This window comes from Schistosoma haematobium, chromosome 4, assembly GCF_000699445.3.
Source record: "Schistosoma haematobium chromosome 4, whole genome shotgun sequence".
Classification (NCBI taxonomy): domain Eukaryota; kingdom Metazoa; phylum Platyhelminthes; class Trematoda; order Strigeidida; family Schistosomatidae; genus Schistosoma; species Schistosoma haematobium.
In genome coordinates this window covers 15,459,826-15,516,098 of record NC_067199.1, presented here as the reverse complement: position 1 = coordinate 15,516,098, position 56,273 = coordinate 15,459,826, and the positions used below count along the sequence as shown (strand labels likewise).

Genomic DNA, 56,273 nt, shown 5'->3' with positions numbered 1-56,273 from the left:
GTAAACGTTCGAAGCGAAATAATCCCTAAACCAATCTGGTTGAAAATAAAAAGGTCTTCACAGAATTAAAGAGATCCTATTACTTACTTACACCTGTTACCCCTCGTGAAGGAACATGGGCCACACACCAGAACTCGTCATCCAACTCTTTCCTAACCACACCATTCCAGCACTTTTCAGTTGTGATTCATCCTTTTCATATCTGCTTCTATTTCCCGACGCAATGTGTTCTCTGGCCTTCCTCTTTTCCGCTCCGCTTCAGGATTCCAAGTTACAGCATGCCTCGTGATGCAGTTTGATTATTTACGTAATGTATGTCCTATCCATCTCCATCGTCTTTTCCTAATTTCCCCTTCAGCTGAAAACTGGTTTGTTCTCTTCCACAAAAGGCTGTTGCTGATGGTATCCGGCCAATAGATGTTGAGTAACTTGCGTAGACAGCTATTTTTAAATACTTGCACCTTCTTGATGATGGTTGTTGTAGTTCTCCAAGTTTCAGCTCCGTACAGTGGAACTGACTGCCTTGAGATTCGTATTGAAAGTTGTTTTGAGTTCCATATGTTCTTCAACTGTAGGAATGCGGCCCTTGCTTTACCAATCCTTGCCTTTACGTCTGCATCTGAACCTCGTTGTTCATCGATGATGCTTCCCAGGTATGTGAAGGATTCTATAACTTCCAGAGATTCGCCATCAAGAGTGACTGGTGTAGCGGTAAATAAGTCCCCAAAATAAATAGCTCTGTAAGTTTTCGACATTGGATGCTCACCAGATTAGTTTTAATGGACTCACCCAGCTGAAGGCGCTCGATCGTGCATCCGCGCTAGATCACGTGTGGGAACGCTGTGCTCAACACCTACCGCAATCGCTAGCCAGACTAGATCAGACAATTCCGACATGTTGGCAATCGTCAAATACAACTTCTGATCTCCTCGAATCTGTCTTTTGATTTCTCTTGCTGGGTACGAGTTATATTAGGTGTTACTGGTAAAAGCGTTGTCAAACACTGAATATCTGTGCCGTCTTCATTGGATTGCTGTTTTCCGCGTTGTATTTGAGGACCTTGGTTTTCCCCTTGTGTATGCTGAGGCCTACTGATGCAGAGACTGCTGCTACACTGGCTGTCTTCATCTGCATCTGTTCGTGTGTACGTGATAGGAGGGCTAGGTCATCTGCGAAGTCCAAATCGTCTAATTGATTCTGAGCTGTCCATTGTATTCCGTGTTTTCCTTCAGATGTTGAGGTCTTCATAATCCAGTCGACCACCAGAGGAAAGAGGAAGGGAGAGAGTAGACAGCCTTGTCTGACTCCGGTCCTTACTTGGAATGCATCTGTCAGCTGTCCTCCATGCACTACTTTGCACTGTAGTCCGTCGTATGAGTTCCGGATAATATTGACAATCTTCTCAGGAACTCCGTAGTGTCGAAGAAGTTTCCGTAATGTCCTCCTATCTACACTGTCGAATGCGTTTTCATAATCAATGAAGTTGATGTATAGTGATGAGTTCCACTCAACTGATTGTTCGACGATGATCCGTAGTGTTGCAATTTGGTCTGCGCACGACCGATCCTTACGGAATCCAGCTTGTTGATCTCAAAGTTGGGCGCCTACTGAGTCATTCATACAGTTCCGAAGCACTCTGATAAAGACTTTCCCTGGTACTGACAGTAGTGTAACGCCTCTGTAGTTTTCACATTTGCTCAGATCTCCTTTCTTTGGAATCTTGATGAGGTGTCCTTCTTTCCAGTCCATCGGCACTTGTTCCTCCTCCCAAGTCTTTTTGAATAGAAGGTGAAACATATTTGTAGTTACTTGGATGTCTGACCTCAGTGCTCCAGCTAGTATATTGTTAGGTCCTGCCGTTCTCTCACTCTTGATATGTCTGATGGCCATTTTAATTTCCTCCGCCATTGGTGCAGTGACATTTATAGGAAGTTCTGTGTGTGCTGCTTCGATGTTCGGTGAATTCAATGGAGCTGGTTTATTCAAAAGTTCCCCAGAATACTCTACCCATCTGTTCCGCTGTTCTTGAATTTCAGTGATTGGCCTGCCTTCTCTATCCTTGACCAGTTTCTTCAGTTTACTATATCTCCCTGCTAGTTTCTTCGTTGTATCGTAAAGCTGTTTCATATTTCCTTCTCTTGCAGCTGCTGGTTTCGCTTTCTGAATGTCGGAAATCGTATAATTCTTTGACAAACCATGGAAATGTTGGTGGACCATAAAAAAATAAGTGTTTGAGAGCTACGAATTTTTCGCTTTCGAAAGAAGTAATAACGCTCAATTATTAACAAACTACGAATACGGGCATCACCAAACAAGGTACGAAATTTTTCAGCTTCTGAGTCTTCTGTATATTTAATAATACAACAAAAATCCAAAGATTCGGCAAGTAAAATTTGGCGCAATTCTTCAAGACCGTAGAAATCTGACACATACATAAGAACACGAGGATCTGAACCTCGACGTAGCCCAGGTAATATTCGTTGTTTAAAAACATTTAATCGGGCTATAGAAACATTACGTCCTGATAAATATGCGTAATCAGTAAATCCAAGTGTTTTAGTAGATAATAACAGTGAACTTGTTGACGAATCTATTTTTCAGGAATTAGAAAGGCAATGAAGAGAATTATCAGTTGTCGTCTTAGGTGACATTTCTATCTCATCGTCTGAATCTGATTGATTATTTTTACTGACCAATTTTGTACAAGATGATTTAACAGAAATTTGTCCAGGAACTACAAATGAAATTGAATGTAACTTGAAGTTATAATTTGTTAACGATTTGTCTCCTTGCTTTATAGCATTCATATCTGAATGTTGACGTTTCTATCCAGTTCGAATAGATGCTGTCAGTTCAGGAATACGTACCCAATCGGGTAAAAATGTTGGATATAAATCAGGGTAATGTGATAATGGCGGTATATAACTCAGGCCTTGAAAATTTTCACATTCACCTGATAATGATGTGATCAAAAAATATGATACGGCAGAGAATAGTAGAGTTTGACGATAACGTCTACCATAACCAGCTAAGTAACATAATCGAATACGTGCAGCTGATGCTAACACAAGAACAGTTGGACGTTGATTGAGTGAAGAGACAATCTTTTGTACAGTAGCCCGATTTTGCATTAATAACATTTCAGCTTGATCGATAATCAACAATTTGATAGATGCTATGACATACTGAACATCAGCTTCTTTCTCTACTTCATCATCGATAACAGTTTTAATTCTCAAAGAAGCTAGAATTATATAGGAATCACGGAATGCGAATAGAATTTTACAGACTTAGAAAATGCCATACCAATGCAAAAATTGTCACTTGAATTACCACTAAACCATTCTTGATAATCTCTAGGTTTTCTTCCCTTTTTCTTCTCTTTGCCAGCATCTCCAGGTTGTGGACCAAAATATCGTTCTTCCACGCATTTCTGCTTGTCGGTTCTAATGCTCTTCTCCACATGCTTGTTTGTTTCTGTTTATTCGGCTTGTACTCCTCCACTGGTTCTCACACCTTCCATTGCCCTTCGGAATCTTTTACTAATGCAAATATGATCTGTCTGGTTCTCTGTAGTGTGGTCCCGTGAGATCCATGTAGATTTGTGTATACGTTTGTGTGGAAGTATTGTGCCGCCTGTGGCCAATTCGCTGAATTCACATAGATTTGCAAATCTTTCTCCATTTTTTCTCTCTCCCAGTCAGTCCATGTCGTCCCATGATATCTTCATATTCGGTGTTGTCTATTCCGACTTTGGCGTCTAGATCTCCCATTAGAAGGTGAGGTCCTTTCTTGGACACTTCATCTTGATTGATTGCAACCTCTCACATAATTGGTCTTCAATATCGTCTTTGCTATCATTGGTGGGTGCATAACATTGGATGATATTCCTTATGATCCCCTCCTTCTTTGTCTTGAATGATGCTTTGATGATTCTGGATCCGTGAGATTCCCATCCTACAAGTGCATTTCGTGCTACTTTGGACAGCATAAGAGCAACTCTCTGAGTGTGTGGAGCATTTTCCTCTTCATGACCGGAGTATATTAGCATTTCTTCCGTATTTAGCCTTTGTTGTCCAGCTTGGGTCCAGTGGGTTTCGCTGATTCCCAGTACTGCCAATTTGTATCTCCTCATTTCCGTTGCTGTTTGACTGGTCTTGCCGGTCTCCCACACTGTCCGGACGTTTCATGTACCTATAAAAATTGTTGTTCTGGTTGTTAGAAGTGGGATCGGCCTCGTGACTTCCGAAGGAATTCGGCTTTCACCATGAGGCGTCATATTTCATCTAAATGAAGACCTTCTAACTCCCAGGGCAGAGTTTAAATGGTTTGAATTATTTTTTCTGGTAAACGTTTTCTAGCGAGTTAGTTTTCTACGAGATGGGGTCGCTTACCACATGCCCAACCCTCCTCCTTTATTTGGGCTTGGGACCGGCAGTAACTCTGGAAGAGCTACGGATGGAGTTAAACAGATTCTGTGCAAAGTTTATAATGACATCAGTCGTAAACAACAACATTTTAAACCGGAAAAAGCTGGCTGTTGGATAACAGAAACAGCATTTCATAAAACAAAGAACGACGTCGAAGTTGCATACGTACAATGGTTCGGATGTGTTATAACGTCACATCGAAGTAACATCATTCTTACATACACTGACAGTTACACTGAACGTTCGTTTAGGTATTAATAATGTAACAATTGAATGTATGAATAAAAATATACGAAGACTATTTTGGTTTTCGTTTGGGATTCCAGAGGTCGTCCAAATATTTTCCGAACTCGTATTGAGTGTAAATAAAACGAAAACGGAATTAATATTACTGAAGTGTAATAAGGAAGTCGAGCCATGGTTTGCCGTATGAGACAGCAACAGATACAAAGAGTATAGTAGACATTAGTTAAAATGATAACATCATTGTAATGCAATTATGCAACTCGCCTGTATTACCCTCACTTCCAAATAGTGGAAATTTGAAGTAGATAGTAGTTGGATTCGAACTATATATGAGGCATTATTGGTTTAATTTATGTCATATCACTAGGTTGTAGACAATCAAAACATAATCTGAGATTGCTGGAGATTTGTAACTCGGATTTTCCATAAATTTCTGGCATTCGCATCCTTTGTTTGACGATGGAATTCAGCAGTAGGACATTAGGCAGGTAGTGGTCAAGTAAGTGAAATATTTCCGTGGATAATTTCTGACAGAAAGTAGTTCATAGTGGACAAGCAGGTAGATGGGTTTATAATCAATAGCTGATCGTGTCTTGTTTACGCAAGCTATAGACATACTTGTGTTTGCGCTACGTTCTGGCTATACTTACGAGTGGTTGATATTTAAATTCATACTACACAGGAGCAGTTACATGCTTCTAATGCTTGTTGGAGAACCATAATAGCCTATTATAATAGCAGTTGATTGGTTAGTTCTACTGGTTGAACTAGTTAGTTAAGTTTAAATACTAATACAAAGAAGCGAATATTCACAGTAATTGACGATCTAAAGCGACGGTAAAAATGAAAAAGAATAAATATAGAGTACAGTTAAATATATTATAGTAATCGTTGGGGTTGCTGGAAGTTCTGCTCACATCTGAATTCTGCCCTGGCTAGTTTTGCAAAATTCGATTATAAAGGTGTTACTGGTAAATATGTCATCAAACTCAGAATACCTGTGGTATATATAGCCTTACACTAACAGGTATCAGCCTCACCAGGAGAAGCTGGACCTTCTTCGAAAAACAACTCGCAAGGATTATCTTGGATCTATTGACCGAATATCCTTACTACTGAAGACTGGTTGGCTACTGTGACGACAGAATTTTCGGATGTTTGTTGAACAGTATATAGACCATGGGAACTGTGTTTCTCCCTTCAATTCAGGAACATATAGGTACGTCGAAGAGTATCAAAATGCGACCAAAATATCCCTTTCTTATTGTCAAATTCAAATTCATCACTGAATCTCAACTCTTTAGAATATAAGTAGCTCAGAGGTGACTTTGATGACCTACAAAATACTAAACCCCTCTCATCACCTTCCAGCTTATCTTCTTAAGTTCAGAACGGACTCAAGGTAGGTTAGATTACTCTAAATTTAGAGGTACAATCTAATAAACGTGACTGGAGACATACATCCTACTCTTTGCGAGTAGTGAAGATCAGGAGGCTGAGGTGACAAAATCGATTTCGCAAGGAGTATTTCAAGAGCGAATTCTGGGCTAAAATTACTGTTTAATGCTAATTCATTACTTTTAGGAGCGCTACTGAATTGAACGAAAAAATGTTCTATTTCTTTCAGAATCATTTGAGCAATCTGAATCATCTAGAGGAGATTTGAAAATAATATCATTTCAAGGTCACAGGCGGGCAATTGCGAACTGTGTTATGATCGACCTAAATACTAATGGACAGGCTCTTCTTTCAGCAGTTAATTGTGTTTTGGATGGGAAATGGTCTTGGTAAAAATGACACATTATGTTGATTTCTTTAGGGTAATCTTTGGATATATGGGACTAACTCATACGTTAGACGTAAAAGATCAAGGTTACCGTTTTCGTTCTATTTTATGGTATGTCTTGTGTTTATCAGGTCACGATTTGGATCAATTTCTGAATAATTTTTCTTCTGGGAAAGTCCTTTATGGTTTTGTTCGTGTTGACGTTGTCACTCCTGCGAAATTTGTTTTAATTGTGTGGGTAAGCGTTTCTGTCCTGTTGATTTATATATTTTGGCTGGGTTGTTGTTGCTTAGTGCTTTACTCTGAAATGTATGTGTTCGCATTTCAACTATCCGGGGGCTAATACACCAAATTAGATGTCCTACATCGATATATTAGTACGATATCTGGTCCTTACAACGTAATTGGAGTTGAAGAACGAATTCTAGGTGTAAATTAGCACTTGGGATCAGACATTTAACCATCATAACGTTGATGACCCGGCCTGTTTGGTCATCCCTCTTATTCAGATACTTGATCTTAACAATTCGGCTTAATTTATTAATGTTCTGGTGGAGTATTCCAGTATTTCACTACTCGACTTGAGAGGCGATACCCCAAACCTAGACAATTTGATCTCGTTTTTTTAACCTTATTAAAGTGTCCTTTCAAATTATCAGTCTTCTCCTTCCGTCTAGGACTGGTACACTTGCCTCACAACAATTTTAAATTTCACACAATGTAAATGAGTAATTAGAATGAGCGGAATCTGGTGAAAGAACAATAGACCATTGCCCAGAGTCTGCCTTATTAAAGAATTTCTTGGCCTCAACTATAATGGAAGTGTTGTTTTCGCAGAAAATATATCAGTCATCTCGTTAATTTATCCATAATTTTTGAGTGAAATTCCGGGTCTGATTGTTTGAGCACGTGTTCCTCCAATGAATTGGTGGGCACTAGACGAGATTTAACAAACACGTCTTTATTAAACTAAAGCATTGATTTTACTTCTGTGACCTAAACCGACATGTTACTTTTGCAACTGCGTCGTTTATTGTGAAAGTGACTTAGACAATGCAGTTTATTTATAATAGGCAGTTTGAATTTGGGTTTAGTTGAGCTGAAAATGGAGTTATAACAGTAACCAGAGTTTTATTAAAAATTGAAACTTGTAAATTTTCTCCGTCGCCAGTTGCTATTACCTACGTCGCTTATTACTTATACTTGAAAAACAAGGAATCACTGCGAAATAAAAATACAAGACTAGTACAAGTGAATATTTATTACCTCAATGACACAGTGACCACAATAGTCGAAAATACTTTCATTTATATATGGACATGTTCACACATTTGATTATTAATTAATGAAAAGCCACGCATATGAAATCGAAGCACAATCGTACGCTGCGTGTCATAATGAACTTAGCTAACCATAATTTTATCCAAGAATGTCATATATTGAATGAACACCATGTGGCGCAGACGGAATATCCGCCTTCCAACCGAAGGACGAGTTTACTGTTCAGTAGTCCACTCTATCCAACTCGATGGGTGTAAAGCATTGCTATTAAGATTAGAGGACATTTGTAGGTTACTGGCATTCGATCGTAGGTGTTCCCGAAGCATCGCTCTTGTATTTTGGGACCACCGAATGAGGAATGTCATGGCCAGGAATAGAAAACTAGGTAAATATGACAAATCGGTCGGTGAAGTAGTAAGTGTTGATCAATTGAGTTGATTGGCATATGTGTTACGTATGCCCAACAACCGCCTACCTCTACGGTTGATGTCCTGTGGTGTAAGAGTAGATCAGAAGGATTGTAGGGGTGGCCAAACCGAAACATGGCATCAGTCCATGAAGTTATTAACAATCATACTGAACCACGTTATCAGGTGTAGACTATCTGGTTGGGATCTGTGCGACTATCGTAATCAATGGTTAGAAACTTTGAATTACATGGCTGAAAATCGTTTTCACTAGTGCAGATGCATCCATCATTAATGTTCCCCCAAATGCTGGGGTTGTTGGTTCCTCACAACTTTCTTTGTTTTTATTGCGCAAATTTATATTTTCTTTTCGAGTTGTGCCTTCAATTCTCAATCTTTTCTATTACTGTCGATATCTTTACTACCTGTACTATTCTTGGATTTGGTCTGAGAATATAATTTCTCTATGTTAATGGGGTATGGAATTTAAACCGATGCAGATACACATCAGGTTTGATATTGACGCATGTTGGCATTAGACGATCAAGCCTGTTGAATCGGTTTTGCGATTTCGTCATACACCAGGCCATCACGACTGATACGACTCTCTAGATAGGTGGGTTGGGCGAGGCATTCAACTACTCCTTTGCCAATCAATAATTCAGTGATTGACACGAACCAATCCCGAATTAACATCTTGGATTTGAAGGGAGAGAATCGCAAACATACTTGCATTGTTACTTCACGTGGTCAGAAGACTCGGCACTTCGTCAGCATCTTCATCAAACAAAACTAGATCATCTAGGTATTCTAAGTCAACAAGCGTATCTCCTGGTAGAATATCAACCCCTGAAAAGTCAGGTGATGAAAGCGTCATCTCTAAACGCATGTGTATGACAAGGTTAAATAAAAAAATGGGATCAGTGATTATTGTGTTACTTGGACGGAGTGTATCAAGTGAGGGAAAATAAATAACCTGGTGAGTTTTTTTCCTAGCTAGTATTGACTTTGACGGCTGTTGTGTTCGAATTTGATCTGCTTTGACGAGTCAAGTATATCGAAACCGTTCATTTGTCAGGTAGAAATTACTCGTAACTTAGCCACAGTAGGACATCTTTGGGAGTGTTTCTTTTACTATATATAGCTTGTAATCAGAATTAAACTTCTACATTATTTTTGTCATCAGTGTTTCCCGATTGATTCAGCACTCTGGAATACTGATGTATGTATGATGTATGTATCTTCACTAAAAATTTCCATTAACTATAGAAATATAGAATTTCGAATCAGAATTTCATGGCAGATATGCTGCCTGATACTTTATTTACGATTGACCATATTCGCTCCAAATTTGTTTTTACGAACTGTTCTTGATTTTAACACCGATTTTTATAATTCTTAATTTTATGTTAATTAGCAAGGGGAGGCGTCGTCTGAAAGCTTTAAATTAGCTTGTCCAAGACATATCGACTGTGTGAAACGGCTATGCCGAGTGAGTTTATGATATTTTGATTTTAATTTACTCCTGATTGGTAACTAAAAGAATGTTTTTTTCAAGTTTGAGGATTGTTAATATGTCGCTTTCATTTATTTTCTTGGGGTAATTATCCCCACACGTTTTTAAGGCTATGTAGTTTGTGAGTGCTGTTGTTAATTGAAAACTATGGTTTTTTTATGTCTAAATCTCCATCTCGATTTCTTATCAATGTTTAGCTTCTATAATACTGTAATATATGTTTCGGAATAACCATTACTACTATTTATTAATGTTTATACATGTCCCTTGATTGTTGATTGACATGAATACTAGACCTGTAGATGTTTTCAAAATAGCTTAGCATTTCTCTGTCCTTCAAATAAGTTATACAACTGCTCATAATGTTAAGCATCAATTTAAGCGACAATGCTTCACCTGTGTTAATAGTTTGGTGCTTTTGTAAACAATGACGGAATAGCTTACCGTTTTTTCAGACTTAGTTGTAATAATTTTTCAAGCAGATAATTTTATACGTGATAATTAGTTTACTGCTTTACACAGTATATTTATGATGTGTGAAAACGTGTTTAACTCTTAAGATACTAGTTTCAAGATTCTGGTTCTAAATCACTAGAGGTTAGAGTTTTCTGCTTTTTTGTTAATGTATATTTTCTCATTTGGTGACAGGCTTCTTGCAAATATATTTGGGAAGTCGTTTTTTCAATGACATGCCAAACGATTACCCTTGCTTGTGAGAAAGACATACTACATTATCGATGTATTAACTCAGGATAACAAAGAGCTCGTTTTTATATAATGTTTGGTAGTTACTCTTACCATGGAGATGTAACCTTCAATTACTTGAAATTAGTAATGAATATCATGAAATGGTATCTGAAAGAATAGAAAAGTCAATTAAATTGCAGGGCAACTCAGTTTGCGTAGTTTACATATCATGTTCTATTTAACTGTCTTTTTATCGAAAAAAAGTGAGCACACATCAATATAAATTAGTATGAGGTGCTTAAACAAGCAGTAAACTGCTGAAACTTCCTATAATATTAAAAGTCATTTTATGTGGAACGTTATGATCTTTTTAGACTCCGGTTTATTCAATAAACCACATGTCAACGCACCAAACACTATATCTAAAATATGGTTTAATTGAGCTGAAGAAATACGAACTCGGTACTTTGACAAATCCTTTCTTATTTTGCAAAAGTCAGCGCTTCAAATCAAGAAAGGAGTGTTAATCATTACCTTTTTTGGGGACCAGAATTGTAAATAAAAGCCCTTAAAACGGTAAAATTATAGGATATTCTTGACTTTAAATTTCTTTACCTATGATTGCCTTGTGCTTACTAGAAATTCATTATGAAGCAGATGTGAATAACGCATCACCTCAAGTGGTGTATGTTAGGTTAATCTAGATGACTACAATTGCAGATGTTTCCCGCGAACACTAATTTCAGTTTTAATCCCATTTGTTAAGCAGATGGTTGTGGATTCTTTCTCTTCTTCATGCTCTCAGTTCTATCTTAAGTAATTAACAAACCTGAAACCGCAAAAAGTCCAAATTCATTGTTTAATTTACTGGTCAGTATCAATACGTTAATATAATAATGGTGATAATAATAACGTTAGTAAGAATTCTAATACACGTAGGAAGTTATCCAAATGTTTATATTTTATTTTCCAAACTTTTATCACTTCAACACGGTAGTAAATGTGACAAGGTTGAAACCCCATTGTCTTACGGCTGTTTGTAAAATGTCTAGACTAATAAGCTAAGACAAAATGTCACTTTATATTTCACACTTGATGAATTAATTCTTAATCCCTGCACTAGAAAACAAATATTTTCGCTTCCTAAAGTTACAAAACTGTTTAGTTTATTTTTGAAATTTTTATGATGGCGAAATTTTTTTTGGTATACAACGGAGTTTCCTAACACTATGTTGTATAATTTCTCTTTAAACATTGTCATCAAGCTATTAGATCATATGAAATGTTTACTACTTCATAAGGTCTCTTTTTAAAATTATTTTCGTAATAGACAGTTCATGTTACGATCAACGCAAGAAGTGAAGCAAATTTGGATTGGAACGAAATAGTTACTAAAGTTCAAAATTTAACAGGAAATGTTTCTCATACTCAACCGACCAATTCTAATAATACAGATGATGAGTTTGTACCTACAGTTAGTTTTATACTACTATTTAATGTTTTGATGTAAATTGATTTTAAAATTAGGGCTTTCACGTGTTTTTTTCAATACAAGTTCACTGCCATAAACTTCATATGATTTTCAATTGTGTCAGACTTAATGATAAACTGAACTTTTTTTGTTTTTATGTTTTGCATTATGGTGCATACAAAAACAGTTCCATTTATTCTAGCTGATATTTCTTATCTGAACTTATTTTCTTTATGTGTGTGATCTATTACTGATAGCACAGAAAGAATTACCACTTAAAGACATCTCATAATATCGTATCAATTAAATTTTAAAGAATATTTTCACTATAACTAGGAGCGTCTTTTCCATTTAGCTGATATGTTTTTACAAGTTTGTTGTATGTCTTCTAAATTCTAGTTTAAAAATCTCAATAACTTCCCTAGTACTGTTAGAAAAGTTTTCATGGTATTTAGCAAACCACTATAATATATAAACATTTCAATACAGAATATTTTCCTAAATTCTCTGTAAGAATATATTGCATTTTGGATTCTGTGAATTACCAAAAGAGACAGTGAAAATCTCATCAGTCAGTCAGTCAGTAACAACGTAGAACTTCTTACGTACGTACATCAATTCGAGTTGCCACACCACATTAGCACAGAGATGCAGTGGTCTATTCAAATCCCGTAGTGCTAGATGTAGTAAAATTATAAGCTGTAATCAGAAAAATTAAGGTTTGGAGATGTTATTCAAGGAGTATAATCCAGTGAAATAAATCTGGAAAGAGAAAAAGAAAGGGATATGAAGAATTCAGAAGAATAGAATTTGGGAGAACACAGAGAGTGGATGCATCTGCGCCATTGCAAACGATTTTGAGCCATGTCATTCAGGGTCTCTAACCATCGGTTGCTATCATCTCGCGGTCCCCAACCAGGTAGTCTACACCTACCAATATGACTCAGTCTACTTGTCAGTGACTTCATGGACTTGTGCCATGTTTTGGTCTGGCCGCCTCTAGCTTTCTTCCAATCTACTCCTATACAACAAAACATCGCACATCGAGGCAGTCGGTGGTTGGGCATACGTAACACGTGTCCCAGCCATCTCAACTGATCAAGTTTCACCACGTCATCAATCGATTTGCCATCCTTACCTAGTACCCGTTTCCTAACAATTGCATTACTTACTCGATGGTCCCAGGATATACGAGCAATATTTCGAAGACACCTATGATCAAATACTAGTAACCTACGAATATCCTCTACTCTTACCGGCCACGTTTCACTGCCATAAAGTAGGACGGAACAAACTGCTGCGCAGTAAACACATCCTTTGGTTGATAGACGGATATCTCGCCTACGCCATAAATGACGCAAGTTGGTAAAAGCTAGTCGAGCCTTCTGTATCCGTGCTGAGATTTCGTCACACACCAGACCACTAGGGCTGATGAGACTTCCAAGATAAGTGAAGCGATCGACACGCTCAATTACTTCACTCCCTATCATTAGTTCGGGTGTCGATGCAACCCAATCCTAAAGCAACATTTTGTATTTCGAGGGGGAGAATCGCATGCCGAACATGCTTGCATTGTTGCTTAGAGTGGTCAGAAAACTCTGCATTTTGTCAGTATCTTCGTCAAGTAAAAGTATGTCATCGGCATATTCCAAGTCAACAAGTGAACCTCCCGGTAGAACTTCAACTCCTGGAAATCTAGACGAGGAAAGTGTTATCTCTAAAAGTACGTCGACGACAAAGTTGAACAACAATGGAGAGAGTGGGCAGCCCTGACGAACACCACTCGAGGAAATCAATTCTGATGACAGTTCGCCATAAGCTCTTATTCGACCAGTTGTGTTCGAGTAGAGAGCCTTTATAAGGTTAATGTACTTCTTTGGTACTCCTTTCAGTGACAAACACTGCCACAGAACCTTACGATCAACAGAGTCGAATGCCGCCTTAAGGTCGAGAAATACTACGATTGTGGGGCGTCTGAATGTGTGTTTGTGTTCTAGAACCTGACGTAGTGTGAATATCTGATCTATACAACCACGTCCAGGTCGAAAACCAGCCTAATTTTCTCTAGTCTGCTCTTCACGAGCTTTGGTTAGGCGTCAAAGTATTATTGAAGCTAATATTTTAGACACTATATTAGTCAAACTGATTCATCTGTGATTGTCACAAGAGGACTTTTGTCCTTTTTTATAGATTGGCACAATCAGTGATTGAGACCAGTCAGATGGGATTACGTCCAGTTCCCAAATTCTACCTAAGACCTCAGTTAATCTCACTGCTAATACTGAACCACCGTCCTTAAAAATCTCAGGAGCAAACGAAAATCTCATCAGATGTTAGTTAGAGAATAACTATTGGTTTTTAGACGAAATTCTTCTTTCTTCTTTCTTTCTTTTACTAAACAGCTAAGGTCAAACTGTCAAATATTTCCTAGTCATTTACGGTCTACAACTTGATTTTCTCATCTTGTTTAAATATTCTTGTAGGACTAATAAAAGCTGGATTTTTTCACTATCTTTATTATAACTATTGTTATTATTATTAGTATTATTATTATTATTCAGTAAAGATTTGTCCTAATTAAGCCTTATATCCTAATTGATTTAGTTTTCTACTTTTGACTTCATTCCAACACATTCATCTATGTTCACTTATAAAAGGTACAGATATACAAATAGAAATAGACAGATATCAGACATTCATACAGATATGGATGTTTGCGTATTTGTTTGTATTCTATTCGTTTTTGTTGTCAATCCTCTGATAATATTTTCATCTTAAGAAAAGTACATGCTAACAAAATCTCAGTTCTTTTATATTTCCTTTTAGCGTGAAAGTAATACGTATTATTTCTTTTCAATTATTACTGATAATGTTAACATAATCTGTATTAGAAAAGAAAAATATACTTCTGGTATTATTGTAATATTAAACATTTTATTAATTAATTATTTACAGGGCTCTGTCTATGTACGTGCAAATCCAAATAAAGATATTCCAAAAGGTTGTGTGTCACGAAGTATTTGGCAATCACAACAGGAAAAGCAACAAGATTCATCAAAATTAAGATCTCCTATCAAGGTACCAGTAGGTTTAAGTTTATTATTATTGTAAATATTCACTTTTTATATTGTTGACTTATTCTACTTGTCCATAACAGTATGTTTATGTTTACCAATCAATTCCGCGTTATTTTTTAGCTTTGAAAATGTAGAAGATTATTTTGGTATGTTGAATCAAGGGATAATTCAGAATCATAGACCTGACTGATTGACTGTGTTACGTAGTTGATAATCTAAACTATTAAACCATTTCTCTACTTGTATCGGAATTACGTCCAGAATTATGTGTAGTGATTATATATTTACGAAATGATATCTATTAGGTCATATCATCTCAGACTTTGAAAGTATTATGTGTTCCATATTCACAATTAGAAGTATTTTATTTACGCAATTAAGTGAAATCTTCAGTACCGCGTATAAGTCAGTAGATGCTTGTAAACGGTGCTTTTCATTAAGTCAAATGCACTGGATTCTGGATTGCTGGACTTAGTATCCTCTGTTGTGTTCATGAAATGTTTGCGGAAGCAATCTCATCGATTTCAAGGCGCCAAATTGGAACATAACTTGATAACTATGTATAAGATTTTATAATAAAGACTAAGATACGCTACTTATATAGGGGTTAATTTATTTCAGAGAGTTCGTTAGGTGGTGTGGAGTTGAAAGACGTTATCTTCTGGCTGTGTTGATTATCAAAAACAACAAGTATAACTTCAAACTAGGGTCAAAGATTTGTCAGGCAATCGTCTTTTTAGTATTAAAATTGCATTACACACTGACTTTCAGTTTTTCAACTGAGTCCGGATTTTTGTGTTACTAAATATCCAGCTTTTTAGCAATTAGGTTATCAACTTATTAAAAGTGAAGAGTAATGTAGTGAGGGAATGTGTATTGAATCAGATTGAACTCCAAAAGAAGAACCCAAAATACCTTCAGGAGATACATGTGTTGAACTCATAAAATTATGATTATTAGAAATTAGAGTATGATTCTTGAAAATAAGTAAAGGTTATTCATTAAGTTTTTTGATATGTCGTAAGCTATTCATTTTGTCATGGAACAATTACAACCATGTCTACACGAGTGTTATCTTGAGTTGATCTCTTAAAATTTTAAAACTACTGTTCAACAGACGTTGTTTTCTTCATATTCAGACGAGTGATTCCGACCTTCTCTTGTATATTTGAAGGTATTTTATTGGCATTCATATTTACTAAAGACTAGTCATATGTATGAAACATTAACAATTATCCTACTTGACTTATAGCGGTTTCCCTTTTTAAATGTTCTCATACGACCATGCGCCCACAGCCTCTTCTGGGAAAACCCTATTCACTATTTTCACTCGTCGGAGTTGTTGTTCTACGAAAATAAGAAATTAAAAAGCGAATGACCGGCGTTTAAACCGGTTTAAAAAAACTGAGCCAGTGGTGGATATTTGATCTAACACCTTGAAGGGATGTATGACGTATGAACCTACTTTCGGCCATCTGTTATCATAGGACGGCTGCTCTGTTGCTTCGTGGGTTAGATTTTTAAGTCAAAGGGACCAGCTCACTAGGAAAACCACATGCTTCGATTTGAATGCTTTGCAGTATTCCAGTTCAAACACAAATTTTAATTTTTGTAGCACATTCTATTTTTTTCGCTTGGTTGTATCAGATTTTAAGTAAATTAACTAATTAAATAACCTCAAGAAAGGAATGTTTCAGTTTGTATTACTCAACTGAGCTATCATAATAAATCATTACGTTAAATTATTAACTGCTGTTGAATTTATGATATTTCTTATTTTGTGTCAAATATTTTTATTCAATTCCTGTTTAGTTTTATGGGGAAAAAAGGAAACTATCTCCTGATTTTATGATAACCAGATAAATATAAAATTTCTCTTAGTGATCTCGTTTTCAGCAATATGATATTATAAACAAATAATTTTACTAATATCGACTATATCATATCAGTCTTTACAATGTATTTATATAATTGTCTTATTATGTAATACAATGAAATTGATGTGCAAATGAGATAAAATGACTTATTGAATCTTTGAATGAATTCATCAACGTGATCTATAGATCACCTTTCTTATATAATGACTTTCTTCATTTAGTAGTCAAATCTTTATATTCGTGTTGAGATCTATCTATCAGTGTACGTATATGTGTGTGTGTGTGCCAATATACTTCCACTAATATGCTGATATTGTATTCACAGATATAATATATTAATTTAGTATTAATCTCTGTTTTAATCACATTTCTTATTGTTGAAATGACGTTTTAACTAATTATTTGTCTATAACAGAATTATTATTATTATTATTATACGAATCATAATACCATAATATTAACTACCAATCTATCTTTATTTTATTATTATTAATTTAATACAAATTAGTTACATATGTTTAGTTCGTGTTATATTTTTTTATTAAAGCTTAATTGAATATGAAAGGTGGTTGTGTTATATCAAAATGATTTGAGTACATTCAATTATTTATAGAATAAACCAGTGATGAGAATAGACGATTGTCAATTCTTTCTTTTTTCTAAGTTGTTTTTTTTTCTTTTTTTTGGTTTCTACGTGAAGGTTTTAATGTTAATGCATAATAAATTCAGTAAAAATTATGATGTTTTTTATTAAATGAATTATTGAACTTATCCGAAAATCTGTTACAATAACCCAAGGATATCATTTGTTTATCCAGTTTTTGAAATGTCAATGTGCAAGACTTAAATTTGAATGTATGTTTACCTTTTGGAAGAAAGTCATTTGATGTAGTTGAACTTGAAAGATTGTGTACTGTTATCAATCATAGACTAAAATTTTTTTGTCTGTTCAACTGATAGTACACAATTATTTAATAATTCTAGCAGTTTCTGTAAGATATGTCCTGTAAAGACTTATTACTTATTGTATATCAGTTGTTTTGCTGATATCCCTGACTTTATTTGTAAAAACAGAAGATTTTCATTCTTAATTTGATACGAGGCTATCGGCAAATTCGCTTGCATTTTTTTATTTGAAAATACCATATTCTGAAAAAAATATGGTTCATCGTTTGTGAATAAGTGTTTTGATGAATCTCCTATTTCTAGACCATATTTATACAATAACAAGCTATCAATGTTTTAAATGATATTAGTATTACCGAATTAATCATTTTTATTCACGAATTCTTAATTGACTAGTATTCATAGAAGTACAATTCGTCTGGTTACTTTCTGTCAGTTAGTGTTGTGACTTTTCACTTAAGTTTAAGCTGGTTCATAATGTTGATCATCTTGTAGACATACACATTTTCCCCATTTGTTGTTATTCATTATTCTGAAATTTTTGTTTTGATAAATTACATCAATGTTACAATAGACTATTCGTCATCACTTTTTATGCACATTTCTGTTATGTTAGTTTCCTCTCCAAAAAAATACATTTCTTTTTTTTGTTTACTGAAAATTATAGAAACCCGTTGGTTTTGTTCGACCTATTTGTGAACCAGAGATAAATAACAATAATGTACAGTCTGAAAATCAATCACAGAATATCGTGAAGCAAGTAGCACAAAACGAGGTGACTAATACTATTAAAAATCGTATAAAAGCTTTAGAATCCAAGCTACCGTCAAATGAAACGGTTAGTGTTGTTTAAATATTCCGCATGTGTGTGTAGTAGTTGCTGTTGTTGTAATTCATAATTTGCTGTAATTTCCGTATATTTTAGTGAATCGGATGTAGCACAATTATATATATATATATATATATATATATATATATATATATATATATATATATGATTTGATGTTATTTAATAGAATATTTATGTAGGCGGCTTAAAGATAACTACGTATTTGTATTCTATTAAAAAGGCTTTCTTTCAACTAATCTATCTTAAGCCTTAATACTCATCACACTTAGTAATAATATACTAATTAGTTGTATAAAATGTTGTGCTGCAATTGAAGCACTTAGTGGAAATTTTTCTAGAATAGTGAACTGATCATTTTCCTTTTGATACTTAAAAGAAAGAAGAACGGATTGAGCGAAGAGATTTACCATTTAGTTTTTTGTCATGGCTCTACACTAATCAATAAACGTATGGTTTACAATAATGAAATAATACTTATCGAGTAGTTACGTTACGTATTAATTATATAATAACACATTGATTATAAAATAATATTGAGTAATTAGAGGAGAGAGGATTATAATAATCAAAGTAATTATTCGAAAAATCAAACAGTTGCTACGTTGCATAACATATAAAAAGAAAGAACTAACTAAATATTTTAACGAAAGGTCAAAATTATAGTTGTTATGTAGGAATCAAGGGACCAATGATGAGAATATGTAAAATACAAGTGATAGAAATGAAAAAAATAGTTTCAAATATTTTTGAAGGAAAGGGTCTCATCAAAGTACAGTTACAAACTCATTCTTATACCGATAACCAGGATGACGAGAGAGAGAGAGGAGAAGAACATATCTATTTACCGTCCACAAGAAAGTACTGTCCTTAAAATTACGGTTTTTAAAAGATGCTACTGAGAAAATGTTGACTCAAAGCTTAATCAAGGCACTACAGAAAACATTTACTACAGCCTCACTGAATGCCGTTTTCTACAACCACCCCATAATAAGAACCGTTAATAAAGACAGACTACCTGAATTCGCCATATCCATTCGTATTCACCAATTCCACTGTTTCTGTGGAGTCAGTTATATGAGATGTACAGTTCGGCTAGTCCGTCATCGCATATCAGAACACCATCCGTCTTGGTTGAGCAAAAGGATAGGTAAGAGTAATTAACAGTTCTATTCTCGTGCACTTGGTGGACACAAGTCATCAAGTTGACTTGAATGAAGCATTTAAGATTGTCCACTATATTCCATCAAGCTTAGATCATGGTTTACGGGTTCGTCTTTTGCATATTACTGAAGCCATCGGTATCCATGTTCATAAACCAAACTTTTACATCCAAAAGAAGTTTGTACAACAACGTTCACCACCTTGGTCATCGATATAAGAGCGAGTTTGTAACTGTACTTTGATGAGACCCTTTCCTTCAAAAATATTTGAAACTATTTTTTTCATTTCTATCACTTGTATTTTACATATTCTCATCATTGGTCCCTTGATTCCTACATAACAACTATAATTTTGACCTTTCGTTAAAATATTTAGTTAGTTCTTTCTTTTTATATGTTATGCAACGTAGCAACTGTTTGATTTTTCGAATAATTACTTTGATTATTATAATCCTCTCTCCTCTAATTACTCAATATTATTTTATAATCAATGTGTTATTATATAATTAATACGTAACGTAACTACTCGATAAGTATTATTTCATTATTGTAAACCATACATTTATTGATTATCTTATTCCGCTTCTCTATATTCCATTGTTTAAAGTTTTTTGTGTGGTGTAATCGACTGATACCAATCATAGTTGCCTTTTTATGAACTATGCTGGGATTATCGTTTATAAGTTGGTCGACCGTGTTTCCTGATTTGTAGTTGCAGTGTTGTTATCTAGGTATAAATGCATGACTAAATAATTTTAAGTTGTCGTCAGTTATTTTTTCTAATTGACTGGTACACAATCGTAACTGTTAATTTCAAACCTAGACATCGCATCATTTTTGCATACATGTGATATGGTACTACTGGTTCTATACTTGGGACATCGATTACCTCAGACAACAAAAATTAATATCACTTCTCCACTCAGAAAAAAAGTAAAATTCCGACTAAAAATGTACTTGCATCATTCGAAAAAAAAATTCAATCAGATATTTATTAACCTCAAATAGTTTTTGGAATGTCTTCAAAGTTAAGGGAAAAATCGGTATAATAAAACATCAATCAACCAATTACAGAAAAACTTCTTTAACCTTGTTAAGAATAAAGGACACATAATATTAGTAATTATGTCGTAAAAATGCTCAACTCGAAATTGTACAAAAATAGGTAACTAAACTTTAGGTGTCACAAATAGTTTTTCAAAAATTCATTTTCAGTTCTATGTATAACAACAACCGATTCATGAAACTGAGTGATATGAGATCGAATGTTCCAGGGAGCATAATTTCCCTCAATGTTACAAGTACACCTTGCTTACTAGTGCCAAGTAGCATGAAACATATATCCAGGGTTTCAATATCGACTACCTTAAACCACCATCTTATATCCCAACGTAGTGTACGTGATGTCAAATCACCTAGGCTAGTGGCCATGTCGCAAATTGATCGATATAATTTGATCTGCACTAAAAATGAACTGATACATATAGCATCGAGAGTGGGGAGAGTCCGCTCTCCCTCTCGAAATGCTCTCACATGGTCACACGTATATACCCTCTGACAGGGAAGTCCTACTCACTGCCTTCTCGTGGCGGAGGTGTTGTTTACAAAAATGAGGGGACGAAAAGCGAATGTCCGGCGCTTTAACCGGATTCCAAACCAATGGTGCACATGGGCTCCAGTATCCTGTGGGAACAAACGGCGTATGAACCAATTGTTGGTCACCGGCTTCCATGGGACTGCATCTCCTCACGATGCTCTACTGCCTTGTGGATCAGACCTTCAGGCCGAAGGCTCGGGGTGTGGCCCCCTAAGAAAACCATCTGCTTCGGTCTGGGCACTCGGGCAGTATCACAGCCCTCACACATATCGAATGAGATTTGTGTGGCGCATATGTATTTGGTGTCTCCTTTTACCAATATCTATGTGTTAAAATAAATAAAAATAATTTTCCGTCACTGAATAATTATTGGAATTGAATTAATCTCCACAAATCAATCGCCTGACCAAACAACAACCATTTGATCATCATTGTCTCATTTCAAGATGTTTTCACGAATTGTATAATTGGCTTTATAATCTGGAAAAAAATATATCATGTTTTTTCAGATATACCAAAAAACTAGGCGTAACGCAATTTATGTAGTTGTAAAAATATCAGATTACTCAGCAAATCGATAACAATTTTTTTTAGCAACAAAATTTATTTATTGTATTTCAACTACAGGTTTTTTCTTTCTTCTTGACTATGATGATTATAGACGCGATGTAGTTTGTAAATATCTATCTATTATTAAATGTTTGTTTCATAAAATATTCATCATAGTTGTGTCTGTGTTTACGTGTATGATTCATTGTATGTTACATTTCTTCCGTTACTAATTATAATCCACTCCTGAAAATTATGCACATAATGAATGTTTGATCAATAGGTTATTTTTTGAAGTTTTTCGTTTATTTATATGATAATTAAATTTGATAATTTTATGGAATTTGGTAGTTAGGAATGTATGCTGTAGAGTGATTCGCATTTAGCTTGAATGTGCTGTGTGTATTAGGACAAGATACAGAGTAGGAGTGAGATTGAGGAAAACTGGAAAAAAGTATTCAGACAATCTAGGAAGCGTACACAATGCTTTTACATTTATTAAGGAAAATAATAGATTTCACAAGTCTCCGATTATGGTAGTTTGGAAATCGAACCTAGAAGCAGATGGTTCAACCCGCTACCATCTTATTCTTACTTATTAATTATAGAGCTCTCAATGTAGATGGGATTTACGGTATTCCTTGCGCCGTATAAAGACCAACATTGTCTAAAAAGGTTAGCTAATGAGACATCATGTCGATTAATGATGTGTCGATATGCTACTGGAATTACTGAACAGATCATAGAACACATTTTAAAATGTTAACTGAATAGATATTTAGTAGTAAGTTTTTTTTTATTAACTGACAACTGAAAAGTCATAAAAATATTGTGGATAGTTATTACGTACACAGTCAACTTATTTGCGTTCAAGACAGAGACTCGTCGATAGCAATGTATATAGGTCGCAAATTTATCTTAGTTAAACATTAAGATCGTTAAATTCCGACTCATTATTGTTATGACCTTGATGTCTGGCTTTCTACCACGCGACTTATCGACCAGCCAGAATACGACTTATACAATTTCGCACTATGCCAAACCAATGACGTTCAACCGGTATGAGCAGTTTAGCGTCCTGATTGGTCCTATGTCCTCTTAGCCCTACCACTTGAGTCCAGAACACAATACCAGCTTCTGTAATATGAATCGAATAAAATAGAATCGAATCGAATCAGACCGAATCGTTTATTTCAGACATACTCGGTTTATATATCAATCAGACAGACCACAACGTACCATAAAATAGAAAATAACATGTGTACACAAATAACCCAAAAAGTGGCTGTGAACGAGGGGGACAGTAATTAATAGACTGAGCATAGCTTAAGAATCGTAAATCGTACCATAGTAAAATATAGGTCAAATTAAAGCTTATAATAAGAGGAATATAAATATACATAATCTAATTATTCAATAGTTTTACAATAAGAATATTTATAGAATATTAGTCCATTAATAGGCCTCGGGAGTTACCTGTAATTTAATCTTCGCTGGGTTATAACAATTATCTTAAAAGACCTATAGTTGGCAGAAAACTTGAAGATTCTGAGTTCTATTTGATCTTGGTCTGTAAGTTATGATCGGCGTAAAGTCTTAAGCGATAATAAAATAGTTTAGTAGATCATGGTTTATAATTGCTCTGTTACTGCTGTCACAATCTCCAATAAACCTCCTCTATTTTTAATAGATATTATTGAGCAGAACAGAAATTAGTCTGTCAATTCACATACTAATATTTTTACTAAGGTAGCTGCTCTATTGGTTTTGATCTGATAATCGACCTAAAACTTTCACCATTGTATCTTATATTTTATACTGCTTATTCGGAATTCATCACTGTCAGTGATATACTTTGTTTTATATGATTCGTCTAAAAAATGATCGACGTGTTTATAATTAGTAATGCTTAGCAAATCAAAATAATAAAATAAAATAATACGATATAGAATGAATGATCCAAAAATTTGTGGTCGCTAGCTATCTGAGCATACTGTCTCATGTTAGCAATATTTTCCATGAACGTTAAATATATATATGAACAAGTATGACTGTTCGCTGACCCTCACCGTAATATAGTTTTGTATTCTTTCATTTCGGTTAAAATTGTATGCAGAATACGTATTTTATATTTTAAGGTTTCAGTGGTTACATATTTATTTCCTGAATGGCAAATGTTGTGATGAGGCTGATGAAGTTTGTTAGTTTATCCTGTCAAACTAGTTTGGAATGCCGATTGGCTCTTCAGGAAATGGAAAATCCACAGTAATGATTCGCTGGATCACAGCACTTGAGGAAGCGAAACAAACGAATATTTTGACAGTTTTCTTAGGTATAATGCCTGTTACCGTTAAGGACTTCTAGGCAGCTATACTTTATAAAGGAAATGGACATGTTAAAAGTCCACTTCTGTACAACTTCATTAAGGACCTTAGATATAATTTGTGTGTAATAAATTTCAGTCAGCTAATTCCTGTATGGCCTTTATGCATTTGACAGTGCTGAGTAGGGATCTACTGTATATATTGTGATCTAGAGTTTCCTCATTTCATGACCATATATCTGATTGCCTCTTATAAGAGCATATACTTATTCGGTGTTGTAAAATTCTGATAATATTTTGAGTGTAACTCAACTGATCTTAGATCATTTGTAGCTTGTTTACGAATAAGATGGATTGATAAGGGATAATGTATGCTTCTGCTTATGTCTGCTTAATTTCAACTTGTTTTTCATTGCCCGCATGGTGCTGAACTGCTTCCTATCTCTGGATAATTTCTGCCATAAAGTTAGGCTACTCAATCAATCAATAAGTAGTATGAAAGCTTGCTACGCAAAACATGACGAAAGTGATAAGTCCGTAGTTCCAAGTAAGGTTGAATTATCGATGTTATTTCACCAAATGGATAACAACCTAAACACAACTAAGAAATCTGTATGCAAAGCCAAATATTAGGGGGATGTAAAATGAACGAAAATTCTTTCCTTTACAGGGAAAAAAGTAAAAAAGGCAATTAAGTGAATCGAATTTGTTGTACGGTATAATATTGTACATAGTTTCGTAGTGAAATTAGTCTAGTTTAAAGTGTTTTTTTTTTATAAAGAAGTGGTCGGCTACTTTTAGTATATTTTCAACATACTTAATTTTCGAGTAGTTCGGGAAACTGACTGTAGGTATATAATGTGAGGTTAAGCTTAGTAAAATAGTATGTTGAAAAAGATACACATTAAATTCTCTCTCGTTTTTTATAGTTACAGCCTTTATTTTTTTTAAGTAAGAATTTCCACCATGTTTTAAAATGAATATTTCAAGAAAGGCTGTTCCATATATTTGACTTTGCTTGGTCTACAGAGTTACTGCGAAAGGTTGACCAACTTTACTAGACAGATAGTATGAAGGTTTCTGAGTACTGTTATGAGTTAGCCTTTGATGTTTTATGATGAAAAAAACGTTTGAGGATTATTATTGTTATGCTAATAGATGGAATATGTCAACCGGTTAGTAAGATTTAATGTGACCGGGTAGTAACTGTTCACGAGATCAAAATATTGAAGTTAACCTTCAATCGAACTCATGTCAAAAGACAAATCAGCCATTTAGAAAGATGGTATTTTTCCATAACAAAATAATACTTTATGTAAAAAATACTAAACACTAAAGTAAGCATGTTTAGATTTATTTCAGAAACAATCGCATATACAATGTGGGAACTATTGATCATTCATACTTCACTAGAATTACTTTTTACATGTCAGGTTTAATTCTTGCTCTGTTATTATATCCATTCTAGTTACTGAAGTAACCAAAAAAAAACTATCCATTTAAAAAAGAAGTATCAATCTAACAATTCAGTGAATAAAAGATTCAGTTGTATTCAGGAAAAAAATCTTATAAAATTTTTCAAACATGATTAAACCATTTATATATTTTACAACATATGACTTTAATTAAATTTTATTATTATTATTATACTTTAGACTTCGAATTATCGAAAAGTTGATCCACGTGCAGAAATTATGCTTGCAAGACAGTTGTCACCATCTGTAAATAATGATGAAGATGAGAATGAGGATGATACAAATCATGTGGTAATAAAAGTCTTGGTTTTTATTTATTTATTTTTTTTGTTATTCCATAGTTTTATCATTTACTTTTTGTGTTTTGTTTTCTTTTTTGGTCTGTTTTTCTGTTCAATTATGTCTTATCAAATATTTTGAGATTGTTGGTTCTATTTGTTTTGTAACAAGTTGATTTAGTTATTATAAATATTATTTTTCCAATTGAAAATATCGAAAGATATTTGATATGACAATCAATAAATTAGTATATTTTGTTGTTGGGCAATTCATAAATATGTATACATATTCATATGATCTTTGAAAATGGACGACATTCATCGACTGCAGGTTTTTGATCATTTTTCGTAAAATGAACAAGTGAGGGATGTTGAGGTTAAGCACAAAGTCCTAAGCAAATATGATCAATCAGTTGAGAGGATTGTAAAATATAAATCGATTAAAGTAATTGAGACATGTATCACGTATGTTCAACCACTGTCTGCCTCGATGTATGGTGTTGGTTATTGTATTAGGAGCAGATGGAAAGAAATATAAAGTCAGCCAGACCAAAAACGTTCATTAACCAATGAAGTCATTGACGGTTGGTTCGAGCCATCTTGGTAGATTCAGATTACTTGATCTCAATTCACTAGATAACTACGACCAGTGATTGGAGACTTCAGATAACAGAGAATATAATCGTTCTTAGTGATGCTGATGCATTCACGCCGTAGCTTTCCCCCGGTTTCGGATTCCAGTATTCTTTCATACATACCTTTCCACTTTTTCTTTTCGAACTATATTCTAAGCATTCAGTTTTTTTCATTGTCGCTGCCATTGAATTATCCCATTTTTTTATACTCATCTTCTTTTGTGCTAATATAGTATGACAACTAGGGCCAATCTACGTCTACATGAGGTTTAACATTGACGATAACTGACTAATGTGTGAAAATTATATTGTTTCGGTCGATCTATATTTGAAGAATCATGTATACGTTATTGTGCATGAGATGTATTCGTCTCTTAGTTTAATGTATTTAATAGAATATCTATTTATTAATTCAACACGGTGGAGAGATGGCCTAATATTTAATGCACTTGACTTTCTCTTAATCGACCAGAGATTCGAACTCCGTTTTATCCACTTTAGTTTTGACAATACGGGTTTTAACATAAACTTTCACAAAAATATGTACAAAACAGTGTAGTTGATAAATGAGTTAATAAATATTACCTATACTTACTTATTGCTCGTCTCAATGTCTTTTACATTTACATTTCAATTGTACACTAGTATTGATGTGATTTTCTGATTGCTCTTAGTTAATTGTTCTGATTTGTTATTATGAATTCTGATAACTTTGCTCCCTGCCGTAATCAGTGTTTTTTTTACTACGATAACATTATATGGTAAAGTGAATTGTGTTTTGCTTGCCTACTTTATTAAGATTAAAATGTTCCTATATCAATATGGTTCATTCCTTTCCATCACGTATGTGATTTTTTTTAAAATAAAAAATTTGAGTACAGGTTCTTATTATTGAACCCACCCACTCTGTTATTTGTTTAGCAGGGGATTGTATGTTTCTTTTTCTTTTCCAATTATTGACATGAAAATATAATTTCATGATCATCTGTTTAAATATAATGAAATGAATTGAAGATTCTGTAAAATTATCACGTTCAAATTGTATTTCACGTTAAATCCATACATAAATTAAACCATTAATTAATGTAATTGAAAAAAACTTATTGAGATGCTATAAATCTTAGTTTGTGTTTTCATGATTAGCTAAATGAGATTTCTGTTTAAAATAATTAATTATCATTGGTTCTAGAATATACTTATCTCTGTTCTAGTACATGACAATTACTTTAAGAGATCAGGTAATTCCGGATTGTAGCTATAAGATCTTCCAAATTCTGGATATTCATCAATATTTGGAAAAGTTAGAATAAATGTAGAGCTATTGGCTGTTTTATAATTGTTGTACCTCTGAAAGTGTCTAATCTCTGTAGGCGCTGACCATCTTAAGCAAAAACGCGAGCATGTTTAGTGTGCGATTTTGTCTCCAAACCCCAAATAAGTTATATGGTAGAAGAAACACTCCCAAAGATGTCCTATTGTGGCTAAGTTACGAGTAATTTCTACCTGACAAATGAACGGTTTCGATATATTTCACTCGTCAAGGTAGGTTAAATCCGAACACAACAACAGTCAATGTCAATACTAGTTAGGAAAAAACTCATCAGGTTATTTATTTCCCCTCACTTGATACACTCCGTCCAAGTAACACAATAATCACTGATCCCATTTTTTTATTTAACCTTGTCATACACATGCGTTTAGAGATGACGCTTTCATCACCTGACTTTTCAGGGGTTGATATTCTACCAGGAGATACGCTTGTTGACTTAGAATACCTAGATGATCTAGTTTTGTTTGATGAAGATGCTGACGAAGTGCCGAGTCTTCTGACCACGTGAAGTAACAATGCAAGTATGTTTGGGATACGATCTTTAACTTGACTACCTGTACTATTGTGGGATTTGGTCTGAGAATATAATTTCTCTGTGCTAATGGGGTATGGAATTTAAACCGATGCAGTTATGTATTAGGTTCTACTTTTCTGCTAACTGAATGAGTGTTTGTAATATCTAGGATGGCTAACTGAGTAGTCAGGACAAGCTGTCCTACCTGATATAAACTTTCTTTTTATTGGGACTTATGATTGTGGGATAATTATGATCTCGCATAAAGCGAATCTTCTCCGCCATTTAACCTTTTATCACCTAAATGTCAATTAGCTTTTTGCGTTGCCTTTTCGATTTCTTTGTCCGTAGTTCTGAATTCGTTTATAGTTCGATAATGAATTGATCGAATTTTTTAGATACCGATCGATAACTGGATAAATCATTGTCCGTTGAGAGCCACCAACCTGTTAGTACTTATGTATGCCAATTTCCGCTTGTAAATCTGAAACTATTGTGTTTTCTCTCTACTGCCTTTGATATATTCGCTGAAAAGATTTTTACAATTGTGACTTACTTCCTGTTCCTGTGATAAATATTCTCACGTTTCTTTTTCTCTCCTAATTTTTGTTGATGGGTAATTATGTTACTGTATGTGTGTGTGTGTTTGAAAGAGATAGAAAATGTCGTTAGCTGAGTGTAAAGGCTTACAGTTGTCCATATTCATTTTACTTACTATCTATCTTAAATATTTCATTGAATATTCTGTTGACGTGCATCACTGTTATCCTTTGTTGATGATTATTATTGAAAATACGTGTTTTATTGTCTTAAAATATTAGAACATTCAAAATTTCACATAAAGGTTCTTTTTTTATTATCTCGGATAATATTTTCTGCACTTGCATTATTTTCTGTTACGCATTATAACATACAGTCATCCGGTTCAAGTTGATCACATGTGAATCCTGTCAACTTGTTGATTAATTAGCTCCCAATATTTTATATTTGCCATCGTGTAATGTTCTCGTCTATTTATTCTGCGAGGCGAGACAATATGTTTTCAATTTAGAGGGCTATACATATTTGAATATAAATTGTTTACTGTTTTCTCCTTTGATATAATGTAATGGTATATTCCAAGTAGGCCTGCCTATTCATTGATATAGTTTGAGGAATGAATATTTTAAAATCAACATCAGTAAGGTTTTCGAAATTATACCATTCTATAGCGGTTGGTGTGTGATTTTTGATATTTTAATGTTTCTTAGAGATTCACTTTATCTACTAGATATACAGATATATGTCATGTTTGGTTTGTTCAATTTTCAGTTTCTGTATGTATTTAAGGATCGTAGACTGTGGATAGTCAACCAGTCATTCATACACAATGTAGAATCTGGCACATGTTTATTTTGGTTCAAGTTGCCATACCCTATTAGCGTGACGAAATGAAATTTTCAGTTCGTCAAGAGTGTTAATAATTATTTAGTGAAGTACAACGAATACTCACAAAGCAATGTTAAACAACTTAAACTTTGAAATCAAAAGTTACGGTGAATTCCATGAAATAGATATGCTTGCAAAGTAATGTCATATGACTACATGGTAGTGAATTGTGACTATTTTCCTAAATCATCTTGGGACGTTTTTCAGTTGACGGAGTATAGCATTAGCATTTCTAATTTACTACGAACTTATATTTCTGTTTTATTCTTTTTGGTACGTCATCAGTAATTGATCCTAACACTGAGGCACTAACCCTAGTGCTTTTGAATGGTCCTAAAATAGAAAGTTAAGATTGGTCGTAACAGTAGTAGGAATGTTGAATGAAAAACAAGGGATTCAGTGAAGAAAACTTTCTTTTCTACAAAATCATTTATTTAAGCTATACCCTCGCATTTTTAGTTGTTTAGTAAATACGTGAGTCTATAGAAGAATGTAGAGAAATTCTATCATAAAGTGATCCAGTGTTTTAAATATCAAAGAAAGATTGCGCAATGGTAGAGAGTTTAGAGATGAATAGGAAGATGAAGATAGTTTAAGGGTGAGAAATAGATGAGATAATTATCCATTTTATCCGTCTAGCCTTTTACCCTTCTAACGTTATGACTCTTTTCTTTAGTATGTTTTGTCCTGTTTTTGTTTCGATCAATATCTTGTACTTTTTAAACCGTCATCACTTATTTATTATTCTTTAGCAAGTTTTTATGATTTATATTTTAGTATTATTATTATTATGACCTTTACGTTTTTAATTTCCTTAAATCTACCACGTAGACAATCATCTCTATCACAATTGATTGATCACTGGGTGGTGATCAATGTCATCCTTGTCTAGTCCTTGTTAGTGCAGATCGAATGCTATCAATCATGTTGCAATGTGGCCACCAGTCTAGGTGACTCGACACTGCGGGCACTATATATTGAGATTTAGATGGTGGTTGGAGGTAGTCAACAGGAAACCCTGGACCCGGGTTTCGTGCTATTTGGCACTCGTCAACAAGGTTTACCTGTAATCTTGAGGGAACTGGTGCTCTCTGGCGGATTCGATCTCGTGTCACCCAGCTTCACATTCAGAGACGTTACCACTGAGCTATCCGAGCCGCGACTGACCTCCTGTAGGACTGAGATGTAATCACAATTGATTGATCTCTGGGTGGTGATCAATGTCATGCTTGTCCAGTCCTTATTAGTGCAGATCGAATGCGGCTTGTTAAATAACAAGTAGTGTGCACACTTTTTGATTCCATTGAATTATCTTATAATCGATCAGCCTGCGGTAAATTCAGTTCTAAGTGTGACCCTTTAAGTAATTATTTGATAAGTTTTAAAGCAATAGGGAACGCTAACAAATGCCTCATAAAGTTTTTGCCGTAGCAACGAGTTTAAAAATAGTTTAATCCTTACGCTAACATGGTAATGGAATCTATTTCTGATGAATGCTTCATAGAACTATGGTGGCTAACCGTTTGCTAACATTTAAGGTCTTTAAGTAAATTTCTGATGATCTGCATCCAGACTTTCAAGTCACTACGTAACAATCCAGTTTCTTTATCTATTTCATCGATAAAAGATAGTGTAGGCAATCAAGAAGTACCACAAACAAATCCTTTCGTAGCACCACCTAAACTTCCTCTTTGCTATAACTATCGATTTACCAGTTTTATTCTCTTTTTGTTACTAGTTATTATCACTAACTTCGTATTTTGTAATCACTAGCTGAGGCCATGAACTTGACTTAATCCACTAATATAGAGAATGACCACAGTTCATCCTTCGAGTATTCAGATATTAAACAACACCTTATTGTTTCCCAATCCTTAGTATTGCATTCATTGATAAAGGAAAATCCATAGGGTTGGAATTAATTTCACTAGACTATCACATGCGACTAAATAAGACTAAAAAATTTATGAGATTCATTATATGCATATATTTGTTGAACATCTGTCTCTACTGTCCCACAGAATCTAGCTTTCTAATGTTCTCCAAAATGTCATGTTTAGGTATAGTTAGTAGATTCATGGTGCCATTTTTGTTTCACTTATTCCTACTAAAGTTACGTTAATAAATAAGAACTTTCGTCTAAATTTGATCGAATAGTTTCACAGTATTTGGGCGCCGAGTTAATGTGAGACATTCCTCTTTAAATTTACGTGTGATTAAAAACCAGTTTTTTTTTTACAAAAAACTAGTTAGTTATAAACTGCCGTTGACTCAGGTGATGGAAATGTTTTGTACGTGATGGATCTTTGGTGAATAATATTGGGGTAGAATGGAATAAACTTGAGGATATTCTCCAAAATGCATTAGGTCACTTTACGTATTCGTTAACTGTTGTTTGGTGTCATGTTATGGGGTGTTGTTTTCTTGGTTTTCAGTTCTCGTAATAATTGTAATATTCATAGTTAGACATTTGATGTTGTAAAATACTTTTATACTTGAATTTAATTTGACTCCTTACTTTTTATTTCCCGTACATATTCTTTTCCTTTTGACCTACTTGCTTTTTATTTTCACTTCTCTTTTACTGTTACTAGCACTGTTTTCACTTATTTGCTTCGACTCATTATGACATAAATTGTGATAAGTTTGACTATTTCATATTCGTGCTACTTTTGATATTGTTTGTATATTTATTATTGTAATTGCTAAATTATAACTTTAAATTTTGGTCTAGTAACTTCAAATAATCTAGAATGGTGTTTGTCATATTTCATCATTATTTTCTCATATCACATTGCATTGCCCTTTTTAGAACCTAACACCCAACAGATATTGTATTTAATTGAATAAATTTAAGTAGCTTACAAAAATTTAACGTCTACTCATTTGCATATTGCCTAATAACTCAAGCAGATAATTAACAACATATTGGGTGATTTCCTAGACGTGGTTAACAAAACACATTTTAATTGTGAATCTTTTTCTAGCGATCTAGAAATTCTACGTCTTTATTATTGGTGTTGTTTAATTTCTTAACACTGATCAGTTTACAAATGTCACACCAAAAGTAATTAAATATGTGTCTTTAGGGTTTGTTTGATTAATATTATCTTTTTCGTTTGTTTTCAACGATCAGAAAAAACAACTAGTTAGATCCTTTCCACGTACGAAAATAAATTTCACCAAGTTTTCCATACATCTTAGATTATTGATTATTGTGATATTTTAACTCTTACGTTGTCGTACGAATTGTAAATGTTTAAACCCATATTAGATTCATTTAAATTAACCCTTCTTAGCCGCAAATACAATGTTATTTTTATAATAAGAATTGATGCATATATATATCTTTATCTTATGGGATTTAGGGCACATGTTATAAGAAGCAAGACCCAAGAGCTGAAATTTTGGCAGCTCGTGCATGTAAACAGCCTCAAGAGTCTGTGTTCAATAACAGTGAACCTGTTGTAAGTTTTACATTTTCACTGAACTTTTTTAATTATTCTTTAATATTTTATTTTACGTAACTGCTAAAACAATTAACTCATTCATGAAAAGTTACTTCTAATATTACCAACATTACCAGTTGTATTTTAATAATCTATGTGGTTTTTTTATTATCTCACGCCGGGTAACTTGAAATCTACATTAGATTCAAATAGATTTTTAAATGGTTATGATTCATTTTGACTGCTTAGCTGTGAAAAGTGTAGTACTGTTATGTAGAATGAATTAAATTACAAATAGTTGAGTTAAACGTGATAGAAACACTGTACATTCTCATTGCGAAAGAACTTATTTGAGTCCAAAGTTCAGTAATTACCTCTATGAAACAGCAATCGTGTACGGTTTTCACCCGAGTTCGTTCTTGAGCAGATTCCTTCCTTATTTTACAACTGCAAAATACTACACCTTTTAGTCTTCCCCTATTTGTAATAATCCAACCTGTAAAATATGCGCTAGCGCAACTTATAATTTTTCGACTGAGACCCGGAGACTCATCTCAGCAGGTTCCGGTATTTACGAAAAACGAAAACTCTCTGAGTGAAAATCAAACACCAATCACCGGTAGTGGTTTGTGAAATCAAAAGCGTAGACACTTACGTCTGTGGCTTACTTCAACGAATGTAAGAGATACGAAAAGGAGTTTGGTTAATATTAACCTCAAACATTATCTGCAACACTGCAAAACAATGAAACTCGATTACAATCACACTCTAGTTGCCCACAATCCGATCCTAACGTGCATAGAACTCTACTTTTGGCCCTCCTAAGGTCTGAAACAAAAGCTATCTGGGAATGATTCCAGGAGTATCTAAGGAAAACGACTAGGAATACTCAGTTTAATTAAAATATTAACTAGGTCACGGGACGCGGAATTTTCGCATTTGTCTTGATTCCTAATCATTTGAGTTTATGAAAATGGATGTAAATCAACCTACGTTAATTGCAGAACCTTCAGTACAAGCCACAAAATGTTTGAAATGTTAGTTTCCATAATCATATGGAGATTAATTAAATCGCTTGTTATAGTAACATGTAAGGTTTCAAGGTTAGGCATGGATGCGTTCAACATATCTCAACACAGTCTGGTTTATTAGTCTCCTTACCACTACTCTAATCATTTCCTGGGAGTTAAAGGTAGTAAACAAAGGTTTTCATTGAAATTTTCTGTGGTATTATCCGATTTTTCTAAAAAGATTAAAGACGTATTTTGTATTACAGTATATACTATTCTACTATAATATATTTTTGTATATTAGTTGCCTAGCCTATCTTGACTAGCACATCAGCTGCTCGGTGATGAAATTTAGGGTTTCGTTTGACGTTTTTGTGAAAATTTTTGCATAGATATGTATGTCTTCCCTACTAGCCTGCTTTCACTCAGTACATCGTAATAATTACCGGTTCTATTGGTCTATGCAGATAGAAACTACTTTCTTTGTTATATTATTCTTGTTTAATTATCTTTTCATAGGGTGCCAATTATAAACGACCAGATGTTCAGTCGGAAATTCGTTCTATTAAAGCCGCGAATAATTCAAATACTTTATCATCAACAAATAAAAAGGTAATGTTTCTTATTGAGTAATGTGTGTTTGGAATAGTTTCTGACCGCTTCATTGATGTATATTGTTTGTCTGTTAAGACTAAACAGTTGTCAGTATTTGATCACATATATATAAATGTCTATATCTTTATAAAATCATGAATTTCAAACTGCATTTAAATCCTTGTGCTCCGGCCAACGCCTACTGGTCGTCGAGTTCAGTGTTCAGTCAGGAGACGAAGATAACAAGGAGAATGATCCTTTGTCGTACCTTATTTAATCATGACTAAAACTCACACAATAGTATACCTCAGATATCCGACTGAATAGCAACAAATAGAAAATAACAATATATGAACAACTCAATCATAAGTGATATTAAAAGCCAAACATCAGGGAAATAATTTACTAGTGATAATGCTAATATGATAAGACTTGAATCAACGATATGCAGATTATTATTATTATTAATGGATTTATTCAATGTTTACTTTTGAGGACAATATAGGATTCTGCGCACAAAGTATTTCAACAAGTTCCCTTTTCTTATTTCTCGACCGGACCTGACGATAAATATTGAGTGATCGCCAGTTAGATGTTAGTAGTTTAGGGGTCGACATTACAATAATAATGTTCATTCTTTTCAATCCATATTGCCAGCCACCACGATGTCTCTGATTATACTTGTATTATGAAGGGTCGTGAAACTTCCATAAGCGCTCCTGAATAGGTTATGTGATGAATAGACATGATGATATGCTAAAACAAACAAAAACAGATAACTTGTTGAAATATCTTGATGGCAGGAACAGGTAACCCAGATATTCAAACAGGCAGTCAGACTGGTTAACCGAAAAGTAGAGATTAGGATAATGTAAAAATAAACTAATCCAAGCATCTAATAATTAAACAAGAATATATAGGTAATAATTAGCCGTACGATAGTTCTAAAAGTTAAATGTTCCACGAATCTCCTTTGATATGACGAAAATGTTTTGAATCCGTACATTTATGTCTAATAATTATTTTACTCCCAAAATCTATCTGAGATGATACGTACAGCAAAATAATCAATCCAGTTTTGTTTTTATACTTTTTCGATGATTTATTACCCGGATGCATTCAAGTTCAGTAGGCTGATTTCAGGGCATCGTTTTAAAATATAACACTGTTATAGTATTACTTTGCTGCTTTGTGCATTATTTTATGCACATCTTATTGCTCATGGCAACACATATAAGTTTCAAAAACCACAAATAAAATTCCATTCGGGTAAGCTGCCTATTAGAAACTCAGCTTCAGCATCACTTTTACATTGAAATCATAAATCGATCAGTGTTAGACCACTATTGAAAACCTGGAAGCATTGGAAGGCCGTTTTGTCTTAGTATGGGGATACTCACCAGTGCTCATTCACGATCACGCACGCGAGAATCTAACCTAGGACTTTCGGTCTCGCGCGCGAACGCGTAACCTCTAAACCACTGATCTGGCATCCAACAGCGTTAATCTCTAATTCCAATCAATCAACGATATTGTGCGATTATCTTCCAGTGTTTCCATGTTTGTAACAATGGTCTAATATTGACCAATTCATGATTTCAATGAAAATCAGCAATCTGCACAATCCGATACTAACAATCATTTTTATAGTTTCACTTGAATAGTTGTTCCCAAGAAACGTTTAAATTGTGAAAAATAATCAGTTCTCAGTAGTTATGCTTTTAAATTAGACAATTAAGTTTAATCAAAAGCTTGATTCACTTCACAATACCATATATTAAAATATTCTTTTAAGAAATATCATCCTGGTATGAATTCTCATGATATATTACTAATTCGTTGAATGTAATTTAAGATTTTCACCACATACAACATTTATAATGAATACTGATACTTTTTATTCTTAAAAATTCCCGTTTTGACATTTGTTAAATAAAGAAGGAACGAATCGAGCGAGAAAATTTCTTCTCAATTAGTTTTTCATCATAGTTCTGCACTAATGTATACATGATTTACAATAATGAAATAATACTCATCGAGTAGATATGCGTTACGTAATAATATAATGACATGTCGACTACAAATTAACATTGAGTAACCCTCTTTCTTACAAGTGCTCAATGTTAATGTATGATCGATATGTCATTATATAATCATTACGTAACGTGTCTACGCGATGAGTATTATTTCATTATTGTGTAGAGTCGTGATGAGAAACTAATTGAGAAGAAATTTCTTCGCTTGATTCGTTCCTTGTACATTTGATTCTGTAGAGATTTTTCGCATCATTCTTAATTGATATTGGAAAATAATTAAATTCTCAGATATTTTTCTCTTAACAAGAATATATTGCACAACTTCACTTACAATCGATTTCCTAAAATCTTTCCTTCAGAAATAAAGAAATAATATTGTTAGATATAGTGATCATCACCCGTGTGAAACATCCTGCTGCCACTGTTTTCCATTACATAGTGATCAGTATGATTTCGCTATTGAATTCGAAATATACTATTTTTATTTCCAGCGTTTTTCATACCATTCTCTGACATATTATGAATTCAAAAATAAGGCGTTCCAAGTAAATAGCACATAATTAAGTTATTTAGAAATGACAAACTTTATCCATCATATTAACTATGGAAGTTTCATACATATTAGTGACCATAGTATAAGAAAACTGGTTATCTGGACATACTGGTGACTGTGAACTACTAGACAGTTACATATTATATAATCGGATGATTACTTCATAGATTGTAACCTTGTATATTGTATAGAGTACAGGACTACGTATTACTGTTAATTCTGGACTTATTTAGAAAATAAATTTGTTTAGCAAGTTAAAGTCCTAGTTCAAAAGTTTATTTTTTTTATTGCTTTACATGTATACATTTTTATCGTTTATTGTCATATAGAAACTAAACGTTTACTTTGATATTTTTCTTCTAGTCTGATGTTATTAATAATTCAAGTAGTCGAGATCTGTTATATCAAAATGGTCATCATTATCAACAATCCCAACAACAAACAACATCACCTCCTCTTTCTTTATCACCAATAGTACATATTTCAAATAATCAAATTAATTCTAACATTGAGCAACAGTTAAAAAACGGTAACAATGATAACAATAATACTTATCATCAAAACTCAGTTTCACCACAGAATTCAATGTATAACCTAGTTTCACCATGTATTAATTCATCGCCTAATACGGAAGTGCACAATAAAACAAAAAATAATTCAAATCTTAAAGCTGTCTGTCTATATGATTATAATGCTAGTGAGTTTATAATAGTGTATTTAGTCGCTACTTTGGTTTGAAATAGTTATGATTAAATCAAAAGATACGATGATTGTGTTTTTGTGTTGTAATTTATTAAGTTTTCAGCAGTATGTACATCAGTGATTTATTAACTCTTTATATAACAATTTGTAGATCCAATTATCATCTTCATCGTCAGCTCAACATCTTAGATAATGTTGAATAGGAATTAATATTTTTGAATAAATTCACATTATATTTTAAAGGAAAATTAGTATTGTTAAACATTTTAAAATGGTTTGTTGTTATATGCAAACGAAGAATAAATGAATGTTAACTATGGACTATTTTTACATATATTCTTATTGGATAATTCATATTCCTTTTATCATAGGCTTTCATTTGATATATTGGCTATTGTTATACTATTTTCCATTGTTAATTTATTCCCAATCTTTTAGTTATAGTTTCCTATACTCACAGACACTTTTGGCTTGATCTTATATAATTGTAATTTTTCATTTTATGGAATCTGTGTGTATATAAACCAAGTATTTCTCAAGTATACGACTTATATGGCGGGGGATGATATTTGTTTTCTGGAATGAATGGGCTGGGCGATATGCCATCATACAGAGGACTAATAAGGATCGAGAGTTAACTCAAGGCTGCTAATGCCGGTTAACGTGTCATTGATTTAACAAAGGGATATAGAAGTCGGTATTCCGGTTGGCGATTTTATCACGTGATATTCGACGGGTCATAGGACATAACATTAGTCTTTCTCAGACATAATGAAATTGTAATTCATATATTGATTAAATTTTACTATGAAACCCATCTATTTAAATGAGAACGATTAAATTGACTACTGAGATGTTTTTTAAAAATCTTTAAATGAAATGGACACTAGTTATAAACTATGAATAAATTTACAGTTATATTTAATTCCGATACTTATCGTTACATTCTCCTCCTTTTTATTCATTTATCATCTGTTGTGTGTAGATGAAGATGATGAATTATCATTTCGTGCCGAAGAACATATATTTGACATTGAACAAATTGATGAAGGTTGGTGGCTTGGTCGAAATGCTGATGGACAATTTGGGTTGTTTCCAGCTAACTATGTTAAATTAATGATGTAAAAATCTGATGAGTAGCGGAAAATATGAATGTAGTTTTTTTTATGACTTCGTTAAAAAAAACAAATATTATACATGGTTGCACTTTTGTTTTCGTTTCATATGTATTCATGCGAAGCGAAAAGCATAGAGTTGTATTTTTCTCATATCAATTCAGAGTATAAAACACAGTCTTATGAAGGTATCATTTATACTACGATCAATGATGTTACTTTGACTGTTATCATATGACTGATTTGTTATGGTTTCTCAATTCTCTTAATGCACACCAATGAAGGATTGTTACAACGAATGCTAAAATAAAATTGATCATAGACATACATTTTTTTTTAGAATTTCCTTATTGAATTTATTCCATTACTAACTTTCATCTGATTTTTCATTGTTTATTCTTTATCTTCTATGAACTATTTAACTTTGTGATCACCATTTAGTTTATGCACAACTTCATTTCTAGGTATATTTCACTTGTGTAGATTTTTATATGTTTATATTCATATATAGTCACACTTATTTTTGGCGGTTTTTTCTGTTTCATACTTTAATCATTCATACTCACCATAAGTGAATCAGGAATGGATACTAAACAAAATCACCAGTGTTTTTATTCAGCGATATTGAATTCTTTTTTAGAAAAAGAATTCGTTTATGGTGATCTCATTTTTTGCATTGTTTTTTTCTCAGTTTTTATTTAATTGTTCTTCACTATTCACTTGTTTATACGACTATATTATGAAAAGAAGGCTAAAATGTTTTCTTCTTACTTGCTATCCGTCTTCTTTTCTTGTTATCTAAATATATTTCTTTGTTGATGTAATGATCTCATTTATTGAACAGTTTTTAAATCATAAATATCACCTACTCAGTATAAGATTGGAGTCTCACTAATTATTATCTCAGTAACCTCACTCTCACTCTCTCTCTCTCTGCATATAAATACATATATATTGCTTTTTTAATAACACTGTAATGCTTGGTTTTTTTTGCTTTTTCTCAACATTTCTACTAATATCATTGTGAATGATACGATCCTGGTGTTTTTGTTTCTTTTTTTGTTGTTGTCACGTTTTATTAATAAATTGTAATGTGAATTGTTCTAATTCTATACTTAATTTCATTTGATTCAGTAAATTATAAATAGCATTGTATTAGTTTAATTCTGAAACAATTCTTCAAAAATATTGGTTAAATGACTATTCACTATTTAAAAAATTATGTAGGTTTAACAAAAAGAAATATTTGGTTTTTGTCGTGAATAATAGGCTTTAAATATTGATATGTCTTGTTGATTGAGCGCTACTTGTTATATCTGATCGTCGCTAATTGTTGTGTCGAAAACGCTTATCATTTATACTCGAAACGAGGGACCTTTGCAATTCCCATGATGCGAAAGTAAGAACACAAAGATTGGTAAATATCTATAACATCAATTATGTTTTAAGCAAAGATGAATAGTGGCTAGCAGTGGAATCTATGATGTGCGTTTCGTTCTATTTGGGACTTGTCAGCTGGATGTACCGGCATCTCAGAGTTGATGCTTACTCTGTGACTCGAACCCAGTACCATTCGCTTCAAACGCCATCGCGTTATCAGCTCAGCTACTGAGTCGTGATAGCCACTTTTTTGTGCAATAGGGTGAAGTTTTTAAATTCACTTGGTACTGTTTACTTGAATCTTCCCATTGATATTTTGGACTGCAGTTGATCAGTCTCTTGTTTTAATTAACTTGGTATTTCGGTACATTGTTACCAATTTTTCCTTCTTAAACATTTGTCAACGTAGAATTTGTTTAATTGCTGTTCATAGTTTAATGCACACATCTCCGTCAATATTAATTGTAATCATCCAATACAGTTACAAAGCGAATATTTCGACTGAATAGATTCTTATGAATAAATTTATTATTTCTACAGTACACATATATTCGGAGTAACTATTGTGAAAAATAAATTTATTTCAAAATATTCATATTGTTAACTTAATTAGTTAATTGAATAAATGGATAACCATAATTAAATGAGAGGCATCGAACAAGACAATTGGAAGTATACGAACAAAAAATATGAAGTGAATTTATTCAATAAGCTGATTCAAGCTTACACTAATGAAAACAATATAAATGCAAGAAAAAATCTAAGAAATGACAACTTTCTACTTCGTTTGGAATGCTCCAGTAAAACAGATGGCATTGTTAATTTCATCAGTTAAACATCTAAAATATTAAATTATCGTATCTACATATGTAGTTGTAGTCTGTCAGACAGACTGTATATAATATGCTAGTTCTCAAGTTATGGAAGCATATATAAAGATTTCAGAGAGATGTGTTGCAAAAAATTTCGACTCTATAGACGTTTACACACGACAGATTGAGAGATTGCAACCGATTTTATCGAATATCCTCACAGTTAAGGCTCTAGATCTAGGATTTAAGTTTCGGATTCTGGAAACCACTTGAAATGTGAATGGATGAAGAAAGTCATCCTTAATATTGAAATTACCTGTTAAGAGTTTGAAATGTTATTTGAGTTCTCTGATGTGAGTCGCGAAAAAGTGAACATGGTGTGGATTTTCATCGAGTGGATATTTTATTGACTATGATTATTTTTCGACAAGGTGCATGTGTGCGTTGTATATTAAAACACGATTCTCAATATGGAATGAAATAACATTGAAGAAATCGCAACGTAGAAAATCTCATATCAAGTGAGGTAGGTTGACAGAGTTTATTGATCCTAACATTTCACTCACTGAAACTACTGTCAAATAAGCACCGTTAAACAGTTATTTGCAGTGAACCTGATGTTTCAAAAATGCTGTAAGCATTCATCGAAGTTGAAATGATTTTCGAAGAAATCCAAAGTGTTTCACAACAAGCAACTCCCTTGATTTTAAAAGATATCCAGTCTCTGTTATTATTTACTTTTGCTTAAATTTATTTCACTTCACATTGCTTCTATCTGCATCGAAACCAGTGTAAACACAGCTTTTGCAATAAACTACCTGGAAATGATAATCAAATAATTTAGTAACCCATGGAAATAATTGAGTCAAACCGATTCAAAAGAATATATTAATTAATATAATGTGATAAAGAACGGTGCAATTAAACGCTTTCGCAGTAGGTTCGTACACGAGATATGTGAGTCGACGTTGACACTTAGTTGGAAAACTGAAAGTAGTTTCTTGAAACAGAATTGTGGTTAATAGAATTCTGTGCATTATGAATACCATCATATTATGTCCGAGGATTTCGACATTAAAAGTTTATGATGAAGTAATTTATGAAAAACAACTGCAAGAATTTTAAAGATATGTTGTTAATTCGCTTAAGATGAATATGATTGAAGAAAGCTGTTTGAAAGTGATGACATGAGAACGTCTGTCTTATTCAGCAAGACCTATTATCGAATGCCTAGGAAAAGAGAAAGCGGAACAGTGAATGATAACAAATAAAATAATTTACAAATCATGAAAATAAATGTTGAATAATGCCGAAATAACATAACACCTTTACATAATATGTCGGTTGATAAATGTTCATGTATGGGAATACCAAGAGAAATCAGCAGTAAGTCCTTTACAGAGATACATGACACTTAATATGGATTTCATAGCAGTTTTTTTATTTACAAGGTTCGATATTTCGTTTAGTACTAAGCATTATGATGAATTCGGTGAAATGAGGCTTATAGGGATATCAGTTTCATCAAAACATGCACGAAAAGTTTTTGAGAATGTAGGTAGATACCAAACCTAGCATCAGATTATCTACATAACAATGACTTATACAAGTTATAAATGTCCATCTGAATGTCGTCAGTAATCAGTTCCCTACTTATTAGCCCTTCAAATAATTTCCAAATGTTTGAAGTTCTACAAAGTGAATATTTCTGACCAGATATGAACTTTAAGTGCTTGATTTCCCAGGATATTAAAACAATAAGTCAGAAAAACCCAATAGGGATTTTATACTTGTATAGTTCTTCTTTATACTTCTCAAGCCTTTTAAACCGTAATTAAGTAAATCTGCTAAAATGTGAAGAATTTATTTCACTAGAATAACAAACAAAAGAATGGAATTAAATAAAACAAGCGATAACATTGACTATGTCGTACAACGTGTCATTTTTGAATAAAAATAAGTTTCTTCTACGAAACCTGATATTTCTGAGGGTAAATGAAATAATTCAGAATTTCGACTCTTTAAATAAAACTATGGTATGAATATCACGTACCTAGGCAAAATTATCGACGAACGAGGAGGATCTGATGTAGACGTAAAGGCAGGGATTGGCAAAGCAAGGACAGCGTTCCTACAATAGAAGAACAGATGAAACTGAAAACAAGTGTCAACCAATATCAAAGTCAGAATCTTCAGTACGAACGTCAAGATAGTTCTGCCGTACGAAGCGGAAACTTAGAGAACTACCACAACCATAATAAAAAAGTTATAAGTATTTATAACCAATTGTCTACGCAAGATACTCACTGTCCGTTGGCCGAATACCATCATCAACAGCCTACTGTCGGAGACAACAACCCAACTTCCAGGTGAAGAGGAAATTAAATAAAAACATTAGAAGTGGATAGGATATAAATTACAGAAAGCACAAAACTGAATCACGAGTCAAGCCCTAACTTGAAATCCTGAAGGGAAACGGAAAAGAGGAAGGACGAAGAACACATGGCGTCGAGAATTAGAAATAGACATGAATAGCAACTGGAAAGAATTGGTCAGGATAGAGTTCGATGGCGAATGCTGGTAAGCAGCCTATGCTCTTTCACGAGGGGTGGAAGGCGTAAGTAAATAGTCAATAGTCTGAAAATCGGTTCACAAAAGTTATGAGGGAATAAATTTTAAAATACGCCCAAACATAGTGATCAAAAAGTTGCTAAAATTAAGAAATGCTTACTTTTGTTTGAAATCACCTACAAACATGGTGTGATATTGACCGAAAATTGTATTCTTTTCATTTGAAAACACGTTTTGAAATTTTAAAAGTATATGGTGTACATTATAAGTGAGTTGCTAGCTTCATGAAAATTTCTGTTCATTACGACATAACATGGCACGCAATAAAAGCTATCTTGGAATTGGAAATGCTGCTCTTTTTTCCAGCGACGTTGAGTGGCTTACTTCAAGGTGGTCATTCCACCCTTGGAGTACTTCATGTCAGTGCGTGTCCGTAGGCTAGATTCAATCCATAATATGTAACGCCTTTAGCAGACCTGTTTGTCGAATGATATATAGATTTGTGTATCGTTTATGTCTGCTTTTTAGCTAAATAAAACCTGTTTTGAACTCATTAATTGTTGACCTATAGGCAGCAGTAGGTGATTTTGTATATTTTGTCCTTTGAGATTGTTATACGCTTTTTTCCATTCATTCAGTAGTAATACTATGTTAAATAATTCTGAAAGTGTTTCGACCGACGCAGCCGATGATTTTTGGCAGACAAACCTATCTCAAAGGTTCTTGGAATGGGATGAATTTGAAAATGTTTTTGAAGTTTTCTACAGTGTATAAAAATAATAATCCGGATAATTGCAGATGATGTGTACTCACCATGTCCAAGTACAAAGTAAGCACTCCGTTTTCTCGCTATTTATTCTAGCAACAGTGCCGTTCAGATGTCAACTCAAAGACAACATACTTGTGAAGGTAATTATTGTTACCAATAAATTTATGTCTACCTTAGTTATACAGATACTCAGACAACTATCTGGGAATCTATATAATAACCGTAGTGTGGAAAATTCCCATGATAATAATAAATAAATAAATACCTAATCTAATGACAATCATTGAACCTGGTAATCTACAGCACGAGAGCCTACAGTGCCATGTGAAACGGACATTATGCAAGAAAGGTAATATAGAAATATTTGCTGAATTAAAAACTTGCAATTAAGTCGATAAGTACTTGCGAAGCCAGCTGGGGAAAAATACAGTAAATAGTAACTTGAAGATAAAACGTTTACAAAAAGTAAGATATACACATACGGATATTCAATATTATATTTAAACTCAGTGAAATTTACCTTTTCTTTCAATCCCCATCCACGCCGACTTATGTTATCTTTTGTGTCGTGCAAAAAAGCCTGACTTGCAACATCCATCGCTTGTTTTATTCCATTTTTGGTACAGGTCGCACTTATGAACCGTGAACACAGAAAATCTAACAAAACCTCGACTATAATTTCGACTCACTAATACTTTTTCTGCAGAATTAGTAGTTACTTCGTTTTAGTTCCATATAGGACATAAATGATAGTCAGGTCAGTCGTCAACACGTATGCTAAACCAGCATTCGTAGACTTCAGAAAATGATCACGAATGATCTCCGACAGTCCCGTACCCTGAAATTTCATAGAAATCTCTTTTGTGACCCGAGACCTGACTCCACGTAGATTGTTTCTGATCGCTATTGAAATATACATGTCGTCAATCCTCGTATACAATTATCTACTTAAATCGCGTTGGTGAATAACGAAATTAAATGAGTCAAATACGAGAATGGATTTTTGAATACGTATATTTTGTACAACCGTTGATCGTAAAGCGATGCAAAACAAGATGACATGCAATGAAGAATGCGAGTGAGCCAACTCAATTTAACCAAGAGTGAATTGATATTTATAGCCACACAAAAGTAAGTTAGACATGTGATGAATAGGATAAGATGTGCACACACATACGCTCATATATAAGCAATCAAGGTTGATAAGCGAATAATTGACAAGGCCAAAATGTGACTCACTAAGATTGAATAAACTGGTCTGTCCAGAAGCTAGAATAAGCTGTGTGGGATTAACACAGCAACCGATACTACATAGCCCATTTGTAGAAAATGGCACATTCATTCGAAAAAAAGTTGTCACGATGGCAACACTGAATAGATATGTGGTTAACGCTAACATCTAGTGAAAAAAATCGTACTATTACTAATAAAGTACAATGTAACGTGAGGGCTGGTTGCATAATGTAGAGGTGTCATACTTACGTAAAAAATACATGAATTTCGCAAAGATGCGAACAAAAATAGAACGTTAGCATGCGACTAAGACCAAATTAATAAGCGTACAAAAAAATAGCATGCATTTGTGTCGTGCCTGTCTGTTTGACGAAATAACACGTTCATATGAGCGATTCGAAATGCCGTGAAAATAGATCAATAAATCGTTTATGGGTATGACAGCAAAATAAATCATGAAAATAAGTAATATAACGGAATATAACGGAAATTGTTCCGTGGAGACGATGAATATGGTGATAAAGAATCGTGAAATATGAAGATGTTCTAATAAGCCGTAGTAGAGTAAATAGTGTTGATTGGCGATCAATAAATTCCAATTCACATACATGGAGTTTATGTGGAATAAAAATAATCCATCGAAGACGTTTAAATAACCTATAATGCTATAAAAATACAAGTTTGTATACGATCACTAACTCCAGTGTTTATTTTTAATGATTTCAAAAAGTCAGTCAGTCAGTTACAACATAGGACCAGGCACATACATGCATCGGTCCAAGTTGCCACACCTCATTAGCACAGCAAAACGAACACCGGATTCATAGAAGCAGTTAACTCAATGGTGTTATATATAAAGGAAAGATTTTATGTAAGGATATAGTACAGAAAGAAATAATTAGTTCATAGAAAGAAAGATATGAAATAATTTTAATCTTATAGTTTAGGGGAAGATAGAAAGTGTATACACCTACGCCATTGTGATCGACTCTGAGCCATGTCACTCAGAGTCTTCAAACATTGGTTACGATAGTCACGCAAACCCCAACTCTCAAAGTACCATGATAACGTATAAAAATCTATGGAAACGCCTTGAACTAGTTTTAATAATATGTCCATTACACAAAATAACTAACAAGAATTAAATTCTTCTATTTTTGTGATGATAAAATTGACATTATTTTGTTAACCTTATTTAATTTAACAAATACATAATCTGCATTCATTGTCTCGATTATCGAACAAAAAATTCCATTGATTATTTCAAGAAATTTTTAGCTGAAACTCAACTACCCTGATTAAAATAATCAGAATACATCTATTATCATAGATATTCTGTCACTGACTATTAATATAGACGATTTTGTTTTCATAGATTATATTACATCGTAACGAAGATATTTGACCTACAAACATCAATATTAGATATAAATGAGACTTCATCGTAAAATTATGTTGTCTTGATGACACAAAACATTGAAGTATTTAACTAATATTCATATTTTTCATAATTAAATTATATGATGGTAACCTTAACAGATTATGTGTGGTGAAATCCCTTGTGTGTTTTATTATCGTACAGAGCAGATCACAAACCTACAGGCGTACAAAGTGAATACGAGCATAAATGCGAATGTAAGTGGATGAGAGAGAATATTAGGGAGCGGATTATGGCGAATGAATTGATAAGATTTAAAAAGTACATATATTTATAGGAAAGTAAATGAGTTATAGAGGGATTTAAATGAATAGCATTTATGCTATTAAGAGAGATGTGTCTAGTCTATAACACATGATCAAGCATACATGCTCATGCAAACATAGTAATAATAATAATATTAATACAGAGATATCTACAAATAATCTCAGAGATTGAAATTGAAATAATTCCAACGTTTCGTCCAGCTACCTTGTATGGACTTCTTCAGGGTAATAATAAAAATCGAAATCATCAAAGAAATATATAGCTTTTTATCAGAAGGGGTTTGTGGAGATTTTAGAAATTTCACTGACTGAAATCATGAGTCAATTGAAGCTAGACCACCATAGAAAACCTGGAAGCATTGGATGGCCGTTTCATCCTAGTATGGGACTCCTCAGCAGTGCGCATCCACGATCCCGCACCCCGCGGGATTCGAACCCAGGACCTATCAGTAATATCCCAATGAGTAGAAAAATTAGATGGTGTATGGTGGCGCAACCTCTTGGATTGGTTGAAGTTAGACATTAACACCATTGGATGCCGGCTCAGTGGTCTAGTTGGTTAAGCGCCTGGCGCGAGACTGGCAGGTCCTGGGTTCGAATCTCGCTGGGCGCGGGATCATGGATGCGCACTGTTGATAAGTCCTATACTAGGACGAAACGGTCGTCCAATGCTTCCAGGTTTTCTATGGTGGTCTAGCTTTAATTGACTCATGATTTCAATCTGTGATATAGCTTTTTAACAATCAAAACTATACTGTGTTAAACCAATCAAATTTGGATATTGATTTTTGTAAAATAGGATAAAATGAGTCAATTAGCTACAAATTATGTGAAAAATTCAGGTACATGAAAATAATTAACTGAATAACAAATTGTATGTGTGTAAATGTGCAGATATGTATGTATATGTGTGTGGGATGAATTATTGATATTCGGTGTTAATATGTTATATATGAAGGAATAATTAAATAAAAGTTCAAGTTCAAGGTTAAAAAATTGTTAATGAACCATCGATGTGCATTGTTAAATTTAACAATCAAACAAATCGTTTAAAGATCCCCGTCAGTCTAGTCTTTTAGCTTCAACTGACTCATGATTTCAATCTGTGAAATTTCTAAAATCTCCACAAAACCCATTCTGAAAATACATAATTGTATTGCTAAAAACTCTTTGAATTCAGTCAAAAATAACGATGCATGTGAAATAAACAGGTTGAATAAAGAGAAGGTTCAAATTACTTGTCAAACGAAAATTTGCCAGGTAGTTGCCAGTTGAATACCATCCTTTCGGTTCAGACTGTTCTTGTTCGCCCATATATACACTGCTTCTGCTGTCAATCTTTCTTTATGAGTGTTAAAACCTTTCTGAATTATTTTGGTCCTTTCAAAATTAATCTTGTGTCCTGTTTCTAACGCATGTAACGCTATTAAGGACTTATTCTTTAGTTTCTTCAAATCAACCGAGGATTCGGGAACATTTTTCAAACATTGTTTGTGTTCCTTCAACCTTACATTCAATTGTCTGGAGGTTTCTCCAACATAAGCTGCATTATAATCATGACAGTTGATCTCACACACAATACTATGTTGTTCTTCCTTTGGTAACCTGTCCTTAACTTTTCACTAATGTCGATCTTAAAGTGTTACACGCCCTAAAATACACTCTTATATCATGTTTGTTTGGAATCCGCTTGATTTCTTCCGATGTTCCACTACGGTATGGGATGACTACGGTGTACTTCCAAACTCTTCGTATACATTCTAGTATGGTTTTTCTCTCATTTTTTTAACAATCTTTTTTAAAAGCTCTTTTGGGTAGTTGTTATCCCTAAGAGTAGAAAATACTTTATTCAGTTCAGTTCGTTGGTCTTCCTTATCTGTTAAAAGCTATATACTTGTTTGATTTTGATTATTACCCTGAAGAAGTCCAGACAAGTTAGCTGAACGAAACCTTGGAGTTATTTAAATTTCAATCGCTGAGATTACTCCAAATATAATTTTCACATATAATGACTCCTCTATACTCGGCGCCCAATTCCAGTCAAACTATCCGTTCTTATCTTGACGAATATTTGTATAAGTTACCGTTCTATTTACATTGTCCGTTAAATAGGTTCATTCAAGAGCTTAACAAAATTTAGCGTATGCTGACTCAAGTGTAGATAAGGTACTAAAACCTTTCCAGAGAATTAATTTTTAAGAGCAAACCGTCCGCTTATGAGGGATATGGTTAATAACATAAAGTAGTATACATGGTTCGTGTAACATCACTTAGTGCGAAAGAATCTGTATTCTTACATAATTTAGCGAATATTCGAAAAACGTTCTCCTGAAGTATTCATTCATAATGGTGGTTCTTCGACAATTAATATGCCTTTTGTCTATTTATTCGAATGGTTTAAAAGCTTTTACTGCATATTTGATTTTATGAACAAACTGTTTTATTGTCATTTAAACAATTTCTTTGTCGTGGTAGTAGAGTTGGTTGCATACATTAACCAGAAAATCAAAGATACGTTACCAAATTTTATAGACATAAGAATGAATTATGTAATGAGCTGCAATGTTTTAATGCTATTCACCTGAATCCCCAAGTAAAGCCGAATATAATCATGCAACAGAAAACGTTTTTGTACTCTAAATGTCATCATGTCATCAACACATAAAATATTAGAGCGATTCTAGGAAAAACTGTAATTAGTAGGGGTTTGGAATTATTCGTTGTTAAATTCAATTGATCAGTCTCTGTTACCATGTGCGTCATGAAGGGATTGCCTCGATATAAATAGTTTCGTGTCACAAGTTTTAGTATATTTGGTATGTGGTTAGCAACAAACTCCAAGACGTGTGTTTCGTCAGCTGGGTACCATTCTGTAGTTATGTGTTCAGTTGAACTTATTTCGTAAATAGAGAGTATTTAATCATCGTTTACATAACATATTCATTATTATTATTATTATTATTATTATTATTATCTAATCATTTTTATAAATGTTCGCTCAATATTTTTGTTCTCAATGTTACTGGAAAATAAAATAAATGAATAAAACTTTTGTTACATATTTTTTCGGTAAAGTTAACTCATATTTAATTATTCACATACCAACTACTTCAAATTTTAATGACTTATGACACTACAATGAAATTTTTATACATATTAACTGGCCTGAACTCCGCCTGTAGCTCTTCTCGAGTTACTGCCAATCCTGGCCTAAATTAAATACATCGAATTTCATTCAGAAGTGTTAGTAATTTAAACTAAAAAGTTTCAAATTTCATTTGACCTATTCAGTATTTATAATAACATATCCTAAAGGATTCATATGATTTGATTGTGTAAGTGTAATAGTGGACTGGCATGTGAGTAAACCAATTCATAATTGTCACCTTTGAAATAATGAACAATATATTCGACTTTACATGATTTTTTTCGAAAAAGCTTTATGTAATGAGTTATTTAGTTGATTATTATTATTTTTTTCTGTTATTATTACTAATACTATTATCAACAGAAATTAGCCACAGCATTATAGTTAATTTGTTTGCCATTAAGTTATTGAATTGACTTTAATGTAATTATTTTCTTCAGTATCTATTAATTTAAAATTATATAAATTTGAGTCAGTTGATAAAGTTTTGTATGGAGTTCTAAATCATCCTCTCTATACATTCTATTTTGGGTAACATTTAATCGATTTTCAGTTGTCTAATTCTTACTCGGAGCATTTGTTTCTGACATCTTCGTTTCCGGGGTCTACACTTATTAGACTAATAATGCCAGTGCAGGGAATGCTCTTACAGTTTAACTAGTATTATACATTTAAAATAGTGGATTTTACATGGAGGTTGAATATTAGTCTGGATTTTGTAATTTCATTCTAATGACTTCAATGTAATGCTGCTATGTTTGGAAACTTATTTCGTATTCATTATCAAATGAACGCTTTTATGGTAATATGTTCTCTACTATTTACTATGTCGGACAGGGTTGAGCAACGTATAAACGTAGTTTTACATATTTATGTATATAATACCGTCATTTACAGTAACTTATCCTCGATTCATTTTTGGCTTCACTAATCAGTGTGAAAACCACTGTTTCTTAAGTTTAACACCGACTAATTCAATCATATTATACGCTCGACTTGTTATGATCACGGCAATACAATTACTACATATTTACAAACCAAGTTTGGTGCCAAAGGTATTGATAAATTTTTTATCTTCGAAATGTGTCGTAATGCCTTTTCTTATTGTTAGGATTATTGAGTGATTAGATAACTAGGACATAATTAGATGATAACAACTACTCATGGTCATTGTGGTGAAATATATGGAGACAGTAATCGGGTCGTGTAGATTATTGAATCTCATCGAAATCATGAACCGATCTAAGTTGGTTCACCGCTGAACGCCCGAGAGCACTGGACGGCTGTTTCGTTCTAAGTACGGTACTTCTCAAAAGTGTGCATTCACGATCTAGCACTAGAGAGTCGAACACAAGACCTTCAATCTTGTACGTGGACGGCTAACTTCCAATCCATTTAGTCACTCAAAAAATAACACTTGCTTTTTTCACCACACATTTCTATTTCAAGTACCTTTCGTTACTAATTATAATATACTTATAAATTAAATGTATAATAAACTTAACTTCTAAATAGTATACTGAAGCATACATAACAAGAAATTTAATCAGCATTGATAAATTTTGATTCTTTTAAAATATCAGCAAGCTCTTTTATAAAAATTACATACTTATAATGTTAAACATTTTCTTTTGAAATCTCCCGCTGCATATATATATATATATATATATATATATATATATATATATATATACAAATATAGGCGTTAAATGTAGACTACGATTGAGGACCATCAATATGGTTATAAACGACTCTTTTCAACTTGTTACCATAGTAAACCTTTCATATTGATATTGGTAATCCTCGCAACAAAAATTTCTTTTGATTATAATAACACTTAAATATTTACCGCTTTCCTTAATTGTTTAGAAGAAATGTACAAATATGCTGAAATAACCTGATGGACGACATTATCCTATTTACTTAAATATTTGGATTTATTAATTACACAGTGATACTTTTCCGTTTTATAATGGACTAACATATACAAAATTAACCACAAATATCAGTGTACAGCTGAAGCAAAATGACGTCATTGAAAAGAAAATGATCTACATTGAAACAGTTTCTTTAATAATATTTATTTATTTTCATATTTGAAGCAATTAGTCCCTTTGATAAATTTCGATAGTATAAAAAGAAGACGAAGATTATCAGAACTATGTCATATATTAACACAATACATTTCGAATAATCTGATCAAAAATACACTTGTTAAGAACATTTATATATAAAAATAGCACGTCAACTAGACTAGAAATTAAGGATAACAGGGGACAAGGAGAAAAAAATAAAGGGAAAGCAATTTAAAACCTCATCATTCTGGATAACAAGCCAATATTACCAGGTTAGATTTATTTATCTGTTTATTTATTTGAACACATAAATATTGATACAATGGGGCAACAAATACATATACGCAACACAAGTCACTTGATTTGTGTGTGGGCTGTGATACTGCACGGGTGTCCAAACCGAAGCAGGTGGTTTTCTTAAGGGACCACACACACAACCTCCCACCTAAAGATTGGATCCACAATGTAGTGCAGTCCCATGGAAGCCAGTGACCAATATTTGGTTCATACACCATTCGTTCATTTAGGATACTGGAGGCCATGTGCATCATTGGTTTGGAATCAGTGTTTTCCAACTCCCCTGGGTGAACTCCCTGTGTCCACCAACCCGATTAATGTGCCGAACATTAGAAAAATACTCTAAACGAATTCAACCAGACATGAACGTGTTCTATCGATGGTGGTTTTATAAACTACTCATTAGTTATTTAGTTTTAGGTAAGTGATATTAATAGTAACAGAAATAACTTAATTCCATATTGTTTACTCAGCTGTTAAGTATTCTAATTTGCTTCGGATAGTGAAATTTTAGCATCAAAGCCAGACGAAGTAAGTATCAGAATTTTCGATAATTGAGGCTAACTGAATAATATTTGACTACTAAGTAAGAATCTATTGGTCTATATGCATTACTTTACTTATTATTAAAGGTAACCTCGAACTAGATCTGCTTTCTTTTGTGACTGATCGTCACTAATTGTTATGCCAGAATCGCTCATTAGTTATACTTGTAAAATGAGGAACCACTGCAATTCACACGATGCGAAGTAAGAACAAACCCAAAGCACGACAACGACCCTAGTCAAAAATACACTCGTTTATAAATTGATTGTAAACCCATTTGATTATTAATTAGGATGAAATAACATATATAGAAAGTTTATTTCTAGTTAAAACAAATCATATGCCGCGTTTCATGCTGTACATAGTTCATGATATTTTAATCCCATGAATATTGTATCTTAAATGAACATCATACTGGAATAAATTACTACACAGGAAAAACAAAATAAATACTACACTGAGTAATTATCACGCTGAATTAAACAAACGGAAGTACTGTTGAACAAAAATCACAATGAGAAAAAGAATGTAATTTTGCTTTTTAATCGCATCATATCACTTTCTAAAATCTAAGTCCAAACTTCAGTGAAATATATCCAAATCATTGAATAAACTTAATTTAACTTAACCCTGATATTTAACTGGAGCTCCTTAATTTGAAGCACTTCTGTAGCTAATAGTCTGTAATAGAAAGAAGGTCATTTTTTTAAATTTCAAAAGTCTTTATAAGCCATCCAACTAAACAAAACCAAATCTATTAAACTTTTATACTAAAACTTGGATCTAACAAAATATCATATCCAGGAAATGATAACAACTATAATACTGAAACCAGTTGTTAGTTTTTATTCGTAAATATTGTATGTTAAAGAATAATGTTGACTATTTTTTTAATCAGGTAAGGAGTAAGAAACCCTTGTGCATCTATTAAAATGATCAGAATACTAGACTCATACACAAAGAACATCTAAGTGATATAATCAGTATTCTATTCTGTTAATTGAAATACACAACACGTTTAGCGGCGAGACTCTGATTCATGGAAGACCTTTGAACGAATCCTAAGCGAGCCTGAGAAATATTAACCAATCAGCACACAGTCAGTTTAGAGTAAACATATGTTATACAAAACCAAGGAAATAAAGTGGATACACTTCGTATACGTGGTTCAAAAACTTGTCAAGGTTAGAAAGAGGTTCACAGGTTCTAAAATCGTAATGCATGCAGTAGATGAAATCATCCATACGGCTACAGAATAGTCGGCCAATGGAGTCATGATAAAGTCTCAAAAACTCTCAGCCTCGACCACATAGTTTCAATATTGTTTATGTGCACTCTGGTTGTTGAGTGCACAAAATACTACTTGTGGACAACGTCACGATGCACATAACCAAGCCTATGTAGGAGTCTGTGCGCTCTCCAATCATCCGTATATATTGTAGTACCTGGCTGCTGCCAGTGTTACTGGTGCTTTTATTATCCAGTTCGCAATAACTGTCATAATTTACCTTAGTTGGGAATTATATATGCGGTTTTCATCACGAACTGACATCAGCTATAATGTCAGAAATTTATTTAGCCAAATGGATGGAAGGCTTTCACGTTAAAATCCGAGATCTATTATCTTATACCTGATTGATTCGTCCACAAATTATAGTTTTACTGTTTTATTTGTTATAGCCGCTCAACTATCACGTTTTGTATAAAATTCCCTGTGAGCTGGTCGTACGTTAGCCTTAAGCACTGAAGTTGGTGCCGTAACCTTGAAATCTCTAAAACGCTTCTGATTGGCTCGTCCATAAATTAGAGTCTCGCCTTTATAATTATAATGTTTTCAGTATTAAACAATTTATTTAATTATGAACATAGTATAAATGAAGACATTACGTAATAGTATAATTCCTTTGTCGATTTTTAAATATTCCAGTTCAACATTTCAAAAACAATATTCAGTCACCAATTTTGTAACTTGATATTTCATTTTTTATATTATTAATATTAAAATGTAACAAAATGTTTATCGGTAAAATAATAATACAAAACGGACATTATCTTAGTCATTTAACCGCAAGATAGAAGAGAAAAGGTAAGTGAACAAAGAGAATAATGAAGAAGAAATTAGCGGATATTGTGAAGGAAACTACCATAACATATATATATATATATATATACGCAGTTGACATGGTTACATGAGTATAAAATTAGTTTTTGTAATATGCTTGTTAAACAACTGAAATGTCTAGCCAATGAAGTTAAAATGCAATACAATGAATGTAATAACTAATTAGAATATTATACTGTAAAACTGTATATAAATTTGAAGTTGCTATTTTTGTATTCGAATTATGATGTATTCTTTTCACTTAGTTTCTTTACTCAAACTACATTAATGACGAATATAAGTTTTAATAAGATGAACTAAACAAAAATGATCTATTTGATCATTGTTGTGAAAA

The 56,273-nt window shown here is 33.3% G+C and overlaps 1 protein-coding gene across 1 annotated transcript; it reads left to right on the top strand.

Annotated features, from left to right (window-relative positions):
- The first annotated feature begins 6,015 nt into the window (after positions 1–6,015).
- ABP1_2 (actin binding protein) lies at positions 6,016–41,189 on the top strand. The gene is made up of 12 exons (XM_051215779.1): positions 6,016–6,463; positions 6,496–6,548; positions 6,594–6,700; positions 9,568–9,642; positions 11,684–11,827; positions 14,780–14,902; positions 18,352–18,522; positions 25,819–25,929; positions 33,192–33,290; positions 34,802–34,894; positions 37,829–38,162; positions 39,153–41,189. Exons 1-12 carry the CDS (start codon positions 6,390–6,392, stop codon positions 39,290–39,292), a joined length of 1,524 nt encoding a protein of 507 aa, XP_051066314.1. The 5' UTR covers positions 6,016–6,389; the 3' UTR covers positions 39,293–41,189.
- The last annotated feature ends 15,084 nt before the right edge of the window (positions 41,190–56,273 follow it).

Excerpts from the sequence above, each read along its gene's own strand:
- ABP1_2 (XM_051215779.1), top strand. The coding sequence starts at position 6,390 with ATGATCGACCTAAATACTAATGGACAGGCTCTTCTTTCAGCAGTTAAT. Across the intron at positions 6,701-9,567 it reads AATTTGTTTTAATTGTGTGG|CAAGGGGAGGCGTCGTCTGA; the intron begins GTAAGCGTTTCT and ends TATGTTAATTAG. Across the intron at positions 9,643-11,683 it reads GTGTGAAACGGCTATGCCGA|ACAGTTCATGTTACGATCAA; the intron begins GTGAGTTTATGA and ends TTTTCGTAATAG.